General features: G+C 46.0%; 1 protein-coding gene and 1 pseudogene across 2 annotated transcripts in view; one reads left to right on the forward strand and one right to left on the reverse strand.

Annotated features, from left to right (window-relative positions):
* Positions 1–2,328: 2,328 nt before the first annotated feature.
* Positions 2,329–35,526, forward strand: LOC144488538 (transcriptional enhancer factor TEF-1-like; the record flags this gene model as incomplete). The annotated part of the gene is made up of 9 exons (XM_078206595.1): positions 2,329–2,391; positions 14,996–15,127; positions 19,482–19,546; positions 26,045–26,109; positions 29,332–29,465; positions 31,802–31,975; positions 33,435–33,575; positions 34,039–34,191; positions 34,858–35,526. Coding segments are annotated over 9 exons (1,041 nt in total), but the record flags the coding sequence as incomplete, so codon positions are not given.
* A 31,400-nt stretch (positions 35,527–66,926) lies between these two features.
* The window catches only part of LOC144488537 (leukocyte antigen CD37-like), a 13,182-nt pseudogene continuing 8,019 nt past the window's right edge, over positions 66,927–72,089 (reverse strand). The window contains exon 4 of the transcript XR_013496616.1: positions 66,927–67,928. The product of XR_013496616.1 is annotated as a leukocyte antigen CD37-like (transcript). The remainder of the gene's footprint in view (positions 67,929–72,089) is intronic.

A 72,089-nucleotide genomic window follows, 5' to 3' on the forward strand; every position in this document is an offset into this window, starting at 1 on the left:
GGAGGTGGAGTGTCCGGGGGGGGTGGAAGTGTCGGGGGGGGGGGGTGGAAGTGTCGGGGGGGGGGGGGGGGTGGAAGTGTCGGGGGGGGGTGGAAGTGTCGGGGGGGGGGGGGTGGAAGTGTCGGGGGGGGGGGTGGAAGTGTCGGGGGGGGGGGGTGGAAGTGTCGGGGGGGGGGGGGGGTGGAAGTGTCGGGGGGGGGGTGGAAGTGTCGGGGGGGGGGGTGGAAGTGTCGGGGGGGGGGGTGGAAGTGTCGGGGGGGGGGTGGAAGTGTCGGGGGGGGGGGGTGGAAGTGTCGGGGGGGGGTGGAAGTGTCGGGGGGGGGGGGGGGTGGGAGTGTCGGGGGGGGGTGGGAGTGTCGGGGGGGTGGGAGTGTCGGGGGGGGGTGGGAGTGTCGGGGGGGGGGTGGGAGTGTCGGGGGGGGTGGGAGTGTCGGGGGGAGGTGGGAGTGTCGGGGGGGATGGGAGTGTCGGGGGGGTGGGGAGTGTCGGGGGGGAGTGGGAGTGTCGGGGGGGAGTGGGAGTGTCGGGTGGGTGGGAGTGTCGTGGGGGGTGGGAGTGTCGGGGGGGTTGGGAGTGTCGGGGGGGTTGGGAGTGTCGGGGGGGAGTGGGACTGTCGGGGGGTGGGAGTGTCGCGGTGTCGGCGGGGGGAGGTGGGAGTGTCCGGGGGGGGTGGAAGTGTCGGGGGGGTGGGAGTGTCGGGGGGGGTGGGAGTGTCGGGGGGGAGTGGGAGTGTCGGGTGGGTGGGAGTGCCGCGGTGTCGGCGGGGGGGAGGTGGGAGTGTCCGGGGGGTGGAAGTGTCGGGGGGGGTGGGAGTGTCGGGGGGGGTGGGGAGTGTCGGGGAGGTGGGAGTGTCGGGGGAGGTGGGAGTGTCGGGGGGGGGTGGGAGTGTCAGGGGGGAGTGGGAGTGTCGGGTGGGTGGGAGTGTCGGGGGGGGATGGGTGGGAGTATCGGGGGGGGGAGGTGGGAGTGTCCGGGGGGGTGTAAGTGTCGGGGGGGTGGGTGGGAGTGACGGGGGGGTGGGAGTGTCGGCGGGGGGTGGGAGTGTCGGGTGGGTGGGAGTGTCGGGGGAGGTGGGAGTATCGGGGGGTGTGTGGGTGGGAGGGAGTGTCGGGGGGTGTGTGGGTGGGAGGGAGTGTCGGGTGGGTGTGGGTGGGAGGGAGTGTCTGGGGGGGGCGTGGGTGGGTGGGAGTGTTTGGGGGGGTGTGGATGGGGGGTGTGGATGGGAGGGAGTGTCTGGAGGGGGTGTGGCTGGGAGGGAGTGTCTCGGGGGGGGTGTGGGTGGGTGGGAGTGTCGGGGGGGTTGTGGGTGGGAGGGAGTGTCGGGGGGGTTGTGGGTGGGAGGGAGTGTCGGGGGGGTTGTGGGTGGGAGGGAGTGTCGGGGGGGGGTGTGGGTGGGTGGGAGTGTCGGGGGGGGTGTGGGTGGGTGGGAGTGTCGGGGGGGTGTGTGGGTGGGAGGGAGTGTCGGGGGGGTTGTGGGTGGGAGGGTGTGTCGGGGGGGTGTGGGTGGGAGGGAGTGTCGGGGGGGTTGTGGGTGGGAGGGACTGTCGGGGGGGTTGTGGGTGGGAGGGAGTGTCAGGGGGGGGTGTGGGTGGGAGGGAGTGTCGGGGGGGGGTGTGGGTGGGAGGGAGTGTCGGGGGGTTGTGGGTGGGAGGGAGTGTCGGGGGGGTTGTGGGTGGGAGGGAGTGTCGGGGGGGGTGTGGGTGGGTGGGAGTGTCGGGGGGGTTGTGGGGTGGGTGGGAGTGTCGGGGGGGGGGTGTGGGTGGGAGGGAGTGTCGGGGGGTTGTGTGTGTGGGTGGGAGTGTCGGGGGGGGTGTGGGTGCAGGTGATGGGGCTGCCAGCTCTCCTTGGTTGGCCTGGAGTCTCCAGGACTTGAACATCAAGAGGGAGGGAATGCGGGATGGAAAGGGTGCGAGTGTGCGGATGGAGGGAGTGCAAGAGGGAGGGGGTGTGGGAGAGAGTGTGTGGTGTGTGCGGAGGACATTAACAGTGAGTACACTGCCCCCATGTGGTTCTGTCCAAATTGAGCCTGTTTCAGAATATAGCAAGAAGTTTTGTTGACATATGGGGAAACATTTCCAGAACCTTTCCTATATTTGCTGCAGATTGTTAGTGTTTGGGTCTGAGTGAATGATGGAAAGATTGCCCGGATCCTGGGTTTTATTAAGCTGTTTATCTGTAAGTGAAAATTACATTTTGAGAAACACCTCTGTCTGGTAACAGGAGGAATGTCACAATCTCACTTAATGGCAGCAATTCACCCAGAAGGTGACTGTTTAAAAGACAAAGTGAAACCCTTCCTTTATGTCCATTCTCTTTCTCCCCCATTAGGTATCGAGTCACATTCAGGTTCTTGCTCGAAGAAAATCTCGTGAGATTCACAGCAAATTAAAGGTAAAGGGCTCAATTACTCTGAAAGTTTAGAATTTTATCTGGTCACCATGGTAATACATTGCGACCTTTAACCCTGACTTCCTGGGCTTGGTAAATACTTATTGCGCAATCACGATGGTTTGTAGGAAGCAGAGAGTTGGGTTGTCGCAGACAGTTCAGGGGCTGGTTCCCATTTCAAATTCCAGGTGTCATTGCAATTCTGAGTCCGGGTGCCTTCAGTCGAATCTGCCATCTCTGCTGGCGTCTCTGAGCGGGGCCAGGATTGCACGGCTGATTGAAGGTGAGTACAGTAATGGATTTCTAAGCTTGGGTTTCCTCCAGGTTGGATCATAAGCTCTTTGCAACATCTCACAGTTTGCTGTCCAGCGTTGCAGCAAAGAGAACCCTTTCATTCGGGCAGGAGAGAAGTAGGTGGAGGAAGCAGCCAGATTGATGAAGATTGCAAACTTCCCAGTGGTGCAGGATAGCACTGACTCTGCTGTCTGTTAATTCTCAGATCTATCACAGCCAAAAGAGATTTCGCTTTAGAATCATAGAAACCCTACAGTACAGAAAGAGGCCATTCGGCCCATCGAGTCTGCACCGACCACAATCCCACCCAGGCCCTACCCCCCCATATCCCTACATATTTTACCCACTAATCCCTCTAACCTACGCATCTCAGGACACTAAGGGGCAATTTTTAGCATGGCCAATCAACCTGACCCGCACATCTTTGGACTGTGGGAGGAAACCGGAGCACCCGGAGAAAACCCACGCAGACACGAGGAGAATGTGCAAACTCCACACAGACAGTGATCCAAGCCGGGAATCGAACCCAGGTCCCTGGAGCTGTGAAGCAGCAGTGCTAACCACTGTGCCACCGTGCCGCCCTTTGCTTTCTCAATGTGCAGCTCATTGTGACTATAAATAGTGAATTGTGCAAGTCAATGCCCAATATCCCGGTAGTAATCATGATGCCCAGATTCTGAGGCACTTCGCTGTGTCAAACCAGTGTGTGGGTACTGTGCAACAAGGGTTATCTATTAATATGGTGCAGACTGAGCTCCAATCATCTTGTGTATTGTGACCAGCAGATATTTATAACAAAAACCAATGCTGCTAATGAAATGTGGTCGAACCACACCATTGACATGCTGCATCAATGTCTTTCTCTGTCCTAACATGTCTGAAGGAGCCTTGCAGAGTTTGTCAGGGTTGTGTGGAGAGCATCCTCTCCATGATGAGGGCACAGCCCTTGTTCCCAGCAATATGACGACGAGCTGAGTCGCATGTGGAAGGGGATGAGCAGCCGAGTCCTGTGCGACTGGCTCATCCAACCGCAAATTCCCAGTTTCCCATTCACTAACACCTTCTCTTTCATCCCGGTGTCCGTTTGGTCAAAGCACAAAACGTCAAAGGCAGCAGAATCTGAGCATTCCAGATTCAATTTACCAACCAAACCATGTCCTACTGTGTTCAATCCATAGCAATTCCTTTAGTGGCCTGCCTTTGCTTGTGTGTGCCTTTTCTAGTGCTCTTACACAGTGTAACCCGAGTGTCTGTAATGTGCCTGCTGGAAGGTTTCAGACTTTCATTGGGGAGACTGCAGAATAGCCCAGTTCAGTCTGTGTAGCCCTGACTGTGGACTCAACCACGTTGACAGAGTATTGTGCAATCTGGGCTGGCTGACCACAAGGCAGAGTGGTCGGGATCTGAGGCCCAATATGGTCATAGAATCCCTACAGTGCAGAAGGAGGCCATTCAGTCCACCGAGTCTGCACCGACAACAATCCCACCTGGGCCCTATACCCATAACCCCACATATTTACCCTGCTAATCCCTCTAACCTACGCATCCCAGGACACTAAGGAGCAATTTAGCACGGCCAATGCACCTAACCCGCTCATCTTTGGAGTGTGAGAGGAAATCGGAGCACCCGGAAGAACCCACGCAGACGTGGGGAGAACGTGCAGACTCCGCACAGAAAGTGACTCAAGCCGGGAATCGAACCCAGGCCCACTGGTGCTGTGAGGCAGCAGTGCCACCACTGAGACAGGGCAGCAGGTTCATGTTGCCTGGAATTGTTCCCCAGGGCACTGCCTAATGAGTCCTAGCAATATGTTGGAGGACAGTTGTTGGATTTCTGTGACACATTGCAAGCCCCTTTGGACACTGGTTAACATGGCAGCAGCAGAATTTCACAGAATGCTTACAGTGCAGAAGGAGGCCATTCAGCCCATCAAACCTGCACTGACACACTGATAAAATGTTCTACTACGGGTATCTGAAAGAGAAATATTCAAGAGTAGGGGTTAAATGAAGTGAACTATGTGAAAGCAAATGATGCACACCATTTTTAAAAATGTATTATTTATGGGATATGGCTGGCTGGGATAGCACTTTATTCCCATCCTTAATTGCCCTTGAACTGAGTGTCTCCCTCGGCCATTTCAGAGAGTGGTTAAGAGTCAGCCACATTGCTGTAGCTCTGGAGCTACATGTAGGCCAGACCGGGTAAGGGCGGCGGATTTCCTTCCCTAAAGGACATTAATGAACCAGATGGGTTTTTATAAATGTGGTAATTTCATGGTCACCATTACTGAGACTGGCTTTCAAAGAACAAAGAAAGGTACAGCACAGGAACAGGCCCTTTGGCCCTCCAATGATGCCTTAACTTAGTTGAAAAAAACCTTCTACCTTTAGTCAGTCCATATCCCTCTATTCCCTCCCTATTCATGTAGGAATATTCTCAATATTATACAAACTCTATCTGCAGTTTATAGATTAGAGATTGCAGCAATGTGAGAGAGGATTAGACATCAGGAAAACCTTTGCTGGATCCACTTCAGCCACTGGCCAGGAGTCAACAATGACTGCTCCAAAGAGAGTGAACACGGTCTCCTCCATTTGGGATGAAGATGTGAAGCCAGACCCATCCCCCACCAGTTAGACCCAGCTCGTTCCAGTGCCACCTTGTCCTAGAATCATAGAATCCTACAGTGCAGAAGGAGGCCATTCGGCCCATCGAGTCTGCACTGACCACAATTCCACCCAGGTCCTATCCCCATAACGCCATGCATTTACCTTAGCCAGTCCCCCCGACACTAAGGGACAATTTAGCATGGCCAACCCACCCAACCCCCACATATTTGGACTGTGGGAGGAAACCGGAGCACCCGGAGGAAACCCACGCAGACACGGGGAGAATGTGCAAACTCCACAGACAGTGACCCAAGCCAGGAATCAAACCCAGGTCCCTGGCGCTGTGAGGCAGCAGTGCTAACCACTGTGCCACCATGCTGCCCCACAGGAAGCATGTAACTTGCTGCAATTTGTTTGGGGGGGGTGAGGCAGTCGCTTGCAGAGTGTGCCAGCTGTGAGATGTGAATGTGAGGCTTGTAGCAATGCTCAGTGTATGCGGCAATGAGTTGTGATTGACAGAGTTTGTTGGCTAGTGTGTAGGCTCCTAGTGCAGCTGATGGCTTATTTGCAGATCATTCACAACCCCTGACCCCATGTGTGAGGTCATGAACAGCTTGCAGCATTGTATCCTGGGAATTGGAGTCTCTGGACTGAACAGGGTAAGGGGGAAGGCATCAACTCAACAGGGTATGCAAGGAAATACTTACGTTCAACGCTGGAATGTACTTTCAATCTCACCAATTCATGGAAACCTTCAGTCTCTGACAATGAAGTGATATCACAGCCTTCATATGAACATATGAAATAGAGGAAGCAGGCCATTCAGCCCCTTGTGCCTGCTCTGTTGTTCAGTAAGATCATGGCTGATCACTTTGTGTTTTGAGTTCCACATTCACATTCCCATCTACCCCAGTAATCTTAGATTCATTTGCCTAACAAGAATCTATCTACGTCTGCCGTAAAAATATTCAATGACCCCCACCACACACACCCCCCCTCCGCCCATGCCTTCTGATGCAGAGAGTTCCAAAGTCACACAATCCTTCTGAGAGAAAAAAAATTCTCCTCGTCTTTGTCCTGAAAAGGCAAGCCCAAATTTTAAACCAGCAGCCCCTAGTTCTCACCCACAGGAGGAAACAGCTTTTCCACACCTACTTTGTCAAGAAACGCTCAGCATCTTTATTACTTCAATCAAGTCACCCCTGACCCTTCAACGCTCGAGTGGAAACAAGCCCAGTCTTTCCAATCTTTTCTCACAAGAGAGGTGGCATGGTGACACAGTGGTTAGCACGGTGGCACAGTGGTTAACACTGCTGTCTCACAGCGCCAGGGACCTGGGTTCAATTCCGGCCTTGGATGACTCTGTGTGGAATTTGTACATCCCCCCGCCGCCCACCCGTCTGCGTGGGTTTCCTCCGGGTGCTCCAGTTTCCTCCCACAATCCAAAGATAAGCGGGTTAGGTTGATTGGCCGTGCTAAATTGCCCCTTAGTGTCAGGGAGATTAGCAGGGTAAATATGTGGGGTTATGGAGATAGGGCCTTTGTGGGATTGTTGTCGGTGCAGCTCAATGGGCTGAATGGCCTCTTTCTGCACTGTAAGGATTCTATGAAGACTCATTCCAGGTATCAATCTAGTAAATCTCTGAAACACCTCCAACACCATTACATCGTTCCTTAAATAAGGAGACCAAAACTGCACACAGTGTTCAAGATGCGGTTTCACCAATTCCCTATGTGACTGAAGCATAACATCCTTGCTTTAATAAAGGTAGCATTCCATTAGCCACCTTATCCAGAGCGAGGAACATTGTTAAAGGTATCCCTCAATATGATTATTAGATTATCCCTGAAGAGATAAATGTACAGAAAAGGCTGCGAGACTCCATTTAATGTACAGTTCTTGTGCTGAGGGAGGAAACAGTTCTTGTGCTGAGGGAGGAAACTAAAAAAAGCTGCTCTGAAACTTGAGTTTCTGCTCATCATTCTTAAGCAGCCTGGTTTTTGAGCGTGTCTGTAATTAGACAAACTGGGGGTAGGATTCTCCAATCTCATTAGCCCTGCCCCTACTGCCAGCGTGCAGAATGGAGAATTTGGTGCTAAGGCAAAACTCCATTCACTGCAGCGGGATTGGAGAATCCCAGCCGCAGGTGAGGTTGGAGGTTTCTGGTGTCACTCCAGCCACCTACCTTTCATTCTTTTAAACAGGACCAACCTGGTGTAACTAAAGGTGATTTCATTCCTTTAAACTGGATTACAAGTTTTTAGATGAAATATGAGAAAGTATCTCCTCCATTAGTAAATGCTTTTAAAACGTGAATAATCGTTTTATTTTATGTTGAATGGACTGCCCATTTGGTGGTGGCAATAGCTGACAACCCCAGGCACTCAATATGGTGAGCTCCTGGGGGGAAAGCACTTGTTTGGTTGCTTTGTACTGATATTTCTGCTGTTCTATAGTTTCACCTTTCCTGCGAGCACACTGCCAAGACTTCCCCAGTGTCTAATTGCCATCCTTCTGAACTTTGAGAAAATGATCTGGAAATCACTAAAAGACGGTCTGACTTTAAATCACCGATTTTCCTAATTTCTTTCAGTCTTCTGATTGGGAGACATTTCATTTCTCAGGTTCTCAATGAGTTTCTACCAGCCAAACAATTTGAGCCTTGATCCCACCTTCCTCCCTGGATTTGGTGAATTATTCCCACTGTGATCACTGGCGCAGGGGGAGGGGGCGCAGGCGGAGGGGGAGGGGTCGCAGGCGCAGGGGGAGGGGTCGCTGGCACGGGGGGAGGGGTCGCTGGCACGGGGGGAGGGGTCGCTGGCACGGGGGGAGGGGTCACTGGCGCGGGAGGAAGGGTCGCAGGCACGGAAAAAGGGCTCACTGGCATGGGGGGAGGAGTCAGTGGCAAGGGGAGAAGGTCATTAATGCGGGGTGACACGTAGTAACTGTTCCTGATTGCTGACTCTGCCTCCTGCTATTGTTTCCATGTTTAAGATCAGCAATAGTGAATCTCTCTACATTCTACATTCAATATAAATATCAACTGCTTGAGATTTCCAGATCGATGCAGCTCTCATTTGCTGAATTAGTGTCAATGTCGGAGTGGTGTCTGTCCCCATCTAGTGATAGCTTTTAAACCAGTTTCACTTCTGTGTACCTTTGTGAAATATTTAGGAAATAGCTAGGAGATGTCACGAGCTGCAACAGACTCAGATGAAGCAATGATTCTGTAATGATCATAAAGGTGAAATAATGTTTGAGAATCACCTGAACCTCTCAATCATCCTGAACGCATCAACAACTTTCCCATCTCTTGTGTATATTACAGCATTTCCAGGCTATTAAGGTCCTTCATACCCTGACTGTGTCAGAGAGCCCCAAATTGAGGTTATTTTGAGGACAAATCAGGCTCAACTATGACCTCCACTATAGTCAACTCGTTCTTTTGAAACTTGCTGATAAAGAATCAGCGATTGGCTCAGTATTGGAGGTTTGGAAAGCCATAAGGAAGAGAAGATGTAAAGTTGCCCTACTTGCTGTTCTCATTCCCAACAGAGTGCTTCAAGCTGTGCTTTCTAGCTGTGTGAATGCTCTAACCCATCCTACTGTGTTGGATATGGCATTAATTGCAAGGGGCTCTTGATTTGGGTGCACCTTCTAATGTAGCTGGAAAGGATGGTCACCATTAGAACCCTTTAAACCATCAGAACGTTGTTCCTGAATGCTTTGTCATTTGAAATACTCCTCAATGCTAAGATTGCAAAGAAGAGGAACAATGATTGATTCATTCCCTCCTGATTTAATTGGTCCTTTCTGTTTAAGGATAAAGTACTGAAGCCATGGCGTCAGTGTAAAGCTATTTGGAAAGTTCCATATTTGTTGTTTCAGAGATTTGGATGGTGACTGTTGTTCCTTAAGAAATCACTCTGCATTCCTTTCGTTACATTCTCAATACTCCACAATTACATTATCTCTTCATAATAAAATAAAACACTGCAGATGCTGGAAACCTGAAATAAAAACAGGAAATGCTGAAAACACAACAGGTCAGGCAGAATCTGTGCAGTAGACGATTTTCAGAATGAAATATTTCTCCACACTTCATGTTTTATTCTTTTGAAGCTAATAGCCTCCATTTGGGATTGTTGTCCTTCAAATTAATCCATCCATTTCTGACAAGTGCTCTTTTGACGAGGAAGGTAAAACTAAAAGAACTGCCTGACAACACTAAAAAATGGGTGAGAGTTTGGAGTATGATTTTGGTTCGATAGTCAGATGTCCAGATGTGTGCGCTAGCTATGCTGTTTAAATGGAATGCTGTAATCCTGCGACAGGGTCACGTGGACATGTATGAGTTTACGAGCTGTGTTTGAGGACTATGTTACCAAGTTTAATTAATATCTAAATTCACACAGATAGATCCTAGCTATTTCACAGTATTGTACTTGATGTTTTGCGCAGATGCTGTCGATTTCCAGGATATTTTCTTCTCCTGATAGAATCCCTGGTTAAACAGCACAATTGCAGCCAAGTCTGTGTGTCAGTATCTCAGTGCCTCCATTACTGATCCTGAGAGTAGGAGTAGCTACCATAGCTGGATACAAATTCCTCCCGTTACCTGGTGTACTCCAGTGAACATTTCCTTTAGAATGGGCTAGAATGGAGCCACACTGTGAAGGGGCAACACATTTAGTAATCTCTATTATTGGGCAGAGAATTCTCATCCAAATGACTAAATTTAAAGCAAAGTTTATTTATTAGTCACAAGTAGGCTTACATTAACACTGCAATGAAGTTACTGTGAAATTCCCCTAGTCACCACACTTGGCGCCTGTTCGGGTCAACGCACATAACCAGCACGTCTTTTAGAATTTGGGAGGAAACCAGAGCACCCGGAGGAAACCCACACAGACACGGGGAGAACATGCAGTCTCCACACAGACAGTGACCCAAGCCAGCAATGGAACCCAGGTCAACAAAGAACAAAGAACAGTACAGCACAGGAAACAGGCCCTTCAGCCCTCCAAGCCTGTGCCGCTCATTGGTCCAACTAGACCATTCGTTTGTATCCCTCCATTCCAAGACTGCTCATGTGACTATCCAGGTAAGTCTTAAACGATGCCAGTGTGTCTGCCTCCACCACCCTACTTGGCAGCGCATTCCAGGCCCCCACCACTCTCTGTGTAAAAAACCATCCCTCTGATATCTGAGTTATACCTCGCCCCTCTCACCTTGAGCCCGTGACCCCTCGTGATCGTCACCTCCGACCTGGGAAAAAGCTTCCCACTGTTCACCCTATCTATACCCTTCATAATTTTGTACACCTCTATTAGGTCTCACCTCATTCTCCGTCTTTCCAGGGAGAACAAGCCCAGTTTACCCAATCTCTCCTCATAGCTAAGACCCTCCATACCAGGCAACATCCTGGTAAACCTTCTCTGCACTCTCTCTAAAGCCTCCATGTCCTTCTGGTAGTGCGGTGACCAGAACTGGACGCAGTACTCCAAATGTGGCCTAACCAACGTTCTGTACAGCTGCAACATCAGACTCCAGCTTTTATACTCTATACCCCGTCCTATAAAGACAAGCATACCATGTGCCTTCTTCACCACCTTCTCCACGTGTGCTGCCACCTTCAAGGATTTGTGGACTTGCACACCTAGGTCCCTCTGTATTTCTATACTCTTGATGGCTCTGCCATTTATTGTATAACTCCCCCCTACATTAGTTCTTCCAAAATGCATCACTTCGCATTTATCCGGATTAAATTCCATCTGCCATTTCTCCGCCCAATTTTCCAGCCTATCTATATCCTGCTGTATTGTCCGACAATGTTCATCGCTATCCGCAAGTCCAGCCATTTTCGTGTCATCCGCAAACTTGCTGATAACACCAGTTACACCTTCTACCACATCATTTATATATATCACAAATAGCAGAGGTCCTAGTACAGAGCCCTGCGGAACACCACTGGTCACAGACCTCCAGCCGGAAAAAGACCCTTCGACTGTTACTCTCTGTCTCCTGTGGCCAAGCCAGTTTTCTACCCATCTAGCCACCTCTCCTTGTATCCCATGAGCCTTAACCTTCTTAACCAACCTGCCATGAGGGACTTTGTCAAATGCCTTACTGAAATCCATATAGACGACATCCACGGCCCTTCCTTCGTCAACCGTTTTTGTCACTTCCTCAAAAAACTCCACCAAATTTGTAAGGCACGACCTCCCTCTTACAAAACCATGCTGTCTGTCACTAATGAGATTGTTCCGTTCTAAATGCGCAAACATCCTGTCTCTAAGAATCCTCTCCAACAACTTCCCCAACACGGATGTCAAGCTCACTGGCCTATAATTGCCCGGGTTATCCCTGCTATCCTTCTTAAATAACAGTACCACATTCGCTATCCTCCAATCCTCAGGGACCTCACCTGTGTCCAATGAAGAGACAAAGATTTCCGTCAGAGGCCCAGCAATTACATCTCTTGTCTCCCTGAGCAGCCTAGGATAGATGCCATCAGGCCCTGGGGATTTGTCAGTTTTAATGTTACCTAAAAAACCTAACACTTCCTCCCTTGTAATGGAAATTCTCTCTAACAGGTCAACACCTCTCTCTGAGACACTCCCAGTCAACAAGTCCCTCTCCTTTGTGAATACCGATGCAAAGTATTCATTTAGGATCTCCCCTATTCCCTTGGGTTCTAAGCATAATTCCCCTCCTTTGTCCCTGAGAGGTCCGACTTTTTCCCTGACAACTCTTTTGTTCCTAGCATATGTATAAAATGCCTTAGGATTCTCCTTCATCCTGTCTGCCAACAACATTTCATGACCTCTTTTTGCCCTTCTAACTCCCCGTTTGAGTACTTTCCTACTCTCTCTGTATTCCTCCAGAGCTCCATCTGTTTTCAGTTGCCTGGACTTAACGTACGCCTCTCTTTTCTTTTTGATCAGATCCTCAATTTCCCTGGTTATCCACGGCTCTCGAATCCTACCTTTCCTATCCTTCCTTTTTACAGGCATATGCCTGTCCTGCAGCCTTATCAACTGTTCCTTAAAAGACTCCCACATGCCAGACTTGGACTTACCCCACAACGGCCTCTCCCAATCAACGACCACCAATTCCTGCCTAATCCGGCTATCGTTAGCCTTCCCCCAATTTAGCACCCTACCTTTAGGACAACACTCGTCCTTGTCCATTACTATCCTAAAGTTAACAGAGTTGTGGTCACTATTTGCCACATGTTCCCCAACCGAAACTTTGACGACCTGACCGGGCTCATTTCCCAGAACTAGATCCAGTATAGCCCCCTCTCTAGTTGGGCTATCTACATAGTGTTCCAAAGAACCTTCCAGTACGCATTTTACAAATTCCTCCCCGTCCAGACCCCCAGCCCTAAGCACTTTCCAGTCTATGCCAGGGAAATTTAAGTCTCCCACTACAACAACCCTATTTTCTCTGCACATATCCAGAATCTCCTGACATATCTGTTCCTCCACTTCCCGTGGGCTGTTGGGTGGCCTGTAGTACACCCCCAGCATAGTGATTGCATCTTTCCTGTTTCTGAGCTCCATCCACAGCGACTCAGTACATGACCCCTCTAAATTGTCCACCCTCTGCACCGCTGTAATATGTTCCCTAACTAATATCGCTACTCCCCCACCTTTTTTAGCCCCTCCTCTGTCTCGCCTAAAACACTTATACCCCGGAATATTCAGCTGCCAGTCCCGTCCTTCTTTTAGCCATGTCTCCGTCACCGCAACCACATCCAAATTCCGCGTAAGCATTAAGGCCCTAAGTTCATCTGTCTTACCCATTACACTCCTCGCATTGAAGCAGATGCACTCCAGACCTCCAGGCCCACTCAGGTCATCCTGCTCCAGAATGCTCTTCTTCTTATCTAGCCTTGCCCTGGCCCCCAGCTCGACCCCAGCCTCAGTACTTACTGACCTACTGTTTTGATTCCCCCCCCCCGCCCCGCCACACTAGTTTAAACCCTGCCGAAACACTCTCGCAAAACTCCCAGCCAGGATATTTGTGCCCTTCCAGTTAAGGTGTAACCCATCCTCTCTTGAAGACTTCCCAATGATCTATGAATTTGAAACCCTCCCTCTTGCACCAGTCCTTTAGCCACGTGTTCAATTGTAGAATCTCCCTGTTCCTGGCCTCACTAGCACTAGGCACTGGGAGCAGTCCAGAGATTGCTACCCTAGAGGCCTTATTTTTTAGCCCAGCACCCATCTCCCTGAATTTCTCTCGTATGACCCCTCTGCTCTTTCTACCTACCTCATTTTTACCAATGTGTACAATTACATCTGTTTGATTACCTTCCCTTTTTAATATGCTTCCTGCCCTCTGGAGACATCCAGTACCCCGGCACCAGGGAGGCAGACTACTATCCTGGAGTCTCGTTCGCGCCCGCAGAACCGCCTGTCCGTGCCTCTAACCATCGCATCCCCCACCACTATTTCTCTCCTAATCCCCTTCTTTCCCTTCTGGGCCTCTGAGCCTGTCTCTGTGCAGGCGATCTGGTCCTCGTGGCTTACCCCTGGAGGGTCATCCCCCTCCACAGAATCCAAAACAATATACCTATTTTGGAGGGCAACCACAGGGGATCCCTCCACTGACTGCTCACTCCCTTCCCCTCTCCCATCTGTTGCCCAGCCCTTACTATTATGGGAGACTGCCACTGGGGTACTCTCTGGTACATCACCCTTATGACTTTTACCCTTCCTAACTGTGACCCACTTGTCTTCCTTCTGAGGCCCCGGTGTGACTACCTGCTTATAACTTCTATCTATTATTTTCTCATTTTCCCTGACTAAACTGAGGTCATCGAGCCGCAGCTCCAGCTCCCTTACACGGTCCCTCAGGAGTTGCAGTTCCATGCATCTGGCACAGATATGGACCTCCGGGAGGCAAATCGTCTCCAGGAACTTCCACATCCCACACCAAATGCAGCAAACTGGTCCTTGGCACTCTGAGGCAGCAGTGCTAACCACTGTGCCACCATGCCGCCCGATTAAATTTATCACAAGCGGTTAATATAACGAGCAAACCTGGGACAAACTGGTCAGCTACTTAGTATTATCATTACTTGTTTGCTTACTGATTACTGTTGGAGAGCATCTTTTAACAGCTCAATTGCTCCTGAACAGAAGATGATGGAAGTTTTTAGCAATGACCTCTGTCTTTATACGTTTCAATCTCGCACATTCCCACTCCCTATTCCTCCTTTGGTTGTTCATACTGTTGCTGTGCACGCTATTTCTTTCTTTTCTCCTTTTTCTACCCACCTTTTCCTTTCACTCCTCTTTCCTTTTATTTTTAGCACTCTCTCACTCAGTGCACTCTCACTCCTGGTGTTATTTCCTGTAATATTCTCTGGTGTCTGTTCTTGTTCTCACTGTTGTTTCCTTCTTCTATCAATAGTTCTGTGATCAGAGCTACTCTGAACTCTCCTTCCAGGCTCCAAAAACACCATCCCATCTGTTATTCCTCCTCCCACATACTCACTTTGAAACCAAATTTAAGTCCACGGTACTATTTAACACGGTCTTACCAAGAACCTGGCCTCCAAAGTGCCAGAAACTCTTACAGGGCCACTAACAAATGTTGCTGGTGTTTCATGTGCAGTTGGCAACGATAAGACACTCTGGTAATAATTTGTTGTTCTGTCTGACACCCTTTTCTCTTATCTATAAGGATCAGTCAGCAAAGGACAAAGCCCTTGCCAGTATGGCGGCCATGTCATCAGCACAGATCGTCTCGGCCACTGCTATTCAAAACAAACTGGGCATGTCAAACATATCTCGCCCTTTTCCCGTAACAACAGGGGTAGGTAATGATTTTTTTTTTGCTTTGTCAGTGTGAGATAGGACACTGTGTGACCTGTTGTCGCTGGGATACAGCTTGCTGTCCTCAGTGTAAAGGGGCTGCAGTATTTCATGATGAGATTTTTGAAAGTGCACTTTTTTTCCTCATTAAGCTACAGGAGCTCTCACCTCTTCTATGTTTCAACAATTATTCCAACACTCCCCAACGGGGAAGGTGAATCAGACATGGTTAACAGAAGAAGTTATAAATCGCATTAGATCAAAGGGCGTGGCTTATGTTACAAGAAAAAGCGGTAAAGCCCGAGGATTGGGAGCAATTTAGAACCCAGCAAAGGAAGATCAAAGAACTGATAAAGAAAAGGAAAAGAGGAAATAAATATAAACTAGCAGGAAACATAGAGGCAAGCTGTGCAAAGATCCTCAGGAATATGAGATGGAAAAGATTAGCTGGGACAAACACAGGCTCATTACCGGTAGAGACAGGAGAATTTATAGTGGAGAATAATGTTAGATTCCTCCAACAAAAAACAGAAACCCAACCCTGTGTATATTTAAAAACCTTATCCTTACTGCTATTTCTAATTTTTACATTGGACCTTTCGCTGAACAATGATGATTAAGATGGTTAACGCTCTGTCTGGAAATGATCCCCAGTGATCTTCACAACAAAATAATTCTCTCTTCAGTTTCGGAAAAGGTCTAGTGAGGTGTGACAAAGGAGCTTCTAATAGACCACCTATTGTATAGACGAATGTCAAAAGGAGCTAAACAAATTCCATTTGCAATTGATAAGCCAACCTTGCCAGTGGAGTCTGCAGGTGTGTACAGACAATTGCTTTGCAAATGCCAGACCCTCAACATGAATAACACCCCATCAATCCATAATGGCTGAGACATTATCAGTCCTGAAAATGAAGCCAAATTCCAGATGCTGGATAAACATCCTTTATTGGCATCACTATGGAGAAGGAATGTCACATGATCCAAGACTCTGGCCTTTTGAGCAAGTAAGCATGCAGGTGCAGCAGGCGGTGAAGAAGGTAAATGGTATGTTGGCCTTCATAGCGAGAGGATTTGAATACATGAGCAGGAATGTCTTGCTGCAGTTATACAGGGCCTTAGTCAGACCACACCTGGAATATTGTGTGCAGTTTTGTCTCCTTATCCAAGGAGGAATGTACTTGCCATTGAGAGAGTGCAACGGCAATTCACCAGACTAATCCCGAAGATGAACCAAAAACAGAAAATTCTGGAAAATCTCAGCAGGTCTGACAGCATCTGTGGGGAGAGAATAGAGCCAACGTTTCAAGTCTAGGTGACCCTTCGTCGGAGCTCTGATGAAGGGTCATCTAGACTCGAAATGTTGGCTCTATTCTCTCCCCACAGATGTTGTCAGACCTGCTGAGATTTTCCAGCATTTTCTGTTTTTGTTTCAGATTCCAGCATCTGCAGTATTTTACTCTTAATCCCTAGGATGGCAGAATTGTTTTTCAGGTTGGGACAACTGGGCTTTACTCTCCAGAGTTTCAAAGAAAGAGAGGTGACTTCATTGAAACTTACAGCATTCTTCCAGGCTTTGACAGGGTGCATGTGGATAGGATGTTTCCCCTGGCTGGTGAGTCTAGAACCAGGAGACATGGTGTCAGCATAAAGGGCAGGCTATTTGAGACTGAGATGAGGAGGAATTTCTTCAGCCAGAGGATGGTGAATCTTTGGAATCATTGGGCATGATCAAGACAGAAATTGTTAGATTTCTGGAGATGAATGTCATCAGGGGATATGAGGATAGTCCAGGTAGATGAACAGCCGTGATCTAATTGAATTGTGGAGCAGGCGCGATGGGCCGAATAGCCTGCTCCTGTTCGTGTGTTCCTCTCTGGATGGGGAGATATAGTGGTTCAGATGACATATGGGATAATTTCCTTTATTAGCTGAGGTGTAGAGTGTATGAGCAGGGTTGTGCTAAGAATTGTATAAAACACTATTTAGTCCACAGCTAGAGTACTGTATACAGTTCTGGTCAGCACATTACAGGAAGGATGTGATCAAACTAGCGCGGGTACAGAAGAGATTTACACAGGATGCTGCCAGGAATGGCGAATATTAACGACACCTCCCCATCATCTATCTCCTTCATACACAATGGGCGGATTTTACAGCCTTGCTTGTCCCAAAAACGTAAATTCTCCCTCAGTGTACCCGAACAGGCGACTCGAGGATTTTCACAGTAACTTCATTGCAGTGTTAATGTAAGCATACTTGTGACACAAATAAATAAACTTTAAAAAATGGTTTACCCCTCGCCTGCTCTGATTCCCATGGTGGGTGGGATTGTAAAATTCCGGCCTATGCCTCAAATTGTAAATGAAAGTTGCTAGTTGCCTCAGATCTTAAAGCACAGCCTAATGCCTACTTTCTCTGCTCACTCTTTAACCTCAACGTCCACCCGACTATAGGATTAGAACAATAAAACAGCTGGCACTATGAATCTGGAGCTTCCTGAACTTTATCATTTATATGTTGGTAATCAGGCTAATTGTGACACTTGGCTTTATATAACCTGTGTATACTGAGGTTACCTTCAATTTTATAAAGCTTCTATCAAGGTGCCAAAGGGATGCCAAAGGTTGGTTTAGTGACGACAGACTGTATGCAACCTCTTAGAGTCTCAATTCTTCAGTCAGTAGGTAGATGAACATAGAACATAGAACAGTACAGCACAGAACAGGCCCTTCGGCCCACGATGTTGTGCTGAGCTTTATCTGAAACCAAGATCAAGCTGTCCCACTCCCTATCATCCTGGAGTGCTCCATGTGCCTATCCAATAACCGCTTAAATGTTCCTAAAGTGTCTGACTCCACTATCACTGCAGGCAGTCCATTCCACACCCCAACCACTCTCTGCGTAAAGAACCCACCTCTGATATCCTTCCTGTATCTCCCACCACGAACCCTATAGTTATGCCCCCTTGTAATAGCTCCATCCACCCGAGGAAATAGTCTTTGAACGTTCACTCTATCTATCCCCTTCATCATTTTATAAACCTCTATTAAGTCTCCCCTCAGCCTCCTCCGCTCCAGAGAGAACAGCCCTAGCTCCCTCAACCTTTCCTCATAAGACCTACCCTCCAAACCAGGCAGCATCCTGGTAAATCTCCTCTGCACTCTTTCCAGCACTTCCACATCCTTCTTATAGTGAGGTGACCAGAACTGCACACAATATTCCAAATGTGGTCTCACCAAGGTCCTGTACAGTTGCAGCATAACCCCACGGCTCTTAAACTCCAACCCCCTGTTAATAAAAGCTAACACACTATAGGCCTTCTTCACAGCTCTATCCACTTGAGTGGCAACCTTTAGAGATCTGTGGATATGGACCCCAAGATCTCTCTGTTCCTCCACAGTCTTCAGAACCCTACCTTTGACCCTGTAATCCACATTTTAATTAGTCCTACCAAAATGAATCACCTCACATTTATCAGGGTTAAACTCCATTTGCCATTTTTCAGCCCAGCTTTGCATCCTATCTATGTCTCTTTGCAGCCTACAACAGCCCTCCACCTCATCCACTAGTGATGAGTGAGGCTGTGGTTGGCTAGCCTGCTTTAAGTTAAATTAAGTACAAATGTAGGGTGAATTATTCATTCATATCTTCAAAAATCTGGCTCTGTTCCAATCTTGCTGTTCATATATTTCCTGCTTCTCTGTAATAAGATTTACCAGTTGCAAGCAGCTCTCATATACAACAAACTAACCTGCATGTACTTGTTAGCTACACTTTATTCACTTTGTGCTTCAAATGTTCCTGAGAATTAGGTTGGGGCTGTCGGCATGGCGGGGGTTAATAAGGGACACGTTTCCCTAAACCAACACCTGATTCTTTTTCAATGCTTATGTATTGCCTGTGCTGACTTATCTTGAGTTTCTTTCGTAAGCCCAGTTTTGAGTGGGAACTGAGACTTTGTTTCCCCTGTATTGTGTTGAACAACTTTATCACAATTAGTTTTTCTCAGACCTTTCCCTTTGCTAATGAACACAGTTGGATAAACTTTCAGTGCCCGACCATTGAGCAATAATTAGTGGGGACAGGGAAAGGGAGAGTTCAATGTGTGCTGAGTAACAGCGGGTAGATGCGGAAAATGTGTCCAATCTCCTCACCAGACCTTCCTGACTGTGTCTCCCAGGAACCCAAAATCGGCCTATCTTGTGCTTCCATTTACCATCAGACTTGTTGCCGTCCTCTCTGAATTTGCTTTCAACCCAGAATTGATCCTGTAATGGGGATAGAGTTGATATGGAGACTGAGTGACTATTTCCTTCTGTTTATATCTTTATCTGTTTGTTCTCTTTCCACAGACTCCCGAGTTCTTTCAGTTTTGGCCAGGTGCTGTAACTTCAGGAGACGCAAGCTCCTCACCAGAGTAGGTGCAGTTCTAGAGAGCAGAGAGTGGTGGAAGGGTTTCACTCACAATTCCATTACAACCGGACATACAGAATTTTTACAAATGTAGTTCAAGGTTCAGAAAGTTTAGGTTTGTTACATAAATCGTGACACTGGATAGAGGCTGAAATTCACTCGCTGCATTTGAACCTTTTAATGCAGGATTTCTCCCAGTTTACTCTTTGGGACTCTTGTTGAAAGGTTGATTTTGTTTTTCTTTTACCCTTCCTACCTGCCTTCCTTGACTTCCACTAGGGTCCATTTCAGTTGTCAAACATACTCTGTGACCTCCGATGGTGAACTTGGATAGGTTATCCAAGCATGGAGTGTATTGCATTCCTCACCAATATCCACCTGTGTATTTTCTAGCAGGAGTCACTGAGTGGTAATTAGAGGATTTTTCCCTATTCTCATCCAGGGACGCTAAAATCCATCAGGAGTAACACCAATTCTGTGTTATCTGAGTTCATCCCAGAACAAGGAAAAAACTTGTATTGGTCAGTCTCTCATCGGGTTACTTATTGTAGTGAATTGTACCACCTGCTGATTTCATAGAATCATCGTATAATTACAGCACAGACGGGGTTATTTGACTGGGCATGTCAGTGTTAGCTCTCTACAAGAGTGACTCAGTCAGTCTCATTACCCTGAGCTTTCTCAATATCTCTGAAAATGTTATGTCTTCAGGCGTTACCCAATTCCCTTCTGAATGCCTCGATTGAACCTGCGATATTTTCAGATGGCGCATTCCAGATCCTAACTCACATTGCCGTTGGTTCTTTTGCCAATCACTTCAATCAGTGTCCTCTGGTTCTCAACCCGTCTGTCAGTAAAACTAGTTTCCCATCAATTTCTCCCTATCCAGTCTTCTCTAGACCCCTTATGACTTTGAACAGTCTGTCAAATATCCTCTCAACCTTCTCTTGGGAGAACAACCCCAACTTCATAAATCTACCCACTTAATGAAGTTTCTCATCCCTGGAACCATTCCTGTGAATCTTTTCTCCAATACTAGAGGACTGGAGAACAGCTAATGTGGTCCCATTATTTAAGAAAAGGTTGTAGAGACAAGCTAGGGAATAACAGACCAGTGAGTCTCACGTCTGTGGTTGGGAAACTACTGGAGAAGATTCTGAAGGAATCTATCTCCATTCGGAGAGGCAAGGTTTGATCAGGGATAGTCAGCATGGTTTTGTCAGAGGGAAGTCATGCCTAACAAATTTGATTGAATTTGTTGAGCATGTAACCAAGTGTGCGGATGAGGGTAGTGCGGTTGATGTAGTTTACATGGATTTCAGCAAAGCCTTTGACCACATGGGAGACTTATTAAGAGGGCTAATGCACATGGGATACAGGGTGATCTGACAAGGTAGATTCATAATTGGCTTAGCGATAGGAGACAGAGGGTGGTGACAGACGGCTGCTTTATTGACTGGAGTCCAGTGACCAGTGGCGTTCCACAGGGATCCATGCTGGGCCCCCTATCGTTCGTCATTTATATAAATGATATAGATGACTATGTGGGGGATAGGATCAGTAAGTTTGCCGATGATGCAAAGATTGGCCGAGTGGTTAACAGTGAGGTTGAGTGTCTTGGGCTACAGGAAGATATAGACGAGATGGTCAAATGGGCGGATAAGTGTCAAATGGAATTTAACCCTGAAAAGTGTGAGGTGATGCCACTTTGGAAGGAGTAATTTGACAAGGACGTATAATGTGAAAGGTCTGACACTGGGAAGTTCCGAAGAACAAAGGGACCTTGGCGTTTGTCCATAGATCCTGAAGGCAGAAAGGCAGGTTAATAGGGTGGTGAAAAAGCCACATGGCACACTCGTCTTTCTCAATCGGGGTATAGATTACAAAAACAGAGAGGTCATGGTGGAGTTGTATGGAACTTTGGTGAGGCCACAGCTGGAGTACTGTGTGCAGTTCTGGTCGCCAGGTTATAGGAAGGATGTGAACGCACTGGAGGGGGTGCAGAGGAGATTCACCAGGATGCAGCCTGGGATGGAACATTTAAGTTATGAAGAGAGGTTGGATAGGCTTGGATTGTTTTCATTGGAAGAAGTTTAACAACACCAAGTTAAAGTCCAACAGGTTTATTTGGTAGCAAAAGCCAGCAGGGAAGACTAAGGGGTGACCTTATGAGGGGCACGGACAGGGTGGATAGGGAGCAACTGTTCCCCTTAGTTGAAGGATCAGTTACGAGGGAACATAATTTAAAAGTGAGGGGTGGAAGGTTTAGGGGGGATTTGAGGAAAAACGTTTTTGCCCCGAGGGCAGTGACGGTCGGGAATGCGCTGCCTGGGAGGGTGGTGGAGGCGGGATGCCTCACATCCTTTAAAAGTACCTGGTTGAGTACTTGGCACGTCATAACATTCAAGGCTGTGGGCCAAGTGCTGGCAAGTGGGATTAGGAGGGCAGGTCAGGGCATTTAATGCATCGGTGCGGACTCGATGGGCCTAAGGAGAGATTCTGCACTGTAGTATTCTGTGATCCTTCCTAAAATGCAGCGCCCAGACCTGGATGCAGTGCTCCAGTTAAAGCCAAGCCAATGTTTTACTAGTTTTATTATATTTGCTTTGCTGTTATAACCCTGTTGATAAAGCTCAGGATCCTTTATACCTTTTTAATCATTTTCTCAACTTGTCCTAATATTCTCAATGATTTTTGTACATGTATCCAATGTCTCTTTGTCCTTGTGCCCGCTTTAGAATTGTATCCTTTAGTTTTTATTGCTTCCACTTATTTTTCCTCCCAGAATGTATCAGTGTTCATTCGATTTAAACTGACATCCCCCCCATTCCACTAGACTATCGATGTCCTCTTGCAATCTATCACTTTCCTCCTCACAGTTCACAATACATCCTCAAATATTTTTGTCATCTGCACATTTTGAAATTATGCTCTGCAAACCCATGTCTACATTATTAATATAGATCAAGACAAGCAATGATTTTAGCTCTGACTCCTGGGAAACCCCACTCTGTACTTTCCTCCTGTCCAATGAATAACCATTCAAACCACTGATCTCTCCTTCCTACCTTTCATTTTGGCCAACTTCATATCCGTTCTCCGACTCCCTCTTCTATTCTACCGTTTGATCTTTACTGGCAAACTGGGCAGGTGACATTTTACCAAATGACTTTTGGAGCCTCTGTTACCTTGTCAAAACCTCAAGTCAGCTAAGAACGATTTAGAATCATGAAATGGTGATTTGCCTTCAATACATCTGGTCTGTCTTTCCTTAATTAACCTACACTTGTCCAAGTGACTGTTAATTTTGAACCAAATGATCTTTCCTGAAAACTTTCCCACCACTGATTAACACGTAGTTACTCGATTTATCTTAACATCCCCTGCCACCCCCCGGCCAAATTCTCTTCTCTGTCTGTTCATGTCCTGTAATCATTGCCAATGAGAACGGAGAATTTGGCACTCAGCCAAATCTTCATTCACTGCAGGGGGACTGGAGAATCCCAGCTGTGGGCGAGGTTGGAGAATCCGGCCCTGTGTTTGAACAGGAGTGTAACATTTGCAATTCTCCAGTCCTCTGGCAGCTCCCCTGTATCTGAGGGTAGGAAGATTATAGCTAGTTCCTCTGCCATTTCCACTTCCTTCAGTATTCTCAGATGCATCTGGACTGGTCCCTATCGACTTGAGGACAGCCTTTTTGGTACTACCATCCTTTCAATTTTTATCCAATCCAGTATCTCAACTACTCTCTCTTTCACTATGACTTTGGCAGTATCTTCTTCCTTGCTAAAGGCAGACGCAAAGTAAATGTTTAGTGCAAAATACCATGGATTCTGGAAATCTGAAATATAAACAGAAGTGCAAATAGTCAGCAGGTCAGGCAGGTCTGTGGAGAGAAACAGATTAATTTTCTAAGTCAGTGACATTTAGTATGCATTCAGAACCCTCAGCAATGCTTTCTGCTTCCAGGCACATTGTTTTCTTGGTGACAAATCATCCCTATCCCACCTTTCCCAATCCTTTTCCAAAGTCCAAAGATGTGCAGGTTAGGTGGATTGGCCATGCTAAATTGTCTGCTAAAGTGTTGTGGGGGGAGGGGTTCGCTAGGGTAAATGCATGGAGTTGTGGGGATAGGGCACGGTGAGAATTTGGTTGGTGCAGACTCGATGGGCCGAATGGCGTCCCTCTGCATTGTAAGGCTCTATGATTCTTTTACTACTGATGTGCCTACAGAATACTTCTTGGATTCCATGTTATATTAGACACTAACTCTTCTCGTACTCCCTCTTTGCCTCTCGTATTTCTTTTTTCACTTTCCTTCTGAACTTTTTCCATTCAGGCTGGCTTTCTCCTGTACTATCCACCTGGCCTCTGTCGTACACTCTCTCGACCATCCAGAGAGCTGGGCATTCCAACCTCCTCTTTCTCCCTCATTGGAGTGTTTCTCAGCTGCACCGGAATCATTTCCTCATTAAAGGTTGCCCTTCATTCTGTTAAAGCTTTGCCTCCAATTTTGATTCCGATTTACCTCGGACAGATCTATTCTCACTCCACTGAAATTACACAGAACAGGAACACTTTACCTTATTGTAAATCAGAAATCTATCAATCTATACCTTAAACATACTCAATGTCCAGAATTTTCCGGCCATCCATGCCCCGCTGCTGCTGCAAGCAAGGATAGAGAATTTGGCAAGAAATCCCCATTCACTGCAGTGGGACCAGAGAATCCCGCTGGCGTGAACGGCCGGAACATACCGGCCAATAACTGAGCTTCCACACCCTTCTGGGGCAGAGAATTCCAAAGATTCACAACTCCGTGGCTAAAGACATTTCTCCTCGTCTCGGTCCTAAGTGGCTTCTCCCTTATTTTGAAATTGTGCCCCTTGGTTCTAGACTCCCAACCAGGAGAAACATCTTACCTGCAACTACCCTGTCTATTCCCTTTGAGTATTTTTTAGGTTTTATTGAGATCACACCTCATTCTACAAAACTCTAGGGAATACAGGCCCAGTTTGCCCAATCTCTCTTCATAAGACAGTCCTGTCATCCCGGGAACAAGTCTGGTGAGCCTTTGTTGCACTCCCTCTATGGCAATAATATTCTTTCTGAGGTAAGGGGACCAAAACGTCCCACACTACTCCAGGTGCGGTCTAACAAAGCTTCTATACAATTGAAGCAATTCCTTATTACTCCTGTACTCAAATCCACTTGTGATAAGGCTAACATCTGAATGAAATATTTTTACTCTAGATTGCTCCTTATTCTTTTCCACAGCTAACCTAAACTTTTAATACTATGAAGATTATTCCCAACTGATACTTGATTCCCTTGATCCACCACATTCCCCAGTACCAGGATAATCTCTCCCCCTTTGTTGGGTCAGAAACAGGGTGGAATTTTACAGTCCTGCCTGCCACAGGAATTGTAGTGGGCGAGACATGGACTATGCAAAGGTCCGTTGACCTCGGGCGGGATTTTCTGACCTTGGGCGAGCGCGGCTGAAAAATCCTGTCCATACTGTTCAAGAAAATTCTCCGGAACACACTTTAGAAACTCCCTTTCCACCCCTCCCAGCTCTCCAGCCTTTACATTATTGCTATCCCAGTCTGTACCGTTGCTGCTCGATTAGTTTTTGCATTTCTTCTCTGTAATTTCCCTGAATGTTTTCTCCAGTGTATCTTTCCTGGTAGTTGATGACCTACAGCACGCACTCAGAAGTGATGGTGCCTCCTCTTGTTCCTTAACACTAACCCGATAGATTCTGTACTTGATCCTTCCAGCATCGTAATATTTGCTGTCATAAGTACTGCCACCTCTCCCCTTCCTTCCCCGTGTATCCAGAAATATTTAGAATCGTTCTGTCCTTTTATGAGTCAAGTCTCTGATTGCTACAACATTCCCAAACAGCTATTTGCACCTGTAGTTTGCCAGCCATATATTCAATACCTTTTTACATATATATATATATATATATATATATGTAAAAATATATATATACATATTATATCCTAAACTTAATGCATCTTACTCTGACCTCACCTGATAGCTTTTCTGTTTCTTATTCTTGTACATTGTTCCTTTGTGCATCCTCTTTAAATAAATCGACTGCACAGATTTTAGATCAAGCTGCTGGGTCTCAGAGCGCAGGTTCACAGTGAACGGTCTTGTGTTTGTTCTGCTTTTCACTTAGTTTCTGCTTCATCTGTGCTGTATGGGGGACACTGACCAGAACCTCATTCCAAAGGAGAGTCCTGCTGTCCTGTTTGTGTTTCTTGCTGACTGACTTTGTCGGAGGAAAGTTAGCTTCAGGGGTTTGAAGTTCCAACTAAAAGTTTCATCAAAGAGCCTGAGTAAAATTCCTCTTTTATGATGAGCTGCTGTCCAAGGAAAGAGGTCCACATGTGATAGGAGTGACAGTTTTCACAGGAAGCTCTGCTGAGTGATGGACACTGTTTGCTGTCATTATTTTTCTTAATGAACACGTGCCTTTACCTTGCAGTGTGAAACCCTTCATTGAACAACCATTCACTGTTCAGCCAAGTGTCAGCCGTGCTGCAATCCTGGGTAAGAACATTTTCCCTTTCTGGCATTGAGCAGTCTTGATTTGGGTTTGGCGCTGTGTGGTGTTCTAGATGTACAATGTTGGGTTGATGGCGCTGTGTGGTGTTCTAGATGTACAATGTTGGGTTGATGGCGCTGTGTGGTGTTCTAGATGTACAATGTTGGGTTGATGGCGCTGTGTGGTGTTCTAGATGTACAATGTTGGGTTGATGGCGCTGTGTGGTGTTCTAGATGTACAATGTTGGGTTGATGGCGCTGTGTGGTGTTCTAGATGTATAATGTTGGGTTGATGTTGGCACTATGTGGTGTTGTAGATGTACAATGTTGGTGTTGATGTTGGCACTGTGTGGTGTTCTAGATGTACAATGTTGTGTTGATGGCACTGTGTGGTGACCCAGCTGGTCACGAATGTTTCCTAGATGTTTGGCTGATTCATTGAGGCAAATTGTCAGCAGTTAGCTCAGGTAAATTAACTCGGTACATTATCCAAATTGCCTTTGTTCTGAGAAAAATCACAGCATGATGGCAGTTCCTTACTAACAGTTGTGCTCTGGCTGGTTCCCCAAGTGTAATGCAGGAGTTTCTGGAAGAGTGTATAATCCTGGGCTCTGATGATAGACATGATGTGTAGATGCCGGCGTTGGACTGGGGTAAACACAGTTAGAAGTCTCACAACACCAGGTTAAAGTCCAACAGGTTTATTTGGTAGCAAAAGCCACAAGCTTTCGGAACAGGCTGTTCCTACGTCAGGTGGGTGGGAGTTCTGATCACAAACAGGGCACAAAGACACAAACTCAATTTAAATGAATAATGATTGGAATGTGAGTCTTTACAGCTAATCAAGTCTTAAAGGTACAGACAATGTGAGTGGAGGGAGCATTAAGCACAGGTTAAAGAGATGTGTATTGTCTCCAGACAGGACAGCTAGTGAGATTTTGCACATCCAGGCAGGTTGTGGGGGTTACAGATAGTGTGACATGAACCCAATATCCCGGTTGAGGCCATCCTCATGTGTATGGAACCTGGCTATCAGTCTCTGCTCAGCGACTCTGCGCTGTCATGTGTCATGAAGGCCGCCTTGGAGAACGCTTACCCGGAGATCAGAGGCTGAATGCCCGTGACCGCTGAAGTGCTCCAAGTCTTAGAACATAGAACATAGAAAGCCACAGCACAAACAGGCCCTTCAGCCCACAAGTTGCGCCGATCATATCCCTACCTCTAGGCCTATCTATAGCCCTCAATCCCATTAAATCACATGTACTCATCCAGAAGTCTCTTAAAAGACCCCAACGAGTTTGCCTCCACCACCACCAAAGTCAGCCGATTCCACTCACCCACCACCCTCTGAGTGAAAAACTTACCCCTGACATCTCCTCTGTACCTACCCCCCAGCACCTTAAACCTGTGTCCTCTCGTAGCAACCATTTCAGCCCTTGGAAATAGCCTCTGAGAGTCTACCCTATCCAGACCTCTCAACATCTTGTAAACCTCTATCAGGTCACCTCTCATCCTTCGTCTCTCCAGGGAGAAGAGACCAATCTCCCTCAACCTATCCTCATAAGGCATGCCCCCCAATCCAGGCAACATCCTTGTAAATCTCCTCTGCACCCTTTCAATGGCTTCAACATCTTTCCTGTAATGAGGTGACCAGAACTGCGCGCAGTACTCCAAGTGGGGTCTAACCAGGGTCCTATAAAGCTGCAGCATTATCTCCCGACTCCTAAACTCAATCCCTCGATTAATGAAGGCTAGTACGCCGTACGCCTTCTTGACCGCATCCTCCACCTGCGAGGCCGATTTAAGAGTCCTATGGACCCGGACCCCAAGGTCCTTCTGATCCTCTACACTGCTAAGAATGGTACCCTTCATATTATACTGCTGCTTCATCCCATTGGATCTGCCAAAATGGATCACTACACACTTATCCGGGTTGAAGTCCATCTGCCACTTCTCCGCCCAGTCTTGCATTCTATCTATGTCTCGCTGCAACTTCTGACATCCCTCCAAACTATCCACAACACCACCTACCTTGGTGTCGTCAGCAAACTTACCAACCCATCCCTCCACTTCCTCATCCAGGTCATTTATGAAAATGACAAACAGCAAGGGTCCCAGAACAGATCCCTGGGGCACTCCACTGGTCACTGACCTCCATGCAGAGAAAGACCCCTCCACAGCCACTCTCTGCCTTCTGCAGGCAAGCCAGTTCTGGATCCACAAGGCAACAGCCCCTTGGATCCCATGCCCTCTCACTTTCTCAAGAAGTCTTGCATGGGGGACCTTATCGAACGCCTTGCTGAAGTCCATATAGACCACATCCACCGCTCTTCCTTCGTCAATGTGTTTGGTCACATTTTCAAAGAACTCAACCAGGCTCGTAAGGCACGACCTGCCCTTGACAAAGCCGTGCTGACTACTTTTGATCATACTAAACTTCTCTAGATGATCATAAATCCTGTCTCTCAGGATCCTCTCCATCAACTTACCAACCACTGAGGTTAGACTCACCGGTCGGTAATTTCCCGGGCTGTCCCTGTTCCCTTTCTTGAATATAGGGACCACATCTGCAATCCTCCAATCCTCCGGAACCTCTCCCGTCTCCATCGACGATGCAAAGATCATCGCCAAAGGCTCCGCAATCTCCTCCCTCGCCTCCCTCTTGCCTGGTGATTGTCGAGTGGTGTTCATTCATCCGTTGTGGTAGCGTCTGCATGGATGTCCCGAGGCATGGTACATTGGGGAAACCATGCAGACGCTACGACAACGGATGAATGAACACCGCTCGACAATCACCAGGCAAGTCTGTTCTCTTCCTGTTGGGGAGCACTTCAGCAGTCACAGGCATTCAGCCTCTGATCTTCAGGTAAGCGTTCTCCAAGGCGGCCTTCACGACACACTACAACGCAGAATCGCTGAGCACAGACTGATAGCCAGGTTCCGCACACATGAGGATGGCCTCAACCGGGATATTGGGTTCATGTCACACTATCTGTAACTCACATTGCAATCATTATTCATTTAAATTGAGTTTGTGTCTTTGTGCCCTGTTTGTGATCAGAACTCCCACCCCCCTGATGAAGGAACAGCCTGTTCCAAAAGCTTGTGGCTTTTGCTACCAAATAAACCTGTTGGACTTTAACCTGGTGTTGTTAGACTTCTTAATCTGATGATAGAGCCATTGGACACATGAATGAATAGATTTGAAGCTGTGATTCTCCCATCCAGGGTATGACGGTGCTCATGTTGGCCTCTCGCCAGTCACTTCTCATCCAGCCTGGCAGGGTCGCTGCATTGGAACTCCAAAAATCCGGCTTGTGGAATTCTCAGCTTTTATGGAACAGCAAAGGGATCTGGAAACTGTAAGTAGGAGTCGCGGTTAGACTTTCAACATTGAAAACTGGGGTCACTGAGTTTCATGATATGGTGGAATTAGTATTGAAACAGCTCATGGCAACGCCTAGGCTTGGGAGGTGCACAGAATTCCCCTCGGAGAGAAAAAGTTCCTCATCATCCCCTTATTCTGAAGCTGTGCTAGTTCTAAATTCCCCCACAAGGGGGAACATCTCCTCAGCATCTACTCTGTCGAGCCCCCTTTAAGACCCTAGGATGCAAGCATTAGGCCTTCATTTGGTCCAGGGATTTGTCAGCCATAAGATCCATTAATGTTGCACTAATTTTTGTCCAGCGATCATAATTGTTCCAAATTCCTCCCTCCCTTTTGCATCCTGATTTTCTACTATTCTGGGGATACTTTTACAAAATACTTGTTAAAAGCCTAGTTTCCCATTAATTTCGCTGCCCCTCCCTCTAAGGGACCAATGTTCCATTTAGCTACTCTCTTCCTTTGTATATACTTGTAGCAGCTCTTGATGACTGTTTCTACATTTCTTGCTAGTTTTCTCTCCAATTTTTCCCTTGATTTTTATTTTTTAAACTCCTCCTTTGCCAATTTCAAAAACTTTCTCAATCTTCTGGCCTGTTACTGGTGTTCCCAGCATTTTAATTTCATACCATTCTTAATGTCCTTAATTAGCCACAGATGGTGCATCTTTCTGGTGGAGTCTTTCTTCCTCAGTGGAATATATCTTTGTTGAGTATAGAGTCATAGAAACCCTACAGTGCAGAAAGAGGCCATTTGGCCCATCAAGTCTGCACCAACCACAATCCCACCCAGGCCCTACCCCCATATCCCTACATATTTACCCACTAATCCCTCTAACCTACGCATCTCAGGACACTAAGAGGCAATTTTAGCATGGCCAATCAACCTAACCCGCACATCATTGGACTGTGGGAGGAAACCGGAGCACCCGGAGGAAACCCACGCAGACACGAGGAGAATGTGCAAACTCCACACAGACAGTGACCCAAGCCGGGAATCGAACCCAGGTCCCTGGAGCTGTGAAGCAGCAGTGCTAACCACTGTGTTACCGTGCCACCCCATAGAGGTTTATAGCATGAAAACAAGCCCTTCGGCCCAACCTATCCGTGCCGCCCTTTTATTAACCACTAAGCTAGTCCCAATTGCCCGAGTTTGGCCCATATCCCTCTATACCCATCTTACCCTTGTACTACTACCTCTGGCAGCTCATTCCAGACACCATCCACTGTGTGAAAAAATTGCCCCTCTGGACCCTTTTGTATCTATCCTCTCACTGTAAACCTATGGCCTCTAGTTTTAGACTCCCCTATCTTGGGGAAAAGATGTTGACTATCTCGCTGATCTATGCTCTTCATTATTTTATAGACCTCTATAAGATCACCCCTCAGCCTCCTACGTTCCAGAAAAAAAAGTCCCAATCTATCCAGCCTCTCCTTATAACTCCAACCATAAGTCCCGGTAGCATCCTAGTAAATCTTTTCTGCACCCTTTCTAGTTTAATAATATCCTTTCTATAATAGGGTGACCAGAACTGTACACAGTATTCCAAGTGTGGCTTTATCAATGTCTTGTATAACTTCAACAATGTGTTCCAGCTCCTGTATTCAATAGTTATAAAATATCTTCTTAACTATCTGCCACTGCTTCTGTAGCATCTTTATCTTTTACCCAGTCCACTTAGCCAAATCTGTATTTATATCCTTGGAATTGTCTTTATTTAAGTTTTAACACTAGTTTTGGACCCAAATTTCTCACCTATGTAGTGCATGTGACATTTACATCTCAATAGAATTGTAACCATTCCAGATATTTCAAGTTAGGTTACAAGTTTCTCGAAACTCTGAAGAAGTCAAACGGACTCAAAACATTAACTCTGTTTCTCTCTCCAGAGATGCTGCCCGACCTGCTGAATCTTTCCAGTGTTTTTGTTTTTATTTCTGGCCTTGGGTTGAGTACCTCAGCGTTTTCCGAATGTAATCTGCTAGATTCTGCCCTGTTTCTGAGGGAGTCCAAAGATGTGCGGGTTAGGTTGATTGGCCAGGTTAAAAAATTGCCCCTTAGAGTCCTGGGATGTGTAGGTTAGAGGGATTAGCGGGTAAAATATGTGGGGGTAGGGCCTGGGTGGGATTGTGGTCGGTGCAGACTCGATGGGCTGAATGGCCTCCTTCTGCACTGTAGGGTTTCTATGATTTCTATGACTCGTCTCCCAAGCTGCTTACTACTTAATTGTAGCTAAATTTACCTAGTTGTGTCTCACTAAAATGTATAATTTGGGATGGTCAAACACCTGCATTTTCTGATTTTCCCTCGCAGTACAATAAACATCTCTTTGTTCACATCGGCCAGTCCAGTCCATCCTACAACGAAGCTCTACTTGAATCAGTCGACATTCACCAAATCTATGATAAATTTCCGGAGAAGAAAGGGGGACTGAAGGAGCTGTTTGAGAAAGGACCACCCAATACCTTCTTCCTGGTAAAATTCTGGGTCAGTAAAAATGAGCAGGAGGATTTGAGCCGTGGTCTTCACAGTCGTGCATTTACTTAAATCCAAATAACTGATCATTTACAGAGCTATTGAGCTTGAATCGGGTGTGGAAGACTGATAGAGTAATACCATAAGACATAGGAGCAGAATTAGGCCACTCAGCCCATCAAATCTGCTCCCCCATTCAATCATGGCTGATATTTTTCTCATCCCCATTCTCCTGCCTTTTTCCCATAACCCCTGATCCCCTTATAGAACCATAGAACCATAGAAAATTACAGCTCAGAAACAGGCCTTTTGGCCTTCTTGTCTGTGCCGAACCATTTTATGCCTAGTCCCACTGACCTGCACTTGGACCATATCCCTCCACACCCCTCTCATCCATGAACCCGTCCAAGTTTTTCTTAAATGTTAAAAGTGACCCCGCATTTACCACTTTATCCGGCAGCTCATTCCACACTCCCACCACTCTCTGCGTGAAGAAGCCCCCCTAATATTCCCTTTAAACTTTTCTCCTTTCACCCTTAACCCATGCCCTCTGGTTTTTTTCTCCCCTAGCCTCAGCGGAAAAAGCCTGCTTGCATTCACTCTATCTATACCCATCAAAATCTTATACACCTCTATCAAACCTCCCCTCAATCTTCTACGCTCCAGGGAATAAAGTCCCAACCTATTCAATCTCTCTCTGTAACTCAGCTTCTCAAGTCCCGGCAACATCCTTGTGAACCTTCTCTGCACTCTTTCAATCTTATTTACATCCTTCCTGTAGCTAGGTGACCAAAACTGTACACAATACTCCAAATTCGGCCTCACCAATGCCTTATATAACCTTACCATAACACTCCAACTTTTATACTCGATACTCCGATTTATAAAGGCCAATGTACCAAAGGCACTCTTTACGACCCTATCCACCTGTGACGTCACTTTTAGGGAATTCTGTACCTGTATTCCCAGATCCCTCTGTTCAACTGCACTCTTCAGAGTCCTACCATTTACCCTGTACGTTCTTCTTTGGTTTGTCCTTCCAAAGTGCAATATCTCACACTTGTCTGCGTTAAATTCCATTTGCCATTTTTCAGCCCATTTTTCTAGTTGGTCCAAATCCCTCTGCAAGCTTTGAAAACCTTCCTCACTGTCCACTACACCTCCAATCTTTGTATCATCAGCAAACTTGCTGATCCAATTTACCACATTATCATCCAGATCATTGATATAGATGACAAACAACAATGGACCCAACACCGATCCCTGCGGCAAACTAATATATGAATCAAAAACCTATCTGTCTCTGTCTTAGAGTAGAGTAAACCTTTCCAAAGTCAGTGATCACAAAGAGCTCTGGTCAGAGTGATAAGAAAGAAATGACAAACTGCCATAATCAAAGCAGAGGAGAGGAAATGTGTTTCGTTTACATTTGAATCTGATGAAACATGACTATTTTGTTCTGTTTTTGTAGGCTGATCTTAGTATCAATATCCAAGATGAAACAGGCATGTTCTACGGAGTAACCAGCCAGTATGAAAGCACAGAGCACATGACCATCACCTGCTCCTCTAAGGTCTGCTCTTTTGGGAAGCAAGTCGTAGAAAAGGTTGAAGTGAGTCCATTTTTACTTAGATTTGGCAGGATCCAGGTAGAAATGTTACTGTTCTGCATTAGTGTGTTTCTGCACAGTTCATAGCCCTGTGAACACTCTCTAATCTACCTTTGGAACACACCAGTAAGCTACCCCTGTGATCATACCTTAGTCCCACCTGTAACCAGTGTCACAGTTGGAACACAGAGACCACAGCTCTGGACCTGTTAATCAAAATTGTTGGGTCTGTGCTCTCTCGCAGAGCTGTCTTTCTCCATTATGTGGGTGGCAGCAAAAGGTTCTCTCAATATTTTTAACTGAGTTTATCCTGCTGGGTATATTGTGGTTTTGTTATTTCTGTTTTCTTCCCTTGATTTGTTGAAGCTAGGTACAAACGTTGCTCTTCTCTGTTACGGATGTTTTTATTTCCATCTTTACAGCCTCAATTCTCTATGTGAAAAAAGTCTTTATTTTCCTTTCTCAGACAGAATATGCTCGATTTGAGAATGGCCGCTTTCTGTATCGAATCCACCGATCTCCAATGTGTGAATATCTGATCAACTTCATCCACAAACTGAAGCAGCTCCCAGAAAAATACATGATGAATAGTGTCTTGGAGAATTTCACCATTCTGCAGGTATGATTGTTGAGGATTATTGAAATTAAGAAGTTTATTTATTTATTGCATCTGCACAGTTACCTGATTTTTCTCCTGTGTTTGATTTTCTTTTTCTATTTCGAGTGATTATTCATCACGATCATTGTGCATTAATTCGCTTCAGTAGCCGTTTGTGATCATATATTCCATCATTTTAATAATCCTTTATCTGGAATGTTACGCCTTTTGTTATTAATCCTGAATATTTATGTCCTTGGTACGAGTTCATTAACCTGGAGAAATAATATTTCAGTTTGCTTTCTAAATGTTGAATGCTTAAATATTGCATTAACTTTCTCTGCTGTGTATTGCTCTAATTCTGGAGTGAATCTACACCCCACCTTCTCCATGAGCCCTGTACCCCATGTCCAAAGCTGCACGCAGTGTTCTCACTAACCAATACCTTCTACACATTCACCATCAACTTGCGTTTCACTCAAAATGTAGAAGCCGGCAGAACCTTTCTTTCCACCTCTGATTCTGCTTTTATAGGGTCTGTGCTGAGCACCCCATTGCTGACTTTTTCATTGTCTGTTTCCCTCTCTGTTTGACTCTATAACCCAGTGTTCTGCGGTTCTCTCTGTCTGGAACTCTGTTTGCTTTCTATTTGATTTTTTTATCCTGATATTCTTTGATCCTTTCCAGGTGGTGACCAACAGAGAGACACAGGAACTGCTTTTGTGTGTTGCGTATGTTTTTGAAGTCTCGACCAGTGAACATGGAGCTCAGCATCACATATACAGGCTCGTGAAAGACTAGGTCAAAGCCTTGCTCTCAAATTCGAACATAAGCACCTGGACGGAAAGTCTGGATCGGTTTGTGGTGCTACCTCTTCTCAATGCACCATTCTGAAATGTCACTCACTGGAAACTCAAACAGGTCTCATTGAGGCACGATTTCTGTACAATACTAAAAACATCCAGTGGCTGGGTTTGCAGTGGCAGCCGCTGTATCGAGGGTCTCTCGGAGGTTCTCCAGTGCTCCAGTGAAAATGACAACAAGTTTGTTTTAAGCAAATTATAACCTTAATTTAATTTGGTTGAGGGAGGGGCCCAGGAGCTGGGTATTTGTGTTACATCCTAAGGTCATTCAGGTCAGTTGGCATCTGTTGTTATTAAATGTTCCTTTTATCTTGGTTACTGATTAGTATCACCCAGTTAAAACAAACTGAGAGAGAATTCCTGAGCCTATTGAAGCAGAAGATTAAGTTGCCATTCACCTTTCTGTAATGGCTGAAGCGTGTGTTCTGACTTGTCCGCACTCGCAAGTGGATTGGGAACGGTAAATAAATCCTCTGAAAGTGATTTTTCCCAACCTGTATCAACCTCATTCATTAGGAACCAGACACCTTCCTACCTGCCTGACGTGCACCCAGGTGACAAACACTTGAATATAAATGTAGATATATAACTTACTAGAGTCATAGAGGTTATAGCATGGAAACAAGCCCTTCGGCCCAACCTATTCATGCCGCCCTTTTATTAACCCCTAAGCGAGTCCCAATTGCCCGTGTTTGGCCCATATCCCTCTATAGCCATCTTACGCATGTAACTCGAAATGCTTTTTAAAAGACAAAATTATACCCGCCTCTACTACTGCCTCTGGCAGCTTGTTCCAGACACTCACCGCCCTCTGTGAAAAAATTGCTCCTCTGGATCCTTTTGTATCTCACCTCTCTCACCTTAAACCTATGCCCTCTAGGTTTAGACTCCTCTACCTTTGAGAGATCTAGCTGATCTATTCCCCTCGTTATTTATTTATAAGATCACCCCTAAGTCTCCTACGCTCCAGGGAAAAAAGTCCCAGTCTATCCAGCCTCTCATAACTCAATCCATCAAGTCCCAATAGCATCCGAGTAAATCTTTTCTGCACTCTTTCTAGTTTAATAATATCCTTTCTATAATATTGATCCACTGGAGCAAGCTGAGAGGGGTGATTGAAAAGCAGCAGTGCTGGTAAGAGATTAATTGGATTAATTGAATTGTTTATTTATTTAATTAGTCAGCTAGTGTGTGTATTTTTTTGGCCTTTACTTTAACAGCAGTTTTTCAAGTTTAAAGTGAAAACTAGAAGTGGGCAGCAAAGGAGTCTGGGAAGGGTTTTTATTTTAACTTTAAAAGTCAGTTACCTGGGTGGTTCCCCCTCAGTAGTAGTTTTTTTTTCTCTCGGGCCCCTAGCCCTATAAATTGGTGCAGAGGAGATACTCGATCCTCTACACTGGTAGAGGATCCCACCCTTCCATCCTCCTCTAACCTAATTATAAGTGTGGGGAAGTTTTTTTTGTTTTCTTTTTTTCTTGCTGGTAATGGCTTCAGGGATGGCAGTTCAGGCAGTATGCTGCATCTCCTGTGGGATGTATGTGGTGAGGAAATCCAGTAGTGTTTCAGGAGATTTTAGTTGTAAGAAGTGCATTAGATTGCAGCTTCTGGAGGAGCGTGTAAAGGAGCTGGAGGGGGAGGTAGAGGAACTCCGCATAATTCGGGAGGCGGAGGTGGAAGTTGATAGGAGTTATAGAGAAATAGTAACTCCTAGAAATGAGGCTTGGGTCAATGCCAGGAGGAGGGGTAAGAAGCAATCGGGAAGACAATCCCCTGGGGCGGTTCCCCTCCATAATAGGTTTTCGGTGCTGGAGGCTACAGTTGAGGAGGAATCAACTGAGCATAGAGAGCAGATCTCTGGGGGTGAGCCGAGTGAGAAAGCTCAGGTGGTTAGGGGCTGTAAAAGACTGGGCCTTGTGATTGGGGACTCCACAATTAAGGGGACAGATAGGAGGGTCGGAACTAAAGGTAGGGACTCAGGGTTGGTGTGTTGCCTACCAGGGGCTGGGGTCCGGGATGTGTCTGACAGGGTATTCAGGACTCTTAGGGGGGAGGGAGATAAACCACAAGTTATTGTACATGTGGGGACACACGACATAGGGAGGATAGGGGAAGGGGATATTAGGCAGGGATTTATGGAGTTGGGGTGGAAACTAAAGGCCAAGACTGACAGAGTGGTTATCTCTGGACTCTTGCCTGTACCACGGGATAGTTTAGAGAGGAATAGGGAGAGGGAAGGTTTGAATTCATGGCTGAGGGGATGGTGCAGGAGGGAGGGGTTCAGGTACTTAAGCAATTGGGGCTCGTACTGGGGAAGGTGTGACCTCTATGAGAAGGATGGTCTACACCTTAATCAGAAGGGGACCAATATCCTGGGGGGTAAATTTGCTAAGGCCATGCAGGGAGGTTTAAACTGATTCGGGGGGGGGGAGGGATCCTGAGTAGTGGGGCTGAAAGTGAGGGATGCATGGATGGGGACTGCAATGCACGGCATTGCAGAGGTGGGGTGGAGCAGGGTTTGAAATGTGTATACTTCAATGCCAGGAGTATTCGCAATAAAGTGGGTGAACTTGCAGCGTGGATCAGTACCTGGGACTTCGATGTTGTGGCTATTTCAGAGACATGGATAGAGCAGGGGCAGGAATGGATGCTGCAGGTCCCGGGGTTCAAATGTTTTAGTCGAAGTAGGGAAGGAGGTAGAAGAGGGGGAGGGGTAGCATTATTGGTCAGAGATTGTATCACAGTGTCAGAGAGGAGGTTTGATGAGGACTTATCTGTTGAGGTAGTATGGGCGGAGATTAGAAATAGGAGAGGAGAGGTCACCCTGTTGGGAGTCTTTTATAGACCTCCTAAAAGTTCTAGAGAGGTTGAGGAAAGGATTGCGGAGTCAATCCTGCTTAGGAGTGAAAGTAATAGGGCAATTGTTATGGGGGATTTTAACTTGACTAATATTGACTGGAATTGTTATAGCTCTAGCTCGTTAGAGGGGTCAGTTTTTGTTCAAAGCGTGCAGGAAGGTTTTTTGACTCAGTATGTAGACAGGCCAACTAGAGGTGAGGCTATATTGGATCTGGTGCTGGGAAATGAGCCAGACCAGGTGCTAGACTTGGAAGTTGGTGTGCATTTTGGTGATAGTGACCACAATTCGGTTACGTTCACCTTAGTGATGGAAAGGGATAGGCATGAACCTCGGGCCAGTGGTTTTAGCTGGGGGAAGGGTAATTATGAGGCTATTAGGAGAGAATTAGGAAACATAGGTTGGACTAGGAGATTACAGGGACTGGGAACGTCCGACATGTGGAGTTTTTTCAAGGAGCAGCTACTGCGAGTCTGTGATAGGTATGTCCCTGTCAGGCAAGGAGGAATTGGTAGGGCTAGGGAACCGTGGTGCACCAAAAAAGTTTCTTTGTTGGTTAAAAAGAAAAAGGAGGCTTATGTTCGGATGAGACGTGAGCACTCGGGTAGTGCACTAGAAAGCTTTAGATTGGCTAAGAGGGAGTTGAAGAGCGAGCTTAGAAGGGCTAAAAGGGGACATGAGAAGACTTTGGCGGATAGGGTTAAAGAGAATCCTAAGGCGTTCTATAGGTATGTCAAGAACAGAAGGTTGGTTAGGGCAAGTTTAGGGCCAGTTATAGATGGCAGAGGGAAGTTATGTGTGGAACCGGAGGAGATTGGTGAAGCATTGAACCAATATTTCTCTTCGGTGTTCACGCAAGGGGACATGAATATAGCTGAGGAGGACACTGGGTTGCAAGGGAGTAGAATAGACAGTATTACAGTTGATAAGGAGGATGTGCAGGATATTCTGGAGGGTCTGAAAATAGATAAATCCCCTGGTCCGGATGGGATTTATCCAAGGATTCTCTGGGAGGCAAGAGAAGTGATTGCAGAGCCTCTGGCTCTGATCTTCAGGTCGTCGTTGGCCTCTGGTATAGTACCAGAAGATTGGAGGTTAGCGAATGTTGTCCCATTGTTTAAGAAGGGGAACAGAGACTTCCCCGGGAATTATAGACCGGTGAGTCTCACTTCTGTTGTCGGCAAGATGTTGGAAAAAATTATAAGGGATAGGATTTATAGTTATTTGGAGAGTAATGAATTGATAGGTGATAGTCAGCATGGTTTTGTGGCAGGTAGGTCGTGCCTTACTAACCTTATTGAGTTTTTTGAGAAAGTGACCAAGGAGGTGGATGGGGGCAAGGCAGTGGACGTGGTATATATGGATTTTAGTAAGGCGTTTGATAAGGTTCACCATGGTAGGCTTCTGCAGAAAATGCAGATGTATGGGATTGGGGGTGATCTAGGAAATTGGATCAGGAATTGGCTAGCGGATAGGAAACAGAGGGTGGTGGTTGATAGTAAATATTCATCATGGAGTGCGGTTACAAGTGGTGTACCTCAGGGATCTGTTTTGGGGCCACTGCTGTTTGTAATATTTATTAATGATCTGGATGAGGGTATAGTTGGGTGGATTAGCAAATTTGCTGATGACACCAAAGTCGGTGGTGTGGTAGACAGTGAGGAAGGGTGTCGTAGTTTGCAGGAAGACTTAGACAGGTTGCAAAGTTGGGCCGAGAGGTGGCGGATGGAGTTTAATGCGGAGAAGTGTGAGGTAATTCACTTTGGTAGGAATAACAGATGTGTTGAGTATAGGGCTAACGGGAGGACTTTGAATAGTGTGGAGGAGCAGAGGGATCTAGGTGTATGTGTGCATAGATCCCTGAAAGTTGGGAATCAAGTAGATAAGGTTGTTAAGAAGGCATATGGTGTCTTGGCGTTTATTGGTAGGGGGATTGAATTTAGGAGTCGTAGCGTTATGTTGCAACTGTACACAACTCTGGTGCGGCCGCACTTGGAGTACTGTGTGCAGTTCTGGTCCCCACATTACAGGAAGGATGTGGAGGCTTTGGAGAGGGTGCAGAGGAGGTTTACCAGGATGTTGCCTGGTATGGAGGGGAGATCCTATGAGGAGAGGCTGAGGGATTTGGGATTGTTTTCGCTGGAAAGGCGGCGGCTAAGAGGGGATCTTATTGAAACATATAAGATGATTAGAGGTTTAGATAGGGTGGATAGTGATAGCCTTTTTCCTCTGATGGAGAAATCCAGCACGAGGGGGCATGGCTTTAAATTGAGGGGGGGTAGTTATAGAACCGATGTCAGGGGTAGGTTCTTTACCCAGAGGGTGGTGAGGGATTGGAATGCCCTGCCAGCATCAGTAGTAAATGCGCCTAGTTTGGGGGCGTTTAAGAGATCCGTAGATAGGTTCATGGACGAAAAGAAATTGGTTTAGGTTGGAGGGTCACAGTTTTTTTTTTTAACTGGTCGGTGCAACATCGTGGGCCGAAGGGCCTGTTCTGCGCTGTAATGTTCTATGTTCTATGTTCTATAATAGGGTGACCAGAACTGTGCACAGTACTCCAAATGTGGCCTTACTAATGTCTTCTACAACTTCAACAAGACATCCCAACTCCTGTATTCAGTGTTCTGACCAATGAAACCAAGCATGTCGAATGCCTTCTTCTGTCCACCTGTGACTCCACTTTCAATGAACAATGAACTTGTATCCCTAGATCTCTGTATCATTAAGATACAGCGATGATTATTGTAATGGTCACAGTCAGCCCTTAGAATTTTGAGTACTTTGAGGGTGGGGGAGAGGGGGATGTGTGTGCACGCGTGTTCACAGTGACGGACCTCTCTCTCACTCTTTATCCAACTTGCTTTTACTTCTGTAACCATTTCTTTTCAGCTTATTCGCTGTTTATCCATTCTTTATGTGTCTCTTCTCTTGGCTTTTCTCCATCTTTATATTCAGCTCTGAGATTTGGATGGGGTACGGGAGGTTTGTGGATGTTGGGAGGTGCTCAATATTGAGCTTTTGTGTGTTAATCCTGTCAGACACACACAGCTTTCTTCATTTTTTAATTGCCTTTTGTTAAAGAGACAAGATCCACTACATCGTAAAATTGCTGCTTATAATATGCACCAGTCGCTGCTTCACAACCATCCCAATTCCTACCTGGACCGGGCCTCGTGCTCATCCTGAGTTGGGCGCCTTTCCCTTCAATTTGTTACACTATCTTACAATGTTCAAGCAGCTTTCTTTAATCCTGATGGTATTGGCTAATAGGAATCTGAATGGAAGGTGTGTCCAGGTTAGCAGCTGCTGGCTGGGATTCCCTCAGTTCCCTTCAACTTGCTGCGCCAGATTCACACCAGTACCTGCTGAATAGTTGGGGCACAAAGTGAAACACTATAGACTGCGATGGGGAAGTGGCTTTATGTCTGTGTGTTTTTCTCCTGCTGCTAGCTGTCTATGTTTCTGGAACAATGAATATCATCAACCCCTCCTGAAAATGTTGTGGTTTAGTAAATGCAGCAATGACACTGGGGGCATTGACCCATAACTCATGGAGCCGCGACCATAACTTTGGTTCAATGCGAGTCTGTAGCTTGCTGATCCTATTTCTGTACATTCCCATTTTTTCCTGAGTTGCTGAGAGACAATGTTCAAGGGATAAATACACCAAAATGATGCAAACCTAAACAGTGTATGGCAGTAAAGCAACTAACACACCTTCCTGCAGGAATCACTGGATAATGAACGAGGGTAGTCATGATGTGGAGATGCCGGCGTTGGACTGGGGTCAGCACAGTAAGAAGTCTCACAACACCAGGTTAAAGTCCAACAGGTTTATTTGGTAGCAAATACCATAAGCTTTCGGAGCGCTGCCCCTTCGTCAAATGGAGTGAAAATCTGTTCTCCAACAGTGCACAGAGACACAACATCAAGTTACAGAATACTAATTAGAATGTAAATCTTTACAGCCAGCCAGTCGTGACGACAGCGCAGAGTCGCTGAGCAGAAACTGATAGCCAAGTTCCGCACACATGAGGACGGCCTAAACCGGGATGTTGGATTTATGTCACATTATCAGTAACCCCCACAGCTTGCCTCCTGATCTTGCAGAATCTTACTAGCTGTTCTGTGTGGAGACAATACACATCTCTTTAACCTGTGTTTAATGTTCCCTCCACCCACATTATCTGTACCTTTAAGATCTGGCTGGCTGTAGAGATTTACATTCTAATTAGTATTCTGTAACTTGATGTGTCTCTGTGCACTGTTGGAGAACAGATTTTCACTCCATCTGACGAAGGGGCAGCGCTCCGAAAGCTTATGGTATTTGCTACCAAATAAACCTGTTGGACTTTAACATGGTGTTGTGAGACTTCTTAATGAACGAGGAACAGGACTTCTGGCTGGCTTCCAGGCTCCTGGGTCTAATTATCACCAAAACTACTCCCTTTGGGAAGGTCAATGAGCTCAATGTAATCTTGGAGGGAACCTGACCTTACCGTGCTTCATTCAGCTTGTACAATTGGTCGAACTTCCCACAGACTGTGGCTGTTAATGGAACACCCAAACCCATACAGCTGCAAACAGGTTTACCCATTCACCAGTTCCTCAGCAATGGACATACTGTCTTCCCTGCACCAGGGAGAATGCTGCACCTCCACCACCATGACTCATTTACAGCCACAACGTGATTTTATTGAAGTGATTTACAGCTTTACTAGTGATTTTACAAAGCCGAGAGCAGGGGGCAGATTCTCCGTTAGGGGACCGGCTGCGGGAGTCAGCGGAGTGGCAGTGAGAGCCCAAGGAAGTGCCACAGGATGTATGGCCATTTGTTGATGAAGTGCAGCTGTCGTTTTAGAATGTATGGTGATTTCTGTCTGCCATATTCCTTCAGCGCTTGTTTCTGACTGCGTTTCCATGCCTCACACAGCAGGAGCTGGGGACAAGGAAGAGGACAGGAAAGTGAGAGTTACAACTGGGACTTCTCATCACACACAACACGTTCAACCAGATTCATTGCAATAAATGTAGTGGCTCTTTCTCACACAGCAATATCCCTCCAATAGCAATCATATACATGAACAGTTAATCATTTAATTTGTGGTTTTGTTTGGGAGGAACATTAGTCAGGATCTCGCTGGGATCTTTCACACTCACCTGGACTGTTGAGCAGGATTTCAGTTTGATTGGTCAGTTGTAGCCAAACGTTGGTGCCACTGATGAAGGAAGGGGAAAATCTGCTGGGAGCCCTACTCCTGTTCAATGCCAAAGCCACACAGGTGCCAGGCAATGACCATCCCCAACAAGAAACAGTCTGAACTGTAACCCCTTGATTCAATAACATCACCATTGCTGACTCCCCCACTATCAACACCCTGGGGGTTACCATTAACCAGAAACAGAACTGGACCCAGCAATATAAATACTGCAGCAACCAGAGCAGATCAGAGGCTGGGAATCGTGCAGAGTGTAACTCACCTCCTGACTCCCCAAAATCTGTCCACCATCTACAAGGCACAACTCAGCAGGGTGATGGAATGCTCTCCACTTGCCTGGATGGCTGCAGCTCCAACAACCACATGCTTTCCATCAATGATAAAGCAGTCCCTTCATTGGCATTTCAACACAACCTTAAACATTCACTCTCTCTGCCACTCATGCACAGTGGCAGCTGTGTGTACCATCTTCTTGAGGGCAATTGGGGTTGGACAATGAATGCTGGCCGTGCCAGAGATTCTCACTTCCCAAGATCAAATACTTTTTAAAAACTCATACTTGCTGAAAAAAGTGTGCACTGTGGGTGAATACTGGACTAGATGCTGGTGATTCCATATTAGAATAGTGTGACAGAACTTTGTGTCTGGAATCATACATATCACTTGTGGCATGCTAATGGCAGGCAAGAGCTAGTGCCCATGGAAGCTATAGCCTAGTGTTAGTATGTGAAACCCATTCCCACCGGGGGAGACCGGGGCTGGTGAGGGAAGGGAAACAATGAATAGGTTTCATGGTGAAATGTTCTCATTGTTTCTGGATATCCTTTAGTAACATTCAGGGAAAGCGCCACAAATCAGCCCATATGTTCATTTGTACCATTTCTCCAAGGTTTTCAAAGATCTTCCCCTGATATTACAGTGGACAGTCAAGTAGAAGTGGGCGGCACAGTAGCACAGTGGTTAGCACTGCTGCTTCACTCCAGGGACCTGGGTTCGATTCCCGGCTTGGGTCACTGTCTGTGTGAAGTTTGCACATTCTCCTCGTGTCTGCGTGGGTTTCCTCCGGGTGCTCCGGTTTCCTCCCACAGTCCAAAGATGTGCGGGTCAGGTTGATTGGCCATGCTAAAATTGCTCCTTAGTGTCCTGAGATGTGTAGGTTAGAGGGATTAGTGGGTAAATGTGTAGGGATATGGGGGTAGGGCCTGGGTGGGATTGTGGTCGGTGCAGACTCGATGGGCCAGGTGGCCTCTTTCTGCACTGTAGGGTTTCTATGATTCTATGAGAAGCCCTTCTTGCAATGATGCAGGCTTCAGCCAGTGTGTGGGTTAGGGTGTCTGTCGGTTTGTATTCCAGGATTCATTCACTCCTCCAGAATCTGCTTTCAAACTAAAATCTGCCTCTCTGTATTGTGATTGTCCACCTCCTGGGGACTGTTCACTGTGTGTGAGAATTCCCTCCTGTCTGCGAAAAGTAACACTTGAAATGGAATCATAAAAAGTTTACAGTTCAGAAAGAGGCCTTTTGGCCCATCATGTCTGTGCTGGCCCAGCCGAATTCCCTTTCCAGTATTTGGTCTGTGGCTCTGCACATTACAGCAATTAAGCAGCAAATCCAGACACTTTTGAAATGAGTTGAGGCTTTCTGCCTCTACGACCCTTTCAACCAGTGAGTTCCAGCCCCCTCACAAAGCTCCGAGTGAATAAAGTCTTTCTCCTCCCTTCTCTACCAATCGTTTTAGATCTCTGCCTCCTCATCGGTCTCTCTCACTCACGCTCTCTCTCACTCGTTCGCGCTCTCTTTCTCTCCTCACGCTCTCTCGCTACACTCTCTTGCTCACACTCTCTCTCTCTCTCTCACGCTCTCTCTCTCTCGCTCATGCTCGTTCACGCTCTCGCTCGCGCTCTCACTCGCTCTCTCTCTCGCTCACACTTATCTCGCGCATGCTCTCTCTCTCTTGCTCACGCTCTCTCGCTCTCACTCACTCTCTCTCTTGCTCACGCTCTCTCTCTCTCTTGCTCACGCTCTCTCGCTCAAGCTCTCTCTCTCTCTTGCTCACGCTCTCTCGCTCAAGCTCTCTCTATCTCTCTCTTGCTCATGCTCTCACTCTTGCTCACGCTCTCTCTCTCTCTCTTGCTCACGCTCTCTCGCTCAAGCTCTCTCTATCTCTCTCTTGCTCACGCTCTCTCTGTCTCTCGCTCACGCTCTCTCTCTCTTGCTCACGCTCTCTCTCTTGCTTACGCTCTCTCTCTCTTGCTCACGCTCTCTCTCTCTTGCTCACGCTCTCTCTCTCTTGCTCACGCTCTCTCTCTTGCTCACGCTCTCTCTCTCTTGCTCATGCTCTCTCTCTCTCTCGCCCACGCTCTCTCTCGCTCACGCTCTCTCTTGCTCACGCTCTCTCTTGCTCATGCTCTCTCTCGCTCACGCTCTCTGTCACTCACGCTCTCTCTCTCTCATGCTCATGCTCTCTCTCTCGCCCACGCTCTCTCTCGCTCACGCTCTCTCTCGCTCACACTCTCTCTCTCGCACTCTCTCTCTCGCACTCTCTCTCTCACACTCTCTCTCGCACTCTCTCTGTCGCTCATGCACTCTCTCTCTCGCTCACACTCTCTCCCTCTCTCACTCACGCACTCTCTCTCGCTCATGCACTCTCTCTCGCTCACGCTCTCTCTCTCGCTCTCACTCTCTCACTCACGCTCTCTCTCTCTCGCTCACACTCTCTCTCTCTCTCTCGCTCACGCTCTCTCGCTCACGCTCTCTCTCTCTCGCTCACGCTCTCTCTCTCGCTCATGCTCTCTCTCGCTCATGCTCTCTCTCGCTCTCGCTCTCTCTCGCTCACGCTCTCTCTTGCTCTCTCTCGCTCACCCATGCTCTCTCTCTCGATGGGGAAGATGTTGACAGTGACCAGAACACGATTTTAAACCAAAGTGATTTTCAATGATGGAAATAGTGGGTTGTGTTTGATCTTTTCATCTCAGGGTCTGAGATCCAGGAATACTGAGGATCCAGGTGTCTTATATGTGAGAAAAAAAATTCTAGTCAGTTTGATTCCAGAGTTAGATTTGCCTCTTAATTCCTTCTCTAAGAAGGTGTTAAATTAATAAGCAAACACTCACGTGTGAATTGTGCAAAAGAGCACAGTCGGCTTGTGTCATCATGGAAGGCAACTCTGCCTCTAGAGGAAAACAAACGGGAAGCTCGTTAGTTCATTTCAGAATCATTGTGTGCGGCAGTTGTCAGCTCTCTCACTCACACTCTCTCTCTCTCACACTCTCTCTCTCGCTCACACTCTCTCTCTCTCTCTCTCGCTCACACTCTCTCTCTCGCTCACACTCTCTCTCTCTCTCACTCAGGCTCTCTCTCTCTCTCTCACCCACCCTCTCTCTCTCTCACCCACGCTCTCTCTCTCTCTCTCACTCACGCTCTCTCTCTCACTCACGCTCTCTCTCTCTCTCGCTCACACTCTCTCTCTCTCTCACTCACGCTCTCTCTCTCTCTCTCTCACCCACGCTCTCTCTCTCTCTCACCCACGCTCTCTCTCTCTCACTCACGCTCTCTCTCTCTCACTCACGCTCTCTCTCGCTCACGCTCTCTCTCTCTCTCGCTCACGCTCTCTCTCTCTCGCTCACGCTCTCTCTCTCTCTCTCGCTCACGCTCTCTCTCACTCTCTCTCTCTCTCGCTCATGCTCCATTGGGCTAGAGACAGTGAAAGGGTTAACAGTCAAGTGCTAAGTAACATTCATACTACGCAAGTGCCAAGCAGTGACCAACAAGCAAGAATCTAACCATCACCCTTTGGCATTCAATGGCGTTACCATCGCTAAATCTCCCACTTTTTGGGGGTTACCATTGACCAGTAACCAAACTGGTCCAGCAATATAAATACTGTGGTGACAAGTAAGTCGGTGACTGGGAATCCTGCGGTGAGAAACTCACCTCCTGACTCCCAAAGTCTATCTACAATGTACAAGTCGGGAGTGCGCAGCTCCAGCAACACCGAGAATTGCAGAAGGCTGGGGTATAATTGGATCAGTAATCCAGAGACCCAGGGGAATGCTCTGGGGACCCAGGTTCAAATCCCACCATGGCAGATGGTGAAATTTGAATTCAATAAAAATATGGAATTAAAAGTCTAATGACAACCATGAAACCATTGTCAGTTATTGCAAAAACCTATCTGGTTCACTGATGTCCTCTGGGGATGAATATCTGCTGTCCTTACCTGGTCTACATATGACTCCAACCCAAGCAATGTAGTTGACTCTTAACTGTCCCTCTGACACGGCCTCAGTTGATGGGCAATAAATGCTGGCAATTTATATATCATCCTGACTTGGCAATGTATCACTATTCCTTCACTGTCGCTGAATCCAAATCCTGGAACTCGCTCCCTAACAGCACAGTGGGTGTACCTACACCATGTGGACTGCAGCAGTTCAAGAGGCAGCTCACCACCATCTTCTCGAGCTCAATGTCCACATCCCATGAATCAATATAAAAAAGTGGTAGTGACCATGTCAGTTTGATATATTTGTTACCCACTGCTCCAACACTGCCTCACTGCTCTCCCCAATACACACTCCCCAATTCCAATCTCAAACCATGATCGTGTGATCTTGCTGATGCAGAGAGGAAGTTTAGAAAGCCGCTCTTTGCTGCTACTAGCTGAAAATCACGTTGAAGTTCACCCTCAGCCATTGTGATTGTGCTAGCAGCTGAGAGATAAATAATAAAACATGTCCCACTTTTTAAAGCTGATTTTGTCATGCCTCTAACGAAAGATCTGTCCAGATCTGCCCTGACTGCAGCACCAAGGCTCTCATTGAACCATTGAATCAGGTGGCCTCTCACCTGTGAAAACTCCAAGCGTTCCCACCAGGATTCCAATCACGCACAACGGATAGACCAGCATTGCTGCCAAAGCTGTAAGTACAAAACAAAACTACAGCTTAAGAAATGAGAAAAAAAGATTCTTAAATAAATGTGTCCTTTTACCAGAACTTGCTGCTTTTAAAAATGATACTTTGTAAGTTAAATCTTCCCCAGGAGAAGGGCATCAACAACATGATCTGTACCGAAACTATTTCAGGTGTTTGAGGTGACTGTAAACTGTATAAATGTGTTGCTGAATCTGGTCCCAGAGGGGAATATTAACCAAGGGTTAAAATTCAGCTCTGCGTATCTCAATAATCCTGATTTCAGTGCCCCTGGTTCGAGCATTTTGCTGTCAGCAGTCCCAGAAACAAAACAGATTCAGATCCAGGGAGGCCATTCAGCCCATCATTGGCTAAAGTGCTATCCAGCTGAATCCCGCTTTTTAGCTCTCGATCTGTAGCCTTGTCGTTACATCGAGGGATTTATCGAAATATCTTTTAAATGTGGTGAGGGTTTCTCCTGAGAGTCTATCCATTTTAATTTGCAACACCAACGTACCAACCGACTCAAGAACAGTTTCTTCCCTGCTGCCATCAGAATTTTGAATGGACCTACCTCGCATTAAGCTGATCTTTCTCTACACCCTAGCTATGACTGTAACACTACATTCTGCACTCTCTCCTTTCCTTCTCTATGAACGGTATGCTTTGACTGTATAGCGCGCAAGAAACAATACTTTTCACTGTATGTTAATACATGTGACAATAATAAATCAAATCAAATTACTACTCCTCCACCTGCCCCAGAATCTTATCCCATTGCATTGTGTGAACATAGAACATAGAACAGTACAGCACAGAACAGGCCCTTCGGCCCACGATGTTGTGCCGAGCTTTATCTGAAACCAAGATCAAGCTGGAACAATGTGCTGGAACAATTAAAAGGCTCCCAGTGTCAGGATTTATCATCCTGTTTGATTCAGTGAAGATTGGTCCGGCTGGAATTAATGTGCAACATTACTGGAGAATAAGGTTAGAATAGAGAAAGGTGAATTCATTGAATTGAAGTTCCTTCTTCTGATAAAGACTAACTTTCCCATCTCAGCCCCTCCCACTCGTACAAACTTTCCCATCGGATCTCCTAATCATGTTATTCAACAGCAATTCTAACATCTATTTGAAGTTTACTTTTGGCTCATTTGTAATTTCTATTTGGCATGGCTTATTATATTTTGGCTTTATCTTATCGACTATAGAACTTAGTATTTGATATAGCTTGAAGCCCTTTCCAACCTTTTGCAATGAGTTGTAGAGCTTGTGCTTCTCTAACTTTCTCTCAGGACTCAGCTCCTTTACATTTGGGATTATTTCTATTCTTCATGCCTACACTCTCTATTTCATGTACCTTCTTTTATGGTATGTGGCTATCATTGAACACAGTTCCAAAGATAATATAACTTCTGTAGACTTTCAAAATTTTCTGCCTCTGCATTCAAAATACTATTTGTTTTTTTTGTCATGTTCAGTCTCAATGGGAGTTAAAGAAAGAACTTACTTGCCTTTACATAGCATCTTTCACAACCTCACGATGTACCGAGATGCTTTACAGTTCACTTAAGCCTTGCTCCTTCCCCGGCCAATTCTAGCCCATTTTTGGCCCCTCACATCACATGCTTTTCCCCAAAGTGTTTAACAAATTACAATAATTGTAAATATCTTCAGCATTTCTACTGTTTCCCCACTTTGGAAACAGGCGGTTTTTTAAAAGTATTGTAAGTAAAGCACGGGACACAATAATGAAATCAAACACCCTGGGACAGAGAGAAAATCAGCTCGAGTCCCTAATCATTGTGCAGTGAATCTGGCTGCAATGTACACATACAGTATATTGTGGATCATCAGGAAGGTGCGAGGGATCAGCAGTAGGAGCCTCCGTGGTCAAATAGCCTCCAGTTCTAACTCATATGAGACAAGGTCACGGGTGGGATACTGATGCTTTTAGAACCTTTACTCCAACATACATTCAAAACATTCAGCAGAAAGGAAGGATGGATTTTACCTTTCTGCCTTGGAGCAGTTGGAGATCTTTGAGAATCGGTCTATTTCTCTTCCAAGAATTCTTATCACCGGTGTCTTCCCTCGATCTGGTGTGGCTCCCACTTTTGCTGCACTTTTTATTTGGAGAGGTGGTGAGGGGACTGGCTCCACCCATCATGTCAGCAGCTGTTACTACCAGGCTGCAGATTGTGACAATGTTCTCTGTTGTTACACCTTTCAGTCCTGCTCCTTTTCTCAGCAGCACCCCGAGATCTGTTCCCTGCCTGGTTAGTGGCTCTGTTAAATTCCCCGTTATCGGGGTTATGGTCACTTCTCTATCAGATGAATGGGCAGAGATTCCCCCGAACCACTGCTGGAGAGTGAAAGTTACAGCCCTTGAGACTGGGCTGATTGGGGCAATTAGACAAACTTGGTCACCACATTGTGTTCCAGGGGATTTGCGCATAGTCAGCAGGTCATTGAGTGTCTTTAAGACAGAGATGGATAGGTTCTTGATTAATAAGGGGTCAGGGGTTATGGGGAAAAGGCAGAACGGGGATGAGAAAAATATCAGCCATGATTGAATGGCGGAGCGGACTCGATGGGCCGAGTGTCCGAATTCTGCTCCTATGTCTTGTGGTCTTATGGACCTGTTAAACACAAGCATCCTGTTAAAACTAGTGGAGCTACTTGGAATACTTCATGGAACTGTCACCCAATGAGAATCAATGCAGTTGGGGGAGGACAGAAATAATATTTCTTTCTCCATTGCACACACCTTTCATTCCAATAAAAATACAACATTTTAAACACACTGAGCAACTTCCATAGCAATTAGACTCTTATAAATTCCTCCGAGTGCCGGGGTCCCTGGGAGTGCTGTATGTCTCACACTCTGGGAATTATACAACATTACAGCACAGAAGGAGATCATTTGGCCCATCATGTCTGCACCAGCAATCTGCAACGGCAATTCAATTAGCTCTGTACACCTACTTTTCCCCCAGAACCTTTTACAATTTGTTTTACACTTCAGGCTCTCTTTTGAAAGACATGATTGAATCTGTCTCCACCACACTCTCACACAGTGCATTCCAGATCCTAACCACTCACTGTGTGAATCTGTCTCCACCACACTCTCAGACAGTATATTCCAGATCCTAACCACTCGCTGTGTGAATGTGCCTCCACCACACTCTCAGACAGTGCATTCCAGATCCTAACCACTCGCTGTGTGAATCTGTCTCCACCACACTCTCAGACAGTATATTCCAGATCCTAACCACTCGCTGTGTGAATGTGCCTCCACCAGACTCTCAGACAGGACATTCCAGATCCTAACCACTCGCTGTGTGAATCTGTCTCCACCACACTCTCAGGCAGTGCATTCCAGATCCTAACCACTCACTGTGTGAATCTGTCTCCACCACACTCTCACACAGTGCATTCCAGATCCTAACCACTCGCTGCTTAAATGGTTTTTCCTCGTGTCACCAATTACCCTAAATCTACATCTTCCGATTGACAACTTTTCCACCAATGGGAACAGTTTCTCCCATTCTATTTCCAGACTCCTCATGATTTTAGACAGCTTCATCAAATCTCCTCTCAACCGTCTCAACCTGGTGGTGAGGCTCCCCATCAATGTGTGGGCAATAAGAGTTCATGAAACCCTCTCATAGTAGAAGACTAGACCCATGGCCATTGAAGAAGCATTCACATTGGAGACCTATAATCCGCCTGCAAAAACTTCCACTATTCTATGAGAAAACAACAAGATGCCATTTTGGCAACATGGTGGGGGAAGTATTCAGCCAAATACTAATGGAGGATTTTCCAAGTAAACTGATGTCAGAAGTAACGTCGGCCTCTTTAAAACTATGACAGTAATTTTGTCAATGAAAATAGGGAAATGCTGAATAATTTATTGCATCAGAAAGGAAGGGGTTTACACGTTAGATATCCCAAAGAAACCAGGGTCTCAACAGAATGAACGTAAGCAAAATAATGGATAATAATGATGGAGAAATGAATGGCTCCAAGGAAGAACAAATTCCAAGGACCAAATGGTTTCCATTCTGAGTTGAATAAGTGAGTGAGAATATTACAGGTGCCCAATAAACATCCAGTGTTCTCTTGACCGGGGAAATGTTCCTTTAGATTGGAAAGTTTGTGCTTGTCACTTTAAAAAAAGTGACAGAGGAAAAGCAGGGAATAATAATCCAGGGAGTTTACAATCTGAGATCAGGAAATCACTAGGATCTATCATTAAGGATAGGGTGACTGAACACTTCAAACATTTTCAGCCACAATCCCATGGAATGGTAGAACAGACTTGAGGGTTTTCTCCTCTTCCTGTGTTCCAGTAGTCTAGGGGAAGGCCATTCGGTCCATCACATCCATGCTGAATCTCTGGTAGAGCAATCCAATTAGTTCCATTCCTTTATTCTTTCCACACAAACCTGCACAATTTGTAATAAGTTATTACTGAATCTTCTTCCACTTTTTCAGGTAGCTCAAGCATGTCACGCTACTGCATTTCATTACAGTTTACACAGTTGTGCCTGTCCTGTCAGTGGAACATTTATTTGAGCCAATTATATTACAATGTGTAGAATAATATAAAGGACACGGCTAAAGAAGGCAATGAAAGGGTTAATGCCTCTGATTTGGATGCACGTACCAGGTTAAAATTTACCTCCATGTCTCATTGCAGCTTCAAAGCTTCTTTCTTTCTGTTAAGGCCGTTTGTGACGAGACCTGTTGCACAACAGAGCCACAGATGTTTCGACTGAACTGCATTATCCAGCAAGATTTCACGAGGGCTCTCATGTCAACTTCACACAGCTGGGTCTCAGCCACTTGTCAATGCTTGCTAATACATTTCAAAGCTCCCTCCAACACCCATACACTTCATTGAAATCTATCATCTCACATCAAGTCCTTAACCTCACCAAAGAGGACACGAAACATCAGCAGCAAGAATCGAGCAAAACAAAGTGGCTCAACCTTTTTGAAATCGCGTGGCAGCTTCACCGAGCTTCCCTCAAAACTCAGTATAATTCCAGATATCAATTGTTGCTGCTTCACCAACATGTAACCCATTCATGGGTGTTACTGTGCATACTATTATGGTTCAGTTTAGAAACTTCAAAGTGTTTTATGAAACCCGCCTGAATCATGAGTTTTGCATCTTGAATTTGACTAGGATAAGCATGATGTGTTTCACTTCAAGTATGGTTCAAATGACCCAGTAGTGAGCTTTTATCAAATAAAGTTTATTTAAGGATAGAGTTAATATGTACAGTAAGAAAATTAGCAAGAACTTTTATCAAACAGCCACTATAATGTATAACTCTTAATCAATATCTCTAATGTGTTCCAATTAAAACCAAAATCCAATAAACAAAACCCTTCAAACAGATTTATCATTGCACAGTCTAAAGCTCACGTGATACTGGAATCCAGTTCCCTGGGTTGAATGTTGATTTCAAATGATCTTGAAAACTCAGAGTAGCTTGTAGTGTTCAGCTCCCCAAAAACACCAAAACACAAATTGTTACTGCAGGATGGCAAACAAGATGTGCTTTCGGCTAAGTGGTAACCTTTTTAAAATAAAGACACAGAGAGAGACTTCTTTCAGCTATGCTTCTAACACTGCAGCCAAAATGAAAGTAAAAACAATCCTTGTCACCTGACCAGCACACAATTTGTTTCAATTTTTCCTCCCACAATGGCATCACCTAGGGCTGTGAGCTGCAGAGAGGGACGCTAACGTCACAATATACATGCTGCTCATTAATTTTAACTTACAATATTATTTCCTGATAAATACCAAATCATTCATTCAAATATTGGACCTACTTGCATATCTAAAATCTGGAGGATCCAACATTAACATCTAGTCTAATCTCCTCCCCTTCACTGGTGCTCAGGGCTCCTGACATTGAGAGTTAATAGAACTGGGAAGAGTGATGAGGTCCTGCAGCAGCAGTTTAGGGAGTTAGGTAGAAAGTTAAAAGCAGGACCTCTCGGGTTGTAATCTCAGGATTACTCCCTGTGCCACGTGCTAGTGAGGCTGGGAATAGGAAGACAGTGCAGCTCAACACGTGGCTAAACAGCTGGTGTAGGAGCGAGGGTTTCAGATATCTGGACCACTGGGGTCTCTTCCGGGGCAGATGGGACCTGTACAAGAAGGACGGGTTGTATCTAAACTGGAAGGGCACAAATATTCTGGCCGGGAGATTTGCTAGTGTCATACGGGAGGATTTAAACTAGTTTGGCAGGGGGTGGGAACCAAAGCAAAGGTGAATTAGCTGAAGGGGAATGAGACAGTAGGGCCAGTAAGACTCAGAGAAACAGCAGGCAGGGTGGGGTTGCTAATCAGAGAGGGTCTGGTGGACTGAAGTGCATTTGTTTCAATGCAAGAAGTGTAACAGGTAAGACAGATGAACTTAGAGCTTGGATTAGTACTAGGAACTACGATGTTGTTGCCATTACAGAGACTTGGTTAAGGGAAGGACAGGATTGGCAGCTTAACATTCCAGGATACAGATGTTTCAGGCAGGATAGAGGGGGATGTAAAAGGGGTGGGGGAGTTGCACTACTGGTTAAGGAGAATATCACAGCTGTACTCCGGGAGGACACCTCGGAGGGCTCAATCAGCGAGGCAATATGGGTAGAGCGCAGGAATAGGAAAGGTGTAGTCACAATGTTAGGGGTTTACTATAGGCCACCCAACTGCCAGCGGGAGATTGAGGAACAGATATGTAGGCAGATTTTGGCAAGGTGTAAAAGTAACAGTTGTTGTGGTGGGAGATATTAATTTCCCCTATATTGACTGGGACTCACTTAATGCTAGGGGCGTGGATGGGGCAGTGTTTGTAAGGAGCATCCAGAAGGGCTTCCTGAAACAGTATGTAGATAGTCCAACTCCCTAGTTGGACTATGTGATAGTGGATAAAGGGGCCATACTGGACCTGGTATTGGGGAATGAGTCCGGCCAGGTGGTCGATGTTTCAGTAGGGGAGCAGTTCGGGAACAGTGACCACCTTTGAGGTATTGATGGATAAAGATAAGTGTAGTCCTCAAGTTAAATTGGGGGAAGGTTAATTACAACAATATTAGGCAGGAACTGAAGAATGTAGATTGGGGGCAGATGTTTGAGGGCAAATCAATATTTGGCATGTGGAAGGCTTTCAAGTGTAAGTTGATAGGGATTCAGAACCGGCACATTCCTGTAAGGATGAAGGATAAGGATGGCAAGTTTTGGGAACCTTGGATAACGAGAGATATTGTGAGCCTAGTCAATGAGAAAAAGGAAGCATTTGTCAAAGCTAGGAGGCTGGGAACACACGAAGCAAGTGTGGAATACAAGGAAAGTAGAAAGAAACTTAAGCATGGAGTAAAGAGGGCTAAAAGGGGTCATGGAAAAGCATTGGCCAGTAGGATTAAGGAAATCCCAAGGCTTTTTATACATATATAAAGAGCAAGAGGGTAGCCAGGGAGAGGGTTGGCCCACTCAAGGGAGGGAATCTATGCGTAGAGCTAGAGGAAATGGGCGAGGTATTAAATGAGTACTTTGCGTCAGTATTCACCAAAGAGAAGGACTTGGTGGATGATGAGTCTGGGAAAGGATGTGTAGATAGTTTGAGTCTCGTTGAGATCAAAAAGGAGGAGGTATTGGGGTTCTTGAGAAACATTAAGGTAGACAAGTCCCCAGTGCCTGATGGGATATACCCCAGAATACTGAGAGAGGCAAGGGAGGAAATTGCTGGGGCCTTGAGAGAAATCTTTGTATCCTCACTGGCTACAGGGGAGGTCCCAGAGGACTGGAGAATAGCCAATGTTGTTCCTTTGTTTAAGAAGGGCAGCAAGTATAATCCAGGTAATTACAGGCCGGTGAGCCTTACGTCAGTGGTAGGGAAATTATTGGAGAGGATTCTTCGAGACAGGATTTATTCCCACTTGGAAATAAGTGGACGTATTAGTGAGAGGCAACATGGTTTTGTGAAGGGGAGGTCGTGTCTCACGAACGTGATCAAGTTTTTCGAGGAAGTGAGGGTAGGGCAGTAGATGTTGTCTACATGGACTTCAGTAAGGCCTTTGACAAGGTCCCTCATGGCAGACTAGTGCAGAAGGTGAAGTCACATGGGATCAGAGGTGAGCTGGCAAGATGGATACAAAACTGGCTCGGTCAAAGAAGACAGAGGGTAGCAGTGGAAGGGTGTGTTTCTGAATGGAGGCTGAGACAAGTGGCGTTCCTCAGGGATCAGTGCTGGGACCTTTGCTGTTTGTAATATATATAAATGATTTGGAGGAAAATGTAACTGGATTGATTAGTAAGTTTGCGGATGACACAAAGGTTGGTGGATTTGCAGATAGTGATGAGGACCATCAGAAGATACAGCAGGATATAGATCGGTTGGAGACTTGGGCAGAGAGATGGCAGATGGAGTTTAATCTGGACAAATGTGAGGTAATTCATTTTGGAAGGTCTAATACAGATAGGAAATATAGATAAATGGCAGAACCCTTAAGAGTATTGATAGGCAAAGGGATCTGGGTGTACAGGTACACAGGTCACTGAAAGTGGCAATACAGGTGGAGAAGGTAGTCAACAAGGCATACGGCATGCTTGCCTTCATCGGCCGGGGTATTGAGTTAAAAAATTGGCAAGTCATGTTGCAACCTTATAGAACCTTAGTTAGGCCGCACTTAGAATATAGTGTTCAATTCTGGTTGCCACACTACCAGAAGGATGTGGAGGCTTTGGAGAGGATACAGAAAAGATTTACCAGGATGTTGCCTGGTATGGAGGGCATTAGCTATGAGGAGAGGTTGGAGAAACTTGGTTTGTTCTCACTGGAGCGATGGAGGTTGAGGGGAGACCTGATAGAAGTCTACAAGATTATGAGAGGCATGGACAGAGTGGATAGTCAGGAGCTTTTTCCCAGGGTGAAAGAGTCAATTACTCGGGGGCATAAGTTTAAGGTGCGAGGGACAAGGTTTAAACATAAGAACATAAGAAATAGGAGCAGGAGTAGGCCATCTGGCCCTTCGAGCCTGCCCCGCCATTCAACAAGATCATGGCTGATCTGAAGCGAATCAGTTCCACTTACCCGCCTGCTCCCCATAACCCCTAATTCGCTTATCGATCAGAAAACTATCTGCCCGTGATTTAAACAAATTCAACGAGGAAGCCTCCACCACTTCAATGGGCAGAGAATTCCAGAGATTCACTACCCTCTGAGAGAAGAAGTTCCCCCTCAACTCTGTTCTGAACTGGCCCCCCCTTATTTTGAGGCTGTGCCCTCTAGTTCTGGTTTCCCTTCTAAGTGGAAAGAATCTCTCCACCTCTACCCTATCCAGCCCCTTCATTATCTTATATGTCTCTATAAGATCACCCCTCATCCTTCTAAACTCCAACGAGTACAGACCCAATCTGTTCAATCTCTCCTCATAAGCCACACCCCTCATCTCCGGTATCAACCTGGTGAACCTTCTCTGCACTCCCTCCAAGGCCAATATATCCTTTCGCAAATAAGGGGACCAAAACTGCACACAGTACTCCAGTTGCGGCCTCACCAGTGCCCTGTACAGTTGCAGCAAGACCTCCCTGCTTTTATATTCTATCCCCCTCGCGATAAAGGCCAACATTCCATTCGCCTTCTTGATCACCTGCTGCACCTGCAGACTGAGTTTTTGCGATTCGTGCACAAGGACCCCCAGGTCCCTCTGCACAGTCGCACGATGTAATTTTTCTCCATTTAAATAATATTCCAATTTACTATTATTTCTTCCAAAGTGGATAACCTCACATTTGCTAACGTTATATTCCATCTGCCAGATCCTCGCCCACTCGCTCAGCCTATCCAAATCTCTCTGCAGGCTTTCCGCGTCCTCCACGCAATTCGCTTTCCCACTCACCTTCGTGTCATCAGCAAACTTGAATACCCTAGATTCAGTCCCCTCCTCCAGATCATCTATGTAAATGGTAAACAATTGAGGCCCCAGCACCAATCCCTGCGGCACGCCACTGGTCACCAACTGCCAACCAGAAAAGCACCCATTTATCCCAACTCTCTGCTTCCTGTTAGATAGCCAATCCCCAATCCACGCCAATACCTTACCCCTAATTCCGTGTACCCCAACCTTCTGCAGCAACCTTTTGTGAGGCACCTTATCGAACGCCTTCTGGAAATCTAAAAACACCACATCCACCGGTTCCCCTCTGTCAATCGCACTCGTGACATCTTCATAAAAGTCCAGTAGATTCGTCAAACACGACTTTCCCTTCATGAATCCATGCTGCGTCTGCTTGATCGAACCATTCTTATTCAGGTGCTCTGTTATTTCCTCTTTAATAATGGACTCTAGCATCTTCCCAACTACGGACGTTAAGCTAACCGGCCTGTAGTTACCCGCCTTTTGTCTACTTCCTTTTTTAAACAGCAGCGTAACAGTAGCTGTTTTCCAGTCAGCCGGCACTACCCCAGAGTCCAGCGAATTTTGATAAATTACTACTAACGCATCTGCTATTACCTCAGCCATTTCTTTCAGTACCCTGGGATGCATTCCATCCGGGCCCGGGGACTTGTCTACCTTCAGTCCTATTAGTCTACCAAGCACCACCTCCTTAGTAACAGTAATTGTATTGAGGAGATGTACAAGGCAGATTTTTTACATAGAGAGTAGTGGGTGCCTGGAACTCGTTGCCGGGGGAGGTAGTGGAAGCGGATACGGTAGTGACTTTTAAGGGGCGTCTTGACAAGTACATGAATGAGATGGGAATAGAGGGATATGGTCCCCGGAAGGGTAGAGGGTTTTAGTTAAGTCGGGCAGCATGGTCGGTGCGGACTTGGAGGGCCGAAGGGCCTGTTCCTGTGCTGTAATTTTCTTTGTTCTTTGTTCTTTGGACTCAAAGTCCACATTTTAGAAATGTTGTTTTGTCACTTCAGCCATGAATCCTTCAATCTCCTCCTCCAATTAGCCAGTTTGTGGGATGGCCTGTGATGGGGAGGAACTCAAGGAGTTATAAACCAAGTCATTTACAGTCTGGTGTCGGGAAATTACTAGGATCTATCGTTAAGGATCGGGTAACTGAACAAGTTAAACATTCCCAGCAACAATCTCATTGAATGGTAGAACAGACTTGCGAGTTCTCTCTTGCTCCTGTGTTCCAGTAAGTGCTTGCTTGACACTGATTAGGCTGAACCAGATTCACTTAGATTCCCCAGAGAGAAAGTTGAGCAACTAATCCCTTCATGAAACAAATGGCTTTTCTCACTCTCCCCTGGCTGCTGCTTGTCTCTCCGTTTCCCATCCTATTATATAACTTCCGGTGCAAACATTAATACAGCAGAACCCCAGTGAGCCAATAGGAATAAATACAAAAACATACCATTGTCTCTCTCCTTAAATTGAATATACCCAAAACAAATTCAAAACAAGTTCAACATGAACAAGAGTCAATAAGTCAGTCACTATCAATAAATCAGACAGTCTGGAAGTCATTGTTCTCGGAGCAATCGACGGCAAAATTCTGACATCTTTTACACACTGATGGGAACCTCTGGCGTCTTTGTCTTGGCACTGCCGTCATTGGCAATTGGTTTAACTGGTGTGACATAGGAACGAGAGGTTGTCTCTGTGTCTGAACAGAAGATGTGTTGCTTTCCTCAATGATATTTGGCAGTGTAGGGTTTGTAGGAAGATTCAAGTCAGGACTTTGTAACCCTGACCCTGAATTTTCAACAGGTTCCAGCTTTAGAACATAGAACATTACAGCGCAGTACAGGCCCTTCGGCCCTCGATTTTGCGCCGACCAGTGGAACCAATCTAAAGCCCCTCTAATCTACACTATTCCAATATCATCCATATGTTTATCCAATAACCATTTGAATGCTCTTAATGTTGACAAGTCCACTACTGCTGCAGGCAGGGCATTCCACGCCCTTACTACTCTCTGAGTAAAGAACCTACCTCTAACATCTGTCCTATATCTCTCACCCCTCAATTTAAAGCTATGTCCCCTCGTGCTAGCCATCACCATCTGAGGAAAAAGGCTCTCACTATCCACCCTACCTAATCCTCTGATCATCTTGTATGCCTCTATTAAGTCACCTCTTAACCTTCTTCTCTCTAATGAAAACAACCTCAAGCCCCTCAGCCTTTCCTCATACGATTTTCCCACCATACCAGGCAACATCCTGGTAAATCTCCTCTGCACCTTTTCCAACACTTCCACATCTTTCCTATAATATGGCGACCAGAACTGTACGCAATACTCCAAATGCAGCCGCACCAGAGTTTTGTACAGTTGCAGCATGACCTCCTGGCTCCGAAACTCAATCCCTCTACCAATAGAAGCTAACACACCGTACGCCTTCTTAACAACCCTATCAACCTGGGTGCCAACTTTCAGTGATTTATGCACATGGACACCCAGATCCCTGTGTTCATCCACACTACCAAGTATCTTACCATTAGCCCAGTACTCTGTATTCCTGTTACTCCTTCCAAAGTGAATCACCTCACACTTTTCCGCATTAAACTCCATTTGCCACCTCTCAGCCCAGCTCTGCAGCTTATCTATGTCCCTCTGTAACCTGCCACTTCCCTCCGCACTGTCTACAACTCCACCGACTTTAGTATCATCCGCAAATTTACGAATCCATCCTTCCACGCCCTCATCCAGGTCATTAATAAAAATGACAAACAGCAGTGGCCCCAAAACAGATCCTTGTGGTACACCACTAGTAACTGAACTCCAGGATGAATATTTCCCATCAACCACGACCCTCTGTTTTCTTACAGCTAGCCAATTCCTGATCCAAACCACTAAATCACCCTCAATCCCATGTGTCCGTATTTTCTGCAAAAGCTTACCATGGGGAACCTTATCAAACGCTTTGCTGAAATCCATATACACCACATCAACCGCTTTACCCTCATCCACCTCTTTGGTCACCTTCTCAAAGAACTCAATAAGTTTTGTGAGGCACAACCTACCCTTCACAAAACCGTGTTGACTATCCCTAATCAAATTATTCCTTTCTAGGTGATTATAAATCCTATCTCTTATAATCCTTTCCAATACTTTGCCCACAACAGAAGTAAGACTCATCGGTCTATAATTACCAGGGTTGTCCCTACTCCCCTTCTTGAACAAGGGGACAACATTTGCTATCCTCCAGTCTTCTGGCACTGTTCCTGTAGACAATGACGACACAAAGATCAAAGCCAAAGGCTCTGCAATCTGCTCTCTAGCCTCCCAGAGAATCCTAGGATAAATCCCATCCGGCCCAGGGGACTTACCTATTTTTACCCTTTCCAGAATTGCTAACACCTCCTCCTTATGAACATCAATCCCATCCAGTCCAACAGCCTGCATCTCAGTACTCCCCTCGACAACACTGTCCCTCTCCAGTGTGAATACCGACGATAAATATTCATTTAGTGCCTCTCCTATCTCTTTGGTGGTTTTGTTGTTCCAATCTGCATGTTTCCTCCAGATAATGTCATCTCTGGTCTGGGACAGGACCAGACTGTGCAAGGATTGTGGCAGGAACCCATTTCTCTCTCGTGGAGTAGTTCTGAGCCAAAGCTCCTTGTCCTTGGTGGACAATTCTGTTTCGCCTTGCTTTCCCACCATTCCATTGTGCTTGTTGTTGCTGTCACACGATCTCCTTAGCTTTTGGAGGTGTTAAAACATCAAATGCGGAATGCAGCTGTCTTTGTATCATTAGTAAGGCAGGACAGGTCTTGGTTGTGGAACATGTGGTATTTTGCTAGACTAGCAAGAATTTGTTAAGGTGTTTTAATAAGTGAACCTTGTTCCTTGGTTGCTTTCAAGGTGTGTTTCAGAGTTTGGACAGTTGTTCTGCTAATCCATTCATAGCAGGGTGATATCAGAAGTAACGTTGAATACCATTTTCTTGTAGGAAGTTCTGAATTTCTCAAATGTGAGAGAAACTGAGGTCCGTTGTCACTTGCCAGCTGTTCAAGAAATCCAAAGCGACTAAATACTTCAAACTTCTGGTGGGTGAGTGGAATCGGCTGCAGTCAGTGGTGGTGGAGACAAACTCGATAGGGTCTTTTAAGAGACTTCTGGATGAGTACATGGGACTTAATAGGATTGAGGGTTATAGGTAAGCCTATATATAGGCCTAGGTAGGTAGGGACATGACTGGCGCAACTTGTGGGCCGAAGGGCCTGTTTGTGCTGTAGTTTTTCTATGTTCTATGTTCTCAATAGTCTTCTCAGATAGATAGATGTCATCACAGTCACTTCTGGCCATTTGGGGTGAGCATCCAAGGTCCTGCAAAATCTACATACTCATTGCCAAGCCGCTTCAGACCAATCCCATGGATACAGTGGCAGATTTCTTACTTTCACACAAGAACATGTTCTAGCTTTCTCCTCAATTTGTACATCCAGTCCAGGTCACCAGAAATAATTTCTTGCTATTTCCTTCATGTGTACGACTCTGCAACGGTCCTCATGTAGCTTCTCTAAAACCTGTTTCCTCAGTGGTGGCAGAATGATCACTTTGAGCATCCATAGAAGACGCGAACTCCAATCACCTGGAGTAGTAGGGTTTCAGGTTAAGTATTCGTTCCAAAGTCTTTCCTCAGAAAATCATCCATTACTTCTGAGAGCAAGGATCACTCGGAGTGTGTTTTCTCACTTGTCCAGAAGTGACAGGTGTGTTGTCTACTTGTTCAAAGTGGAAGATATTCCTCCCTGAACACTCTGAAGAACTGCCTGGTAGTGGCAATCTTGAAAGTCCATCCACATTACAATGTAGACTTGATTGTCTGTACCTATTGGTTAGTCTGCGCAGACAAAAGCAATGCCCATCTTTGCATTCTTCTTGCTACAAGTGACAGGATTCCCATGTGTGGTCCTAAAATGGTACTGAGTGGGCAATGGTCCTTCACTAATGCAAACTCTCTCCAATTGCAGGAACTGATGGAATTTCTTTATTCCAAAATTGTTTGCTAATGCTTCCTGCTAAATTTGGGCATAATTACTTTCAGTTTTGTTCAAGGTTCGAGAAGCAAAAATGATGGGTCTTTCTTCACCCGATGGCCAGATGTGGGAGACCATGGCTCCTACACCATAAAGGGGTACATCACAAGCTAATTAGGATCAAGGTGTGTGAGAGCTTCAAACTTAAGTAACACATCTTTGGCTTGTTTAAAGGTGTTATTCCATTAATCTAATAACCACTTACATAACTTCATGTCAGTACAAGATGTGTAATGGTTTCAAAATTGTTGCCAAGTTTAGGATAAATCCTCCATAATGATTCATCAATCCCAGGAAGGAATGTAACTGACTTGTATTCTGAGGTGCAGGCACCTCTGTAATGGCCTTAATCTTAAAAGGAGATTTGCAAAAGCTGGTGGCATCAATCACATGTCCCAAATACTCAACAGGGGATTGGAGGAACTCATACTTGTCCTTACAGACTCTCAGACCAGAGTCTTCCAATCTCTGGAGAGTGACATCCAAGTTTTGAAGGTGTTCCTCTTCACCTCTTCTGGTGAGTAGGATGTCATCCAGTTAGCACTGGACTCCAATCAGTTCACTCAGGATCTGATCCATTGCCCTTTGAAGCAATACAGGAGCTGATGTGATATCAAACGGCAATTTTCGGTACTGGAACAAGCCTGTGTGTGTCAGAAATTCCTGGGACGTCTTGTTCACATTCAGCTGGCCCAGATCAATTTTGCTGAAATTCTGGCCTTCCATCAATCCCGCAAACAAGTCTTCGGTACGAGGTAATGGATCCTATTCAGCACATAGCACTGGATTTATGGTGATCTGGGAGTCTCCGCAAATCCTTATAGATCCATCTTTCTCACTGGCTGGAACTGACGGGTTTCAGAACTCCAGCCTCCACCTTTGGCGTAATGGAATGTGGTAAGACCTGGCCTTCAAGCATTTTGCTTGGCTTCCATTTTTTATTTTCAGTTTGACTGTTATGTAGAAATCATAGAAACCCTACAGTACAGAAAGAGGCCATTCGGCCCATCGAGTCCACACTGACCACAATCCCACCCAGGCCCTACCCCCATATCCCCACATATTTTACCCACTAATCCCTCTAATCTATGCATCCCAGGACACTAAGGGGCAATTTTAGCATGGCCAATCAACCTAACCCGCACATCTTTGGACTGTGGGAGGAAACCGGAGCACCCGGAGGAAACCCACGCAGACACGAGGAGAATGTGCAAACTCCACACAGTCTTTCATGTTCCCTAATTCTCCATCAAAAATGAATGTGTGCTTTTTAAGATTTGCATCTTAAAATCTCATTCTCCATTGGTCATCATGTTAACTTCAGCTCAGATCAGTCGAATCTTCTCCAGCCACAAACGTTCCATCAACACTGGAGTTTCCCTTTTACTAAACGCAGAGGCAAATCTGCTGTTTGCCCTTTGAGTTGCACAGCAACTTCAATGTGGCCCTTCAGTGGAACCACTTCTGTGTGTGTCTATAGCACTATGCCGGATAACTCTAAGAGAATGTGTTGGAGTTTCTCATTGTAGATAATCGCTGGCGCCAGCGACACTGCTGCCCCCGTGTCAACTTGCATCCTTACTGGCTGTCTATCCAGCAGTGGAGTAACCCAGTGTCTGTCTGTCGAACCAGCAATAGCTAACACATTTGAGTCCTTTCGCTTTTCTCAACCCTTTAGTACAGCACAGACATTTCTCCTTTTATTTTGTTTAAGCGCTGTCTTGTTTTATGCTTGCTTCTTATTTTTACTTGCAGCTTGCTTTTCTTCCTGCAGGCACACTCTGTATGTCCTTTCCTTCCACAGCTTTGACATTCCATGTCTTTACACTCAGTATTTCATCACTAACGTCTCGTTTTATATTCCAAATTTATTAATTGAATTTAATGCAACCAGCTCCATAGTGGGATTTAAACCCCTGTCCCCAGAACGTAAGTTTGATCTCTGGATTACTAGGCCAGTGACATTACCACTATTCCACCATGGCCCCTTAGGTGAAGAAAAGGATCAGTTTACGTTTTAAGCATTTCTGACTTAAGGAGAGGAACAAGTAAACCTTGACAGACGTCACAAACCGCTCCAAATGCGGAATCACATCCAACAGTTTTGGGTTTTGTAAACTGGGCCTGCATGACTAAACGGTGCCTGTTGTGGATAGCTAGAAGGACGTTGTTTGATTGGATAGTTCAGCAGTGATGATGGTAAACAAATTAGACTTTGGTGAGATAGAAAAAAACCGACATCAGGAATTTTACATTGAATTTTTAACTGAAGTTTGGAGCAGCCACTGGAACAACTTCTAAAAGGTTGATGAGAGTCAGGACTTGATGTGATGCTGGGAAATATAGATGTTCATGAGGACAGGAACAGGCTTGTGATGCACCTTCTGGCCAAACACATCTGGGCTCAAACGTTAATAGGCAATTAGGGACATGTTATGTATTTGATTCATTGTCACATGCACTGGGATACAGTAAAAAGTATTGTTTTTTTGCCTGCTATACAGGAATATATATTAATTCCTATTGGCTCACTGGAGCCATGCTTTAATGTTTGCACGGGAAGTGATGTAATGGACCTTGCGTAGGAAGAGATCACACACCATTAATAAAGCTATTCATTTTTGACCAGTCTGTCCCACGTATCAGATCTCCAACGTACAACAAAAACTGGCTCCGAGGACTCTGGATGTATAATTGCCAGCCACCCAGAAAGAAATAAACCGAGGAAAAGTCCAAATAAAAAGAAAACTTTTACATGTGCTATGGAGATTAATTGGCTAGGTGGACATGAGTAAACAATACTCTACAACCCATGATGAGGCTGGAGCTTGTAAGAAAATCGAGGTAATCATAGAAACCCTACAGGATAGAAAGAGGCCATTCGGCCCATCGAGTATGCACTGACCACAATCCCACCCAGGCCCTACCCCCATACCCCTTCATATTTTACCCACTAATCCCTCTAACCTATGCATCTCAGGACACTAAGGGCAATTTTAGCATGGCCAATCAACCTTACCCGCACATCTTTGGACTGTGGGAGGAAACTGGAGCACCCGGAGGAAACCCACGCAGACACGAGGAGAATGTGCAAACTCCACACAGACAGTGACCCAAGCCGGGAATCGAACCCGGGACCCTGGAGCTGTGAAGCAGCAGTGCTAACCACTGTGCTACCGTGCCGCCCCATACCCCTTCTGTAAAGCTCTGGAAATGCGATTGTGAAGCGTTGCACATGGGAAACCGGTTTAAGAAAATGATGGGAGTTTTCAGCATCGTGGAACCTTTTGATGAAAATGGGGAGCATTTCGTAATGGTGACCATGAAACGCAGTGATTGTCGTAAAATCCATCTGCATCACTAATGTCTTTTCAGGAAGGAAACCTGTTGTCCTTACCTGGTCTCTCTACATGCGACTCCAGCAAACTTTAAACTTCGCTCTGAAAGGAGATCCTGCTGCAGCAATGAGGGAGATGGACAACAAATGGCTGCCCACAACCCATGAGAGAATGAAGAAAAAAAAGGACATATCTGAAATGGGATCAGAAAGCAAAGAGTCTGACATCTTTGTTGAATGTTTTATTAAAGATATAAATCAGATTGGGAAGGGGTCTTGAGATTTTTATACAAGAATACTGATAGACACTTCAAGCTTTGATGTTTGGTAGTTTGTGCTCATTGTACCCAAGACTGAACACTGTACCCCTGTAAATCAGATGGAATACACTAATATTTGCCCTGTCAGTTGTAGTACTGAGAGAGCCCTGTCAGGGGTCAGAGCCCGGTCAGGGGTCAGAGCCCGGTCAGGGGTCAGAGCCCGGTCAGGGGTCAGAGCCCGGTCAGGGGTCAGAGCCCGGTCAGGGGTAGTACTGAGGGAGCCCGGTCAGGGGTAGTACTGAGGGAGCCCGGTCAGGGGTCAGAGCCCGGTCAGGGGTAGTACTGAGGGAGCCCGGTCAGGGGTCAGAGCCCGGTCAGTGTCCTAAACTGTGGTCAGGAGCGCTGATTTTCCACAAGTTGAGACAAATTGTAAAGCTCTTAGCACTTTACATGCTCAGATCAGTCAACTCAACACACACCAAGCACTGAGCCCAAGATCCCCTTGGTCTGTACATAATGGGACAACGCATTTACCTCCTGAATCTTTGGGACAGCTCTGGAGCAGTTAGTTGTGTAGTAACAGCCATTGTACACATTATCCACCCAGTAAATCTCAACCAATAATTGAACAGTATCTGTCCTTCCTATTGGCTCACATGCTGCCCTAAAAAGAAACATTTGAACGAGGTGTGCACCAAAACAATCCTCCAAAGTAATCCACGTTTGATTTCTTTTCCAAGGTTGTTTTCCAGCTGTACCTTCATCATCCAGCCTCCAATCACCAGTCATACATGAAGCAGCTAACGTCCTGTGCAGACAGCACAATTCCTTAGGGAAGACCTGTTTATCCTCCGCATCTTTGTCACGTCTCCAAATGGACAGTGTGTGTTAATGAGATAATTGACTGGTTAAAGTGACAGGTTTTTTTGGGCTCCCTGGGTGTATCGAGTTGGGTTGAGTTGACTGAATTGATGTTGGGTAAAATGAGGTTGCCGTTGAGTGATGAGAGTTGGCCATTAACAGTTGAATTCTCCAGTCTGAATAACATCTGCTCCTGAGATGGTTCAGTACCTGTTGTGATGACCCCAAGTCCCAACTGCAATCCTCAAAAAGGTTTAAGCACAAACTGGGAGTAAAGTTACTGCAGGAAGTTATAAACAAAAATAAAACACATTGGTTTCCCATTCTTTCACAAGCCTGGTCATTAGTGAAAGCGAACAAGTTTGTCGTAATCTGGATCGATGTTCCTACACAATAACATCGATAACGTCATCGCAAAGAGCTGTAGGAAAGGAGAGAGAGTCAATGTGAATACCATAGCATGACACCACCCAATACAGAAGCTCGAGAACCACTCCATATACACCCCTGCTGAGCGCTGACCTGATATGGAGTCCAGTCTTTGGTACAGACACACAGTGAAAATGAACACCCAACGGATAGATGGACACACTCCATGTCCAACGGCAGCGATGGTGAGGCACGGCTGGGACAGGACTCCCTGCCCACTCGGCCCTATTTGTTCAGATGGAACATTCAGACCAGTTCTTCCAGCTATGGGGTTACATTTGCTGAAATCTCTGAGTGATGTTACTCCAGTTCCCTCAACATTTGCTGATGTCAGTACCTTGGGATAGCGGGAGACAATTAATCTGACCCCTTCCCAATCAGGATAGGATCACCAATTGTAGCCAACTGCCAGTCAGCATAAATCAAACAGTGACTGGTTAAAGGAGGAAAACGGGTAACAGATCAAAGGCCAAATCAGCAATTGCTGCTTAACAGTAACATTGAGATTAAATTCAGAGCCCTTCTCACAACACAATCACACAATACAGCTGTTCCTTCATTTTCCCCCATTTTATTCAGTAGGATAATTGTTCAACAATTTCAAAAGACATTTTCTTAACTTTGTGAGAACTCATTGGTCTGTCTGGTTAACATTAGTCATCCTTCCTTTTTCCAGACTCGGTGCGGATACAATGGATATTTTATCTGCTTTGTCTAAGATCTTTCCTTTTTCCAGACTCGGTGCGGATACAATGGATATTTTATCTGCTTTGTCTAAGATCTTTCCTTTTTCCAGACTCGGTGCGGATACAATGGATATTTTATCTGCTTTGTCTAAGATCCTTCCTTTTTCCAGACTCGGTGCGGATACAATGGATATTTTATCTGCTTTCTCCAAGATCTCTCCTGGTTCCAGAGACAATATTGTTGTCTTGGACAATTTAACTGCTGTCTCTGCAAGTTCTCCTTTTGGCTGAATATGCATTGAAATGCTAGAGAGGTTTGTGGATACTTCCAAATTCTGAAAGTGCCTGGTCGCAGCCCTGGATTGACACTGTTCCAAGCACAAGATGAAGGAGAATATAAGGAGCCCAAACTAGAAGTGAGGTAGGAAAGGAGGCTGCATTGAAAACTGATTCAAAGAGAACAAACCTAATTATCTACCCATAGATTACTTTCAATTTCATATGCTTTAAATTTTGCTAACATATTTTCCTCTCCTGAAGGTGCTGACTCTCACTGGGGTACGGGCTCCACAGGAACCAACCCTCACTGCAGTAACATATCTGCTGAATGACCTGACTAAATTCAATCCAGGACAACAATTAAGTTAACAGCCTGTCATAACATTCAAGGCTCTGGGCCAAGTGCTGGTAAATGGGATTAGGTGGGAGGTCAGGTGTTTCTCATGTGCCGGTGCAGATTTGATGGGCCAACGGGCCTCTTCTGCACTGAATGATTCCATGATTCTACAAGATATGCAAATGGATCAGTGATAAGTTAACGGCACAAACACATACACCCGGACAAAAATTACCTTGCCAATATTCAATGTGGAAATCTCTGAGAACACAATGCAAACAAACCAAAGTTAGTTGAACATTTCAGTTTGATGTTGTCGCCTTACTGAAATATCACCATTAAAGCTCTGGAATTATTAATGGGGGTGGTGGGGGGAGGGAAATGCTACAAAGCTTGCAATGCATGCCCACACACCCTGCATGCTCCTTCCAACCTGTGGTCTGGCTTCTCACAACTTACCCTGGTGATGTCTTCCCCTCTATTTGAACCAAAACTATAAAATTGTGAAAAGAAACAAGTGCAACGAGGCAGCCTAATCCCAGGTGCCAGACACACCTTCACATTTCATCCAGTAACCACATTCCCCACGGAGCAGAGGGATTCCACAGGCTTATTTCCAGTTGGTTCTGAATTCAGAGGAAAGAGGTGGTTTCCATAATTTAGTCCCATTCCTTCCCCAAAACATCCCATTCTCCACTTCTCAAAATCCATCTTTTTATTTAAACCAGATTTCAGCTTTCTCTCCTAATCGTCGCTTCCCGATCTCCCTCCCAGTCCTGCCTCCAGGAAATTTGCTTCTTTTTAAAGACATCATGTGATTGCAATTTGTACCAGATAGGTCTGTCACCCTAGAGCGGGTTTCTATTCAGGGAGTTTGTCTCCAGACACACACGTGTGACATGTACCAACACAAGCAAATCTAGTTCCTGAACATGCAAACCACACCAAACGGAAACCCACGCGCCAAACGGCGGAAACCCATGCCAAACGGTGGAGAAGCCCGCGCCAAACGGAGAACCACAGGCACCTGACAGGAAGAGTTAGGAGGTGAGTGGAGGAAGCCGTGCTTGGTGTCTGTCTCAGAGACGGGGTCTGGTTACAGTGGACAATGATACTGAGCAGCTGGAAGAACTGAACACAATGGCGTTTATCAGAAACTCTCCCAACCTCTGCCCTCAGTCCCCCAAACCGCCCCCATTCACCCCCTCAAGCTGCCTACCCCCCACCCCATACTGCCCCCCACTAAGCCACCCCCCCTCTCCCCTCCCCCATCCACACACATTCACTATCAACATCCTGGGGGTTACCATCGACCAGAAACGGAACTGGGCTAGCTATATAAATACTGTGGCTACCAGAACAGGTCAAAGGCTAGGAATCCTGTGCTGAGTAACTCGCCTCCTGACTCCCCAGAACTTATTCATAATCTACAAGTCACAAATCAGGAGTGTGATGGAATACTCTCCACTTGCCTGGATGGCTGCAGCTCCAACACTCAAGAAGCTCAACACCATCCAGGACAAAGAAGCCCCATTTGATTGCTACCCCTTCCACAAACATTTACTCCCTCCACCACCGACGCACAGTGGCAGTCGTGTGTACCGTCTACAAGATGCACTGCAGCAACTCACCAAGGTTCCTTAGACAGCACCTTCCAAACCCACAACCACCACCATCAAGGGCAGCAGATACCTGGGACACCACTTCCTGGAAATCCCCCCCCCCAGTCACACACATCCTGACTTGGAAATATATCGGCCGTCCCTTCACTGTCACTGGGTCAAAATCCTGGAACTCCCTCCCTTCGAGGGCAATTAGGGATGGGCAATAAATGCTGGTCTAGCCAGCAACGCCCACATCCCATAAATGAATTTTTAAAAACTATCACCCCACATTCCACTCCCCCCTCAAACCCAAACTGTCCCCATTCACCCACCAAACCACCCCCCATTCACTTCCCCAAAACCACTCTCCAGTTCACCATACCTGCCTTTGGCCCATATCCGTTAATACCTTTGCTTAACAAAAATCTATCTATCTCAGATTTAAAATTAGCCACTGATCCAGCATTAACTACTGTTTGTTGAAGAGAGTTCCAAACTTCTAGCAGCCAGTGTGGGGAAATGCTCCCCAACATCTCTGCTGAATGGTCTGGCCCTAATTCTTAGGCTGTGCTCCCTCGTTCTAGAATCTCCAACCAGTGGAAATTGTTCATCTTTATCTCCCCTGTACTTTTCCTGTTAACATCTTGAATATTTCGATCTGATCACCCCTTAAGCTTTTAAATTTGAGAGAAAGCATGTGTGCTTTGTATAGTGCCCTGGAGTCTTGGTATCATTCCTGTAAACTTACGCTGCACTCCCTCCAAGGCCTGTATATCCTTGCTAAGGTGTGGAGCCCAGATCTGCTCAATGACTCCAAGTGGGGTCTAACCAGGGTTTTGTATTGCTGCAACATGACACCTGCATCCTTATACCCCAGACCTCCAGATCTAAAGGCCAGCATTGCACTAGCCTTTTTGATCATTTTCTGCACCTGTTTGTGGCATTTTGAAGATCGGCATCTTAATGCCCAAGTCTCTTTGGACATCGACAGTATTTAATTTCATACCATCTAGAAAGTACTCTGATCTACTCTTTTTTGGTTCAAAATGAATCACACTTGCTTTTGCTGAAATCCATCTGCCACAGCTCTGATGAGGGGCCACCCAGACTGGAAACATTGGCTCTATTCTCTCCCCACAGATGCTGTCAGACCCACTGAGATTTTCCAGCATTTTCTGTTGTGTTCCAGAATTTCACAACCTTTGTGACAAGTGCTTGCCTACCTCTCCCGACCTACGTTCAAGTTA

The sequence above is a fragment of the Mustelus asterias genome, unplaced genomic scaffold (assembly GCF_964213995.1).
Source record: "Mustelus asterias unplaced genomic scaffold, sMusAst1.hap1.1 HAP1_SCAFFOLD_1644, whole genome shotgun sequence".
Taxonomy (NCBI): domain Eukaryota; kingdom Metazoa; phylum Chordata; class Chondrichthyes; order Carcharhiniformes; family Triakidae; genus Mustelus; species Mustelus asterias.